At 42.8% G+C, this 72,089-nt stretch overlaps 4 protein-coding genes across 4 annotated transcripts in view; all 4 read left to right on the top strand.

Moving 5' to 3' along the window:
* nfasca (neurofascin homolog (chicken) a) overlaps positions 1-9,746 on the top strand; it is a 56,457-nt gene extending 46,711 nt beyond the window's left edge. The window contains 4 exon segments of the mRNA XM_080846304.1: positions 2,275-2,424; positions 3,362-3,493; positions 3,801-3,870; positions 8,995-9,746. Of these exon segments, the coding sequence (XP_080702430.1) occupies positions 2,275-2,424; positions 3,362-3,493; positions 3,801-3,870; positions 8,995-9,223 (581 nt within the window). The 3' untranslated portion in view covers positions 9,224-9,746.
* Positions 9,747-33,331: 23,585 nt separating this feature from the next.
* Positions 33,332-50,388, top strand: cntn2 (contactin 2; the record flags this gene model as incomplete). The annotated part of the gene is made up of 22 exons (XM_080845477.1): positions 33,332-33,389; positions 34,756-34,897; positions 35,505-35,680; positions 35,872-35,967; positions 36,496-36,708; positions 37,024-37,126; positions 37,363-37,544; positions 37,815-37,951; positions 38,848-38,977; positions 39,440-39,590; positions 41,387-41,514; positions 41,657-41,832; positions 42,206-42,326; positions 42,497-42,655; positions 42,800-42,949; positions 43,950-44,020; positions 44,154-44,388; positions 44,796-44,911; positions 45,751-45,937; positions 46,645-46,757; positions 49,674-49,842; positions 50,276-50,388. 22 exons carry the CDS (start codon positions 33,332-33,334, stop codon positions 50,386-50,388), a joined length of 3,126 nt encoding a protein of 1,041 aa, XP_080701603.1.
* Positions 50,389-56,394: 6,006 nt separating this feature from the next.
* Positions 56,395-59,191, top strand: LOC308371226 (acidic mammalian chitinase-like; the record flags this gene model as incomplete). The annotated part of the gene is made up of 11 exons (XM_080846072.1): positions 56,395-56,419; positions 56,529-56,558; positions 56,655-56,859; positions 57,080-57,136; positions 57,251-57,416; positions 57,590-57,714; positions 57,817-57,940; positions 58,254-58,436; positions 58,524-58,640; positions 58,741-58,867; positions 58,983-59,191. The coding sequence occupies 11 exons, from the start codon at positions 56,395-56,397 to the stop codon at positions 59,189-59,191; spliced, it is 1,368 nt and encodes a 455-aa protein (XP_080702198.1).
* Positions 59,192-68,528: 9,337 nt separating this feature from the next.
* LOC308371227 (acidic mammalian chitinase-like) lies at positions 68,529-71,398 on the top strand (the record flags this gene model as incomplete). Its single annotated transcript, XM_080846073.1, has 11 exons — positions 68,529-68,553; positions 68,667-68,696; positions 68,793-68,997; positions 69,204-69,260; positions 69,436-69,601; positions 69,780-69,904; positions 70,013-70,136; positions 70,461-70,643; positions 70,731-70,847; positions 70,948-71,074; positions 71,190-71,398. 11 exons carry the CDS (start codon positions 68,529-68,531, stop codon positions 71,396-71,398), a joined length of 1,368 nt encoding a protein of 455 aa, XP_080702199.1.
* Positions 71,399-72,089: the final 691 nt, after the last annotated feature.

Raw genomic sequence — 72,089 nt, forward strand, 5'->3', positions numbered from 1 at the left:
GAGTCCATAGTGTGCAACCAGCTTATTGATCTGTAGCATGTTATTAGCTTCATGCTACAGATTTGTCTCTGTAGGCTGGATGATAGCATGTAATATTTGAATCTGCTGAAATGATTCAAAACTACTTCATCATGCTAATTTTCATGCGATCACATGTATCTTAGACGCCTGGGGCGGACAGGAAGAGAGATGAGTGGGCAGGGCGAGGGGGTGTCTTGAGTCTTCAGCTGTGTGACTGTGGCTCCCATTAGAAAGCCCAAAATCAATCCGGTGGCTCAGAGGGAATGGGATGAGAGATCGGAGCAATTGATTCAAGGGAGAGTGCATGAGACAGAGCGTGAGTGAGAGAGAGAAAGGTAGAGAGGGAGGGGCAGAGGGTACATAAGAATGATTCAGGCTCTAGCTGTATCACTGTTTGAAATGACTTAATGAAATGGTTCACATCGCTTTCATGTGTCCATATGTGCTGCATCATATTTTTACTCTAGGTTTTTAGTAAGTTAGTAGTTAGTTTAGTAAGTAATTCTCCTATCTTTAAACAGTATATCCTAAGTGTAATATATCATACAAGCAGGATGCAGAGAATACTGCTTGTAGTTGAATAGAGATATGTGAGGGTTTTAAGGAGTTCTTTTTTTACTGAATCACTATATCATCTTGTGAACGATGCCGCTCACTCCTCATGTTGCCTCTCAATCTCACACACTCATCTCGCAGTCTCTCTGTCTCTCTGCCTCTCTCTCTCTTTCTCTCTGTCCCTCTGTGCCTCTCACTCCCTATCTCTTTACTCTTTATCTCATGTCTGTCTGGTTGCCTGGCTGCCAGTTGCCTTGTATGCTCAGCTTTTTTTGTGCATCACACTGCTTGGTATGCTGCTCATGGCAACTACGCTTATCCTGCTCGCTCTCAGGAAAGGGAAGTATTCATCGCTGCGGTTAGCATGGCATTTTAGATCTGTCTGAGTTGAACACTGCTAAAGGAAAAGTACCTTCTGGCTGGCACACTCTTTGGATGACAAATAATTCACAGCTCCCCATTAGAAAGGATGTCTATATAGGCTGCTTTTCACACATATTTTGTATTGCTCAGATGAAGTCGCAAGGCTTTATGGTAATGAGTAGTCTGAAAAAATAGTTAAATGTTGGCTGCATCATTTTGATGGTAGTATGGCATTGCATTTGATTTCTAAAATGCTTGCAATGCCAGGTGACACATTGTAGTGCATGCAAGAAGCAAGAAAAGTTCAGACCAAATGTCTGAAGAATGCTTCACACATGGGCACTGTTTACCGTCCATAATCTTCCACTTTGCAGCTTGTAGCCTTTACACTTGCAGCTGCACCTTCTGCTTGATGCTGTCAAGCCACAATCACCATCATGGCTCTTTGTGGACTTGCTGGGCCCCACCAAAGCTTGTTTCTTTCTCGTCAGTACATTCCTGCTTAAAGGTCTTTTATTTATCATTTATTTGTCTTTAATTTCGGCTGCTTTTATTCAAGCTATTTTTTGTGGTTGATGGCAAGTTCACTGCATGATGATGCATGATAATGCCAATGCCAGTTAAAGTTTGGGCATTGCCAAAGTCATGCCTGTCCTCATTGTGGGGCGTCTCTCTCTCTGTGGAAAGGCGATCGGTTTTGTTGGCTGGTTGCCATTAGCTTCCAGCGAGATGGGGTTCATGGGTAATTAAGACGTATCATTCCTCCTGTTGTATTCAGTCCTGTTCAGCTGCCTCTGAATGGTCTTTTTTGCCAGTCCTTAGCTTTAAGTGAATAGGTATGGATCTGACCCTGGGAAATGGTTTCTTTATTGACTGTAATCCTACTTGTTATGTACTGCACTCTTTGGCTTTCAGCACCATCTCTCTCTTTCGTATAAAAAAGAGACTTTTCTCCCGTCGTCGTTCTCTTGAAAATTAAACCCTCAGAGAAAAAATAAATCCCTCATTTGCTCTCTCTCAATTTCGCTCTCTCTCTCTCTACTAATATGATGAATATGAAGACCTAAGAGCACGGAAACAAGGCTTTAAAATGCTGAATATGAACCGCTGAGCTACCTCCAACCGGAGACTCAGAGACACAGGAGGTTTGCTGTTCTGTCTTAGTAGATTTAAGCATGACCCATACATCTCATGGAAGCAGCCATCTGTCACCAGGCGAACTGTTGTGCATTGGAGTTGTTGACCTGTGGAGCTTGGGTGAGACCAGCATCCCTCACCCCACGTCTGCATTTGATGGGCGTCTGTCCTCTTGTGTGTCCTCTCCCCTCCCTGAAGGTAACCAGACGAAGAAGTCCGTGTTAGTTAAACATGAGCCCCACATTAAGTTGGCTGGTCTGGTGGAGGGGGCGAAATATCAGCTGAGGGTGCACTCTTACGAGCAACACCACATCTCCAGCACATACGTCACCTTCGAGACCAGTCACGGTGAGCCACGCAGGCAAATAACGGAGAAATCTACTAGCGTTGTGTGTGTGGATAAAAACATTTGATCCTGAGTTCTGCATAGTTTTCCTACCAAAAGGTGACAAGAGGTGGCAATGAGGTAGTAAATAAGTCAGGCTTGCACTCTGGTCTGTTTGGCAGATTGTTTGTTGTACACTTCTACATCTCAAACCCTTTACATGGCATTTTTCTGCCTTTTACTTCTCATGAGAAATCATATTATTTTCCTTTTCTAATATTTGTCTCACCTTCGAAGCAGTGTTTTTTTTTTCATTATTTGTTGGTTGTGATCAAAAGTGGTTACGATCAAAGACTGAGCAAATATTAACCCATATTTTCCAAAAGAAAATGCTAATGACTCCATGGCATTGTTAGCATAGTCAGTACTCCAGTAATCCTTTAACAACAGTTTGTGTGGCTCCAACATCGACAGTGTATGACAAAAATAGCCACTCTTTGTTTCTCGTTGTTTCTTGAGGGTAGAGTACACATCTGGGTAAAGGTAATCCTTTGGTAAGAATGAAGGATGAGAAGTAGTTTTCATGCTGTTACTGGCAGGTGAAATCAGTGATAACTGATACTAGGATTACCCTTATTACCTTCTAATGTGTTTAGAGGAAAATGTTTGATTAAAAAGAGGCTTCAAACAGGATGGCCCTCATATGTGAGATGTGTTTTAGAATGTATTTCTGATCATGTCTTTACGAATCTCTTTTCTGTCACCTCTTGTCTTCTCGGGGTTCTACATTTGCTTTGGTGCCCCCACAAAGCTGTAGCACTGCTATAACATATATAGTTTTGTTGCTTTATTGTCGTGATAATTGGCCAGAGGACTACCTGGCTCAAAACAAAATGTCTGCCAAAGACTGACTTACTTACTCTGTTGTTCTCCCTCCTGTATCTGTATCTGTGGCTCCAGCTATCAGCACGGACAGCGTGGACATCGCCACGCAGGGCTGGTTCATCGGCCTGATGTGCGCCGTCGCCCTCATCGTGCTCATCCTTCTCATCGTTTGCTTCATCAAGAGGAGTCGAGGAGGGAAGTATCCAGGTTGGAAGTCTTGCACTTGCTATGTTTTTGCTGAATCTCTTCATTGATAACTGGAGCCTGTGACTTTTTTGACAGTGTTGCGAAACTGTCAAAAGGTAAACCGTTTCCGAAACGTGTTCCTCATGCACTCCCGCAAATGGGAGTGGTGAGATCCAGCAATCACACAGTGTTTCTGCAGAGCTGTAGAGCAGCTCTCCAGGTTCACACATCTTTGGGTTTATGTAGTCATGTCACTGTGCCCTGCAAAGATTTGAAATACAAAAAAATATGTTCCTTGCATTAAACATCTATGTCCTCTTTCGTCTAGTGAGGGATAAAAAAGACCTCCCTCTAGATCCCGTCGACCATAAGGACCAGGACGGATCATTTGACTACCAGTAAGTTCCAACGATTTGGTCAAATCAAATGTGCATTTGTTGTCAAAAAACAGAACCATGTGTGAGTGGTCATTAGTTTAGATTGGGCTAATGTGGATTGATCGAGCTGGGGTGTGGTTGCCGTTGTTTAGTCATCTTCTTCTGCTCGTTGCAGGTTCTACAGAGCTCTGGCCACACGCCTGTCTGTCTTTTCCTCTCTGCTCACTAACCTTAATCCGTTTAAACCAAAAAATTAAAAGCTGCACATCCCTAGTCATAACAACATAACATTTGTATGATGTATTGAAATATATATATATATGTATATAACTTTATTTTATATGGGCTCAGCCAGGTTCAGATAGATACATTTAGATAGTTGATGAAGGATTGTAACAGCTTGTCCACATTAAGTAGCAAATCAGTTTCCATCAGTGTATCAGCTATATCATGGAGTTCAATCTCACCATGAACTAATTTCTCTAAATGAAGCCAGAACCGATACCTCTGGCATCCTGAGCTGTGCTTCACGGCAAGGTCAGAGGAGCTCTCTGGGACAGAATCACTGAGAAGGCCTTACCCCACTCAGCTCCTTTTTGAAGCGTTGCCACCCTTGTGGCATTTACACCATAACATGCGTGGCACTAAGATCTACTCTCCTCTCTGCCAGTTTAGCGCATAGGGTGACCCAGTTTCCCAGACGCTCATTTAAAAGGTTCCTGTTATGTCAGCATTCCCTCAGGGACAGAGGAAAGCCCACGGTTGGCCCAAGGCCCCCTTAGTTATGGTCAGTTCAGTTTAGTGTTATCTCTTCTTCCCAGATTTGTGTTAGCCAGAAAACCCTGTGCATGGGGAATATCGTTTTGTGGTTTCCATTCAGTTAACCTTTCCCATAATTTACTTACAGTCTCAATGACGTTTTCTTCTTATTGCCAACTTGCATAATTGTCAAGTTTGGGGTTTCTGTGGAGAATTTTGCTAAAAAGTCTCACCGAGTCAATGTGTCCTGTTAGTGATGCTAAGCACAGATAACACGGTTTAACCAGCTCATTGAACCTGTTTGATGATCACTAATGATATTTGGTGCACTTCTACCTAAAGCTTACTCCTCCTAATACTTCAAGCCTCGAAGAAATCCTCATGCTAACAACGCAGCTCCAATGTGTGTCTCTCTCCCCTCCTTACCTTCCCTTCACAACATTCCTTCCACCCTCCCTCTCTCTCTCTCTCTCTTCCTTTCACTTCCTCACTGAAAATGGCATCCGGTTTGGTAAAGAAACGAGAACAGGTACTTGGTTTGAGCACGGCATCCCCTGCTGAGTTGAAGCATGCCATTGGCTAACTTTTGACAGGATGGTGACAGGATTATACTCTGTATGCTTTCAGTTCACTTGTTATTCAGGGGTGTCAAACAAAAGTCAAATTTGCTACCCAGCTCTTGCGCTTAATATGCCAAATCTTTGTTTGCTGAACAGCTTACGAAAAGAAAACATAAAAGGTGCAATCACCCTTTCAGAACTCTTGAGGAGAAAAGAGCAATCGAAGGATTAAAGGCTAAAGGGAATGTGAGACTAACTACATGCTTGCGTCATAGTACTTCATATAGTGTTTTTCTCCCTTTTTTACCTTTGTTTGCATTGTACACACTTTTACAACTGCTAATTTAATTATACAACATGGTTACTGGCAAAGTTAGTCTAAAGTAGACATAGTTTGACACCCTTGAATGAAGGCAAGCACTCTTCTCACGGGTTGAGCAGGTACAGTTGCTCGGTGGTCTGACAGAGCCTCTAACCTGCATGCAGGGATGTTTGTGGTAACTGGATGAACAGTGGTATAATGTGTGTTTGTTTAAAGACTTAGAGAGAGTTAGATTACACGCACAAACTGCTTTGCCTTAGGATCTCTGAGGTTCCTTCTGTCTAATGTGCACAGAGTGGTAGTGATGCGCTGCAGAAGGACAAGTAAGAGCAGGACTGCAGATGATGCCTTTTCCGTATGCTGAACCTCAATACTTTCTCTGTCCTGTTGATGTGTTTTCCTCTCCCTCTGCTCTTCATTCTCTCCTATAAAGGTCTCTTGAAAGAGAAGAAAGGTGAAGGTCTCAGTGCAACAAGGCTTCTGAGCTGTTAACCTCTAAAATGAATTGCATTTTTTTTTTAACTTTGCGTTTGGGTTTTATTCAATAAACTCTTACAAAATATCTTCAACCAACCACTGCATTTGTAGCAATGCAAATTGTCCGGCTCTACTCCTTCACCTTCCAGACAGTCTCTCTACTTCTTGACCTTGCAGACAGTCTGTCTACTGCAACTTTACTTAAAATGACAAAAACATTAGAAGGCAAGGGTGAGTCGGTACCAAGTTTGCAAAATTGCAGTTGGAGATATTTCATGACCTCCTAATCAGCTGAAATAAGTTACTAAATATTGTCCTTCCCCGTTGCCATTTCCCTACTCGAATCTTCCAATTCCCTTACACTGACCTATATTATTCTCACTAAAACCCAGTCTCTCCCAGCTAGTCCCAACTCAAACCTCATGCCATATTTGGTATGTCAGCTGTCTGCTTAGTGCCGCTCTAAGTGGCACCTGATGTCAGCAATCACTTTGATTACTTTAACATTACCTGTCTGCACCTAAAAATAAAATGATACGGCAGCACTTTACTTTCCCTTACTTTCCTGTCCATGTCCTGCCCTGTGCAAGTGCAATCTACAGTAAGTTGCAACACAAGCACATTTTGTTCTGTGGTTTGTACCACTCCCTTCTCAGGGCTAATTTGAGCACTACATGTTATGCCTTTTTCTTGTAGTTGGACTAAACTCACTCAGGTGAGGACATGGGAGTGCGTCGCATTGCTTACTTCCTGGTAGTGAAGGGAATGGATGAGTGTGCTTACCACTGACCATTCTCCCATGTTCCTCACTTGTGTTGGGTGGGGGGGTCCTTTGATTAAAACCCAAACTGTAATTTGTCGGAGAATTTCTTGTTTGTCTAAGAATCTCTAGTCTGTTTCTAGACGACTTATAAAAAGGATGTTTGTTCACGTCGGCACTGGGTGGTTTTAGCCCGATGGAGTCATGAAGACATTGTAGATTGTCTCTTTTCAGCTAGCGTGGCTAAGCCCCAGGACTGTTACGCTGGTGCAAGTGTGTCTCCAATTGACATGATGACTTGGCATGTTGCATGCTTGGGAGTCTTGGTCTCCTGGTTGACTAGCAAAGTGTGTTTTATCGGAAACGTGACTTTGACTCTTGGGTAAGGTTCGTCGGCACTTGGCTCGCTTAAAGCCCAAAGTTCGAAAAAAAAAAGCAAAGCTAAGAGCATCTTAGCGATCAGGATGGCTGAGGGGGGCTGTGATGGAATTCTGCCCCTGCCTCAAGGGCGAGTGTTAAAGAGGGAGCCTTAGCTCTCCCAGGCATACAGGTTCACATCACAGCCCATCAATATCCATCCGAGGGGAACGAAAAATGACCTCTTCAGACTCGAGCAGAAACAAGAGGTTGAAATGACAGAGCCTTGCATCCCTCTTCTTGTGTTCCTTTTTCTTGTGAAAAATTCCCTTGGTAAGAGACTGCAGTTTTTCGCTAGTCTGCTTGTACTAGTGCAGGGAAGTGACCAGCCATGTAGTTCACTGTGCATGCGGGAGAACTGCTTCTCCTGATGGGTTTGACCTCAGCTTAGACTGCATGCGTGGGAATGCAGTTGCGAGGACAGGAGCCGGTTTAGGACGAAGATTTTGCTTCATTGCAGATTTGAATACTTTGCTAAAGTGCTGATGAAGTGATGACTTCATCACTGAACACAAGAAGCATAGCTTGGAGGCAAATAAACTTTTCTCCCAACAGCTTTTGAATCCTGCACAAGAATAATGGTTCTCTCCATCTCTACTGAGAGTAATCTAAGACTAATTGTACTTCAATTATACATCTCTTTCCTGAAGCATTAGCTAATGATGTGGTAGATCTTAATGCACAGAGAGAAGCTGGGTTTCCGTCCCACTTTTGTAATGCGAATGCGAAATTATGAAATTTACATAAAATCAATAAAAGTCCAATACGAAATTGATTCACGAAAAGGGGGTGAATTAACTGCCAATTTGCATAGGGTACAATGTGACTAAGGTGGGTGGAAATGGGTAGATGGAAATGGGTTTATCAGCATAAATTACCTTTGTTGCAGTTTTATTAGGTGTTTCCATTAAAGTTGCCCTGTCAACCTTTTTTCAACTCCTCCCTTGATTAGGAGAATGTCCATTTTTAAATCCCATAACGGGGATGGAAATGCTCACAGACTTACATTTTCTTTAGTTACATATTCATGAATGCACTTAAAATATAGTGAATGAGTTGGATGGAAACCCAGTCAATGGCTAGTTGGACATGAATTTGGACTGATTGTTTGCCTCCGGCAATAAACAACATCAACATACATTCATGTTTAACCAGTGATCGAAAGTACAAGAACATGGAGGGAAATGGAGTTCCTCTTGGGTTTATGTAGACTGTGATTATGTGTAGGCAGCTCATGTTGAGCATAGTGAGCTCTTGCGATTATGTACAATTATATTAAAGTACATTTTCTTTGGAATTGAGCCTTTGAGATGACATGTATTTGAAGGTGGTTGAGTGGGCTTGAGGTAAGTAACGTGCATAGGCCAGACACTAGTCAGAGCTCACTAAGCTTCCTCTGACTCCTCTGTGCTCTCCTCCCCTCTCCTTTCAGTCAGCAAAGCAAAGAAGAAGGCTCAGATGAAAATGGGTGTGTGCAAGAGAATACTAGTGTGTGTTGGGTTGTTTGACAGAGAGAGAAATAGAGAGAGGATAATGTGTGCGTGTGTGTGTGTGTGTGTGTGAGTTTGTGCAAGCACCAGCAGAATGCTTTGTATGCATAGCTTATATTTATTTTGAGCATTAATATACTGACTAAAGATTTCCCCTTAACATCTTAGCATGAGGCCTTTTATGAGCTTCTGCTTCTGCACCTAATGTCCTTAACACTGACTTACCTGTGTCCCCTATTCTTTCTCTCTCTCTCTCTCTCTCTCTCTCCTCTTTTTTTCCCTCTTTTATCCCTTTCCTTCTCTTTAACTCCCGCTCCTCTCTCTCTCTTTCACTCCTTGCCTCTGCTTTACCCATCACAGTAGTGATGAGGACAACAAGCCGCTGCAGGGTAGTCAGACGTCGCTGGATGGACAAGTGAAGGAGAGCGACGACAGCTTGGTGGACTACGGCGAGGGCGGCGATGGCCAGTTCAACGAGGACGGCTCCTTCATCGGCCAGTACACCGTCAAGAAGGACAAGGAGGAGACAGAGGGCAACGAGAGCTCAGAAGCCACCTCCCCTGTCAACGCTATCTACTCACTGGCATAGCCCCCATACCCCTGCCTACTTAGGGTGCTCCCTTGTGGACACAGGGTGCTATCACACACACAACACGGTAAAATAGAGAGAGAGAGAAATATTAATTAATTCACACACGCGTGGGGAAAGAGCACTGAGGAGATGCTTCTTCAGTAGTGGATCACTGGGGGCGGGGGAAACAGTAGCACTGGTGCCCAACCAGACTGTAGGAAAGGACGACGGACGGGCTACCATCTTGGGGTCGAGAAAAAAAAACAAATTGGGGAGGAACAAAAAAAAAATTAAAAGGATGCTGAGGCGATGTCAGAACAGCACCTGCCCCTTTCCCTCTCCTTGGGCCCCCCCCCTCCAAACACACACTGACTCCTAGTGAGCTCCAATGGGGCGGGCCAGGAGCCCAGGGGACGTCCGTCCTGATTTCAAGCTTTTGTGGCTTAAGCATTGATTTGATTTGATTTGATTTAATTTTTTCCCCCAAGAATTCCTGCTTAGAATACCCCTCGTTCACTTGCCCTCTCTTCTTGCAACAGAGACAAATACGCCACACAGAAGCCCTTTGTGACATATCAGCAGTGGGCCGGCGGACGGACAGCATGTGGGCAGATACGTTTATCATATTGATATTTCTGCGCTGAGAGATTTGTTTTTGTTTTTGTTTATCCGGTTGGGCTTCTGGTGATGGATTATGTTCATAAATATTCATGAATGCTGTAGAGAAGAAAAAAAAAAAGTCCTGGCACACCTTTTTTTTTTCAGTGCCCTGCAAAAACTATGCACTATATATTCACGTCATGTTTTTGTGGGTTTATGGGGGTCAAAGAATCATCTGTTCTGTTCTTTTCTTACTGTTGATTCCATTCCCCTGCCTTATATCACTGTTCATTTTTTGTCAGCATCTTATTGAGACATTTTATGTCGTAACTTGTGTGAACTCAATGTTTGTTTCTGGTTGGCAGAGGTTTCATCTGTAACTATAGACCCAAACCTTCTTTTCAGACAGAGCAGAAGTTGTCTGACTTGTAAATGACTAAAAGATGTATTATTTTGAAGCATGTTAGTATACTAGTGCAAAAGACAATGAAAGTTCAGACAACAGGAGCGTGCTTTAAAATGGCGTGTTCACCTACTCAAGCTGAATTCAAATGTGTCTCTGATTCTTTGTTCTTAAAATGGCCCCCGTAACTCTGGGTCTGTCATCTCTGTAATATTCAGAGCTGGATTCACACTGCAAGTTTGTTTGTCAACAGGGAGCTTTAAGATTCCATTAGCATTGCATTGTGTGCTCTGTGTACAGACAACAGCATTGAGAGGGAATAACCCTGGCTCTATGGCTTTATCAAAACATTGAATAGATGGAATCAGTTTTGTTGTCATATTCCTAAAATTCTGTCTGATTATTTTCAGGGGAGAATATTTATCTAATGAAATATCTTTCACTATTTAGGGTAAAGGGTTTGAAAGAAAAAAAAGTGTAACTGTTTATAAGATGAATTGAACCACATAGAATACAGAAGCACTGGGTTGCTGTTGATGTCAAGACACACATATGGACACTCTCCCACAAGCACACTCTCTAGCCAGAGACAAGGATTATGTACAGTGTGGTGGGAGTGCAAGGATGTTGACGTAATTATAGTAACTTGCAACAATCCATCCAATCCTACCCTGTTTCCCCATTACGAGCACTCTCACCCAATTTCTCTTGAGCTGGAACTGAAATGATAGTTTGTACATTTATGTTCGGTTTTATTTATATCTCTAATAGAATTTTATTAATATTTAATTGACTGAATTGCTAATTTGGATATATTGCCACTGTGGAGAGCTAAAAACACACAGACAGCAGAACTTCTATGTTTAATATAGCCTCTCATCAAATGACTATTAAGGGCAGGAGTTGTTTTCTTTTTCTTGCTGTGAAAATGACTAATGCCACTCACTGTCACAATGAAGATGTTTTATCAGTTTCCTCTGCTGCTCCTCTAGTATTACTGTTGTATTACTGTTATTACGTGTTAATATTTAGAATTTATTTAATATAACTTTTACACGACACAGAAAAATGATATATTGTTTATTTATTTAACATAAATTAAGACCCAAAATATGTCCTGTTTAATTCTATGTAAATATTTATGTAGGCTGTTGTAGGCTAGGTGCATAAGCAGATGGAAGCTCCTGACACTAGTGAGTTCCAGAATGGTGGACCTCAGACAGCGACACCCGGGAACAGCCCTTGGCTTTGTTTATACCGTCCAGTCCTTACACAGATTTTTCTCATTGTTCTCATGTCCGAGCTCTTTCCAGCTCTCTTAAAATGAGAGCCTGTGAGGGATGTTTGCTGGCAATGTAAATAGCAAATATTCTAGGAACTGTAACGTAGCATTCTAGCCACACCCACTAAAGAGGACGGAAGTGCCCACTTGGATTGTGCTTTTTCTTTCCTCGACCGTGTCTTTCTGAGACCCTCCGTCCAATGTGAGGGCCTCTGCCTTCCACCTGCCAGCTCGACACCACCCTCAGATGAGTTCCACGTGTACCTCCAGCTGTTCAGCTTATCGGATGTCTCACGTGATACTGTCACACCTGCAGCAACAGACTGTGTTACAAAATCCCTCAAACCTCAGTCATATCCAATACTTTCAACTCTTGACACTCTCTCAACCATGTACCTTGTTTTTTTCCTTCTCTGGTGAGTCTGTGAATGTTGTCCCTCCTGTTATGTCCTGAAGGGGGCATACAGGCACCAAGGCATGGTGTCACATCAGACAGTGGTTATAATCCGTGGTACACAGAGCGGCATCACTAATAATAGCAAATGAAATTCTGTCATCTTCACGTAACCTTCCTAATGTCCTTATGCATCCAAGGTTGGCGGAATTCACAATGGAATTCTGTCAGAAATGCATCCAAGCTTTGGCCTCTTTCTGTGACGTGTTCAGGTTTGATCATCTCCATGTTCCTCACTTGTTCTCCGTTCAACATGATTCAAAATGTGGATAACCTCGATGTCTCTAGCAGGAGCTGTGTCTTTTGCTGTGTTCTTCACTGGCGTATTCTTTCAAACATGCAGTCATGACATCATTGTAAATGTCTACTAAGTTTTTCTTATGATCACGCTCAGTTATTTTTGCAAAACTAGGATGTAAACAAATAAGGCACATACTCAATCACAATATCTCAATACGTTTTTTTATTATCATTAACACTGACGTTGGGCTCTTTTTGACTTAATTTCTAAGGATTTCTGTTTCACATTTTACTGTCAAGTGTGTGGGAGCAGCTTTTTGAAGTACTGCTTCTTGGGCAACCAGTGTTTGTATGTTATGTGAAAGCTAAGTAAATTGCATATTACCATATTCACCATGTATGCGTGTATGATGAGATGCTGCAACTTGCTAGAAACGCCTTTCTTTATAGTAAAGCTATGTCATTTTCTCTAAACCAAGTATCCTGTTTTTAATTGTCTCTGTTGATCCCAAAGCCTTTATCCTATACAGTTATTTAATACATACTGCTCAAATTAAAATAAATATATATATATGTTTAATGTGTTTAACAAGGACAGTGAGTGACCTATTTGCTATGAATTGCTCTCGTGTTTTTATTTGACCCACAATTTTACCTCAGAATTTAAACATTCTTAGACCAACTGAATTGATACAGACAATGTAGCACCTCTGTAAAGTGTAAATAAAATAATACTATAATTAAATGATGGTGTTAAGAGACCAGAGACAAATCTGTCCTGTAATGCTCTAAAACAATACACAATACAGTATCTAGAGATATTTATGACTTTCTATTTACTCTAAAATGTCAGAGCTTTTCAAAAGTCAGCTTAATCAAGTTCCATCATACAACATACCTGAATGTACAATTATTCTGATACTTAAATACATTTTCGCTGGAATGCTGAATGCCTCTGAATTAAAACTAATGATACATTTATAGCTGATAAATCACATCTAATTCAATTATAGCTAGTTAAACCATGGCAACAAAACATGGCTTAATATGGCTATATTTGAATCCAACTTAAAACAAAGAAAGAAAGAACAATATAACCATAAATTATGCATTATGAATTATTCAGAGTTTCTTGACACAAGGAAGACATACAGCAAATATAAGACAAACAATTGCTGTATTGACGTATGGTTAAAAATCTGTCTGTGTTTTTATTATGTCTAAATTAAAGTGATATATTTGGTTTTCATATTGGTCTTTGCACTCTATTTATTAGAAGTACAACCTTACTTTACCCCCTAATACTTTCAATATGTCCACTGACCATGAATGCATGTAATTTATGGATATGTAGGGAGACTAACTAAGCCTCAGAGGACCAGAGACATGAAGGGCTTGTAATCTCCTTCCGGCACACCCTTTTATGATCGTCTGGAGTCTAGGAGATGCAGGTGTTTCATACTCAAAGTCCAGCCACATCCAGTGTTCAAGCTTGGCCGTGGGACCTGTGGCCTTTCAGATTTAATCTCCCAGAGTGCCGCAGACCGGACCTGGCACCCTCCAAGACCTCACGCCATGATTTATAGATGATTCAGTTCACCACCAAAAACACAAAACCTTATTTAATGTGGATATTTTACCCTCCCAATTTACAGAGTGCTCTTGGCCAGCACTAGAATGCATTAGTCACTGGAGACGTCAAGGACAGAATTTTTACTGGATTTTATTTTATGAAAGCCTTAATGCGGACAAATGTCATTGCATATTTAGGTCGCAGTGATGGCCATTTTATTGCTCAGTGGGTCTTTTACAGAAATGGTAAAAGCCACAATCCCAAATGCAGTGTTTTTCTACCATGAGAGTATAGGTGGCTCATCTTAATATCAGTGCCATTTTAAGTTTATGTTGTGGTCATGTGAGACATAATGTCCACTGAAATGTAATGTTATATGTCCAGCCACCGGAAAATATACCACTTACACACACACACGGTGCATACTTTTTTGTGTGTTGGGTCAAAGATGTTCTGTATACAGGTTAAAAAAGTACACTGAAGTATACTATACATTTTCGCTGTATTAATTATAGATATACTTAAATACAACTACAAGTAAACTTGACTTTACTATTTTGAGACTGTAGACATTTCTTGAACAAAAGGCAACACAGCAAATCTTTTAGCAGTTTACGTGAACAAAGTAAGTCTTACTCTAAGGAAGCGCATACTGATGTTCTAAATTATTGAACATGTTAGTTAGTAGTTTGCCTTCTCATCAGGGCATACACAGACAACATCTGTCTTTCCCACCACATTCCCCTGGCATCATCACCCAGATAGTTCATCCAAAATTCCCCCTCCCTCCTACGCTCTGTCTGGGCTCAGGTATAGGAATATGTAAGTATACAAACACATAGTTACCATATCTCACATCTAACAGACATTGGTTCCCACAAGACACCTTTAAGATGTACTTAAATAAAAGTTCTTCTTTTTACTAATTCTGTACTTTAAAAAAATGTTACTTGTGAATGTAAATGTTCAACTTAAAGTATATTTGAATCCACCCTTCAGATAACTGTTACATAGAAAATATATTTTATTTTTCAATCAAACTGTGTAGATAATACACATAAATATATTAACATTATAATGTTGACTTCAATGGTTCTATTTGATAATTGAGTTGCATTGAAATTAGCCAATGCAGTTTCATGATGATGAATGCTATTAAAATAGTTTCTTAATGCAGCAAACCTAAAATAGTATTTAAACTAATTAATTTTCCTCTGCTTCCTGCTTTCATACAGGAGATAAAGCCACAAATAGAAGAGCTACCAGGGGACTGATTAGTTGAGCAAGCGATCATGCCAAACATAAAATAATTAAGCAATTATATATTTCTTTATGTTAATTATGTATATTTAAGAAGACATTTTCCTATGTCTCAGAAGAATGTAAAGTGTACACATTTTGAACATAACATTCCAGTAACCCTGATGAACATTAACTCTATCTGTTTGTGTATTATTAGCATACTTTTTTGCAATAAAAAACTAAAACAAAAGTTGACTTGACTGACATTTTAGGGGGTGGAAAAAGAGATATAAACACATAGAGATAGACACATATACTCACACCACTCTCTTCTCCGTAAAGCCCAAACCATCAATCTTGGCTGTGACAAGGTCAATCACTGTCAGCATGGCAGCACAATGGTCCAGTTCCAGGACCCTCTCGGACACTTTCCAATCTTTCAGAGTGCCTTTTTGTTAATTCCCCCCAACACACACACACAGACACACACACACACTTCCATCCCTTGCTCACCACACACACACACTGACATGTAGATAGATAACATAAGTAAAAACTGCCATCAGTCCACGCATTGCGTGTGATAAAACAGCTTAATGACATAATTCATCATTTGCTAAAGTATTCTTACTGCCACACCTCATTTGGCAATAGACATCACAGAGAGTAGGTGTTGCAGGCACCACGCATTGGCAACAATATCAAAGTCTGCAACAACATCAAAGTCTACCTTAAAGTTGGCAAAGTTTTTGCACTGCAGTATGAGAGTACACTAAAGAAATATGGTGAGCTAACAATCCATGTGATGCCTGGATATAATGTGTAAGTTAGGTTGGACTTGGTCGTATGACACTGATGCAACTTGTGCCAATCCATCTTCCAGACACAATCTTAAGTCAGTCTTAAGTCAATCATTTGTAAGGGGGAGACTTTTAGCGAGCGTTGAGGGAAGCGCCTTTTGTGTAATCACATTACTGTTCATTTGTCATAGAGGGCAGAGCTGAGCTTCACTTGGCACTTAAAAGCCACAGCGTCCATCGCTCACTGTGTGCCTTCAATTATTCATGTTACTTAAGGCATCAGACCAGGGGAACAGGGCAGCCTCTGACCCCCCTCTGTAACACCAGGAGGGGGGGGGAGGAGGAAAGTCCACCACCGCCCCCCCCCCCCCCCCCCCCCCCCCCGGTTCCTCCATCCCTCCTCCCTTTGTATCTCTCCCCCTCTGTCCCTTTGGACCCTGTCTCTACATCCACCTCAGAAAGCCCCCTAATGAACTGCCCAGCCCAGCTGTCCCATGCTGAAGCCACTGTATGGCAATTAGATCCCTTGTCAAAAGAGGGGGAGAGCTCCTCCTTTCCCCTTGTTCTCTCCCACCATCCTTTCCCTCTTCGGATGGGTGCACTCAGGGGGGAGAGGGGGAAATAGAGGAGGGTGGCCTAAAACAAGCCCATCTTTTATTAATTAAGCACACCTCTTAAAACGATCCGCACTCTCCCCAGATTTACATTTCATTAACTCGCCCATTGCCTGCTGCTGCGTGAACCCCTGAGTGAGGTGAATCTCTTCATGTTAAGCTGCTGAGTTACGCTGAGTTAGGATCTGTCCTCTCTTTTTATTAGAATTTTCAACCTATTATTGCAACCTATTCAACAGACATTGTTAATGATGATTGTTAATGATGATTCTGTTCTTATGTCTCTATTTAGTATGTTAGAAAAAGTCAATGTTATAAGACTGTAACATCTTTGTATGGATGATAGTTTCTCAAATATAGTTTGCTCAGATATAATGTATTGGCATTACCATTTCACATTTGACTTAGTTGGCAATATGGGGTGATTGATTACATTATTCTTAAGGCATGATTAAAACAAATCTCTGTGTTTCAGGTCTTTCATTGTATTTATTTGTGTATGGCAAATGTGAATAAATCCATTATAATTTTTTTTTTTTAAGTGAATCAAGATGCATTGAACATACACAGATATTGGGAAATACTTCAATTTTCCAGTTTTTACCTAAATGTATTATTATGGTGGCATGTGAGGGTATGTTGTTTGATTCAGTCTCCCCATGTTCGTATGACTTTCAAACATTATGCCCTCATTGTTTTTTTTGTTTTTTTTCTCTAGCCGTCTGTTGCTTCCTGGCAAGTAGAAGCCTTTCATTCCTGCTAAGTAAAAGACGTCATTCTAAACCTAAAAGCATGTAAATTAATGGTGAGACCTGGTACTTCGGTCTTGTGATTGATTTACACACTTGCTGTGAGTCATCCATAAACCACTTTCCCTGGGCGAGCAATGCTCAGTCCTTTCCCAAAAATAAATGGACCAATATGTTTGCCTTCCAGCTGTGAAATCTGTGTGAGAGCAGTGTTGCACACTCACTGATTCTCCTCCTCCAAAAAACCCACAGACAGCTAACTTTACCTTATATCTGCATTAGTCTGTCTCTTGGGTGTTTAAAGCAGAACCAAGAGACGGCACCCTCTGTCTTTGGAGCGGAGTCTTATAGTTTTGTGAGGCATAATAATTACCTCGGAGATGGGTCTCTTTTTTAACTCTGCAGAGCACCTTTGAGCCCACGGCTTCTTTTTTTTTTGAGTAGAAGGAGGGTGGATTAATGTGCAGTGTCGGCACATTGCTTTCATCCCAGGAGCACACAGCATGCTGCTGCTCCTGAGAGGAAGTGCTTTATGAAATTAATTCACTTAACTATTCCTTCAGTTATTTATTTTGTTCGTCATTGGTTTTGTCAGAGGCAAGAGCTTGATTTTATTTGAAAAAGAAGAGTGGGGGGTGATGGTGGAGAGAGAGAGATTGTGTGTTAGTGTGTGTGTGTGTGTGTTAGTGTGTGTGTGTGTGTGTGTGTGTGTGTGTGTGTGTGTGTGTGTGTGTGTGTGTTGGGGGGGGGGGTGATTGGGAGAGTGCCAGTCAGGGTTGCAGGCAATGAGGTTTTGGCACAAACCTTGTTACCAGATGGACGCACAAAGTCCGCCTTTGTCTCACGACACGAGTCAATGTCACTTCCAAACTTCGGAGGGCTGATTGGAAATGTCAGTCCTCCTGAGGAAGGGCCAACAGATGAGAGATGAAGCGGCCCACCCGCCTGCTGGATCGATGGTTCTGTCCTCTCCTGTTCCCTCTGTCGGGTAATGGTCTTTAATGGGTCCACTCCCATGGGAGTCATCCACTGAGATAAGACGGGTTGTGTGTTGGGGGGAATGAAAGTAAGTGAGTGGGAGTGGGTGGGGGGGCACACATCATCTGCCTGACGTCTGTTTCTCCGCTCTCTTCTTTTTCCTGTCATTCATCGCCAACCTGATTGGCAGGCTGCAGATTTTCCTATTAATTGGTCTCACAATGTAAAAAAGCAACCATCTGTACATCACTGTACCCATCAGAAGTCACTGTAAACATATGTTGGGCCTGCGTAGCATATACTGTATAATTGTTGCATTGCATATCTTTAATGAAGATTAATGTTTATTCAAACCATTCTGTAGCACCCAGGAACCAACCGAGCATCTTCACACACAGAAATACCAAAGCTGCAGAAAAAAAAAGCTTTGAAAAAGAGAAGTTACTCGATCGAAAGAGTTAAGCGATAAGACTGTGCATCTGCTCGAGGCATTTTTCAGTGAGAATATATTATGAGTCACCAGGACATCTTTAACAAGGCCATTTCAAACCCCTACCAGTCATGCTGCCGAACTGAGGAAATGACCAATCAAGTCATGAAGCTGAACATTCAGGCACCCCGATAAATTATGATCTTTTCCTCCAGAATCAGGTGGTCTTCTACTCAGAACCGCACCTGGACATTTTAAGCCCACTGAACATGATCAGCTTCGTCTGAATCTCTGATACATAGAAACTCTACACAGTTTAAGGCTTTGTCTGAAGCTCTGATACATAGATACTCTATACAGTTCCATGGTCAGTGTTTGCTGCTGGACCCCCTAGAATTGTCCAGGGTTCCCCCTCCTTGCTATGCCCCAGCTTAGTCTATACTGGTGTCATGCCAGGATGGCACAGTGATGATACAGTTGGCTTCGTCTGATCTGTAGACCTGGAGATATTAGAAGTCCCAGACTGCCTGGCTGTTTGTCAAACACATTTTTAGACTTCGAAAATCACTGCCAACTGGAAGGCTAGACACCATTTTGCAGAGACAGAGTTGGAGGAGGAGGTAAATGGCTGAGCTCTCTCAGATATTCAGTAGTTGGTGTTGCCTTAGTCTGAGCTGTAGGTGGCATTAGACATCATGAGTGGTGTAAGCAACGTCTATGCCCTTTATTTTTAACCTTTAGCTAATTTGGCCATAATCGGTGATCAACCAAACCTCATCACATTGGGGAAAAAAAGGAAGGCATTAATCTCCATTTTCCTAATCGGCTCATAAACCTGGATTGTGATGACATTTCAGATACCCAGCTCCATGAAACATATTTTCTCTATCTTCCTGATAGCTATCATGAAAACCAACTACTTTGAGTATCCAAGTAACACATACAGGCGCTTTAGACACTGATCCCAGTTAGCCATGCTTAAGCTAATTTAATTTCCCTCTTTCTGGCTTCTACTGGCTTTGACTTTTTTTTAAGGTTTTCTTATGACTAGCCATAGGCTAATTATTGATGTACCAACCATGAGCATCAGGAGCCCCTTCTGAAGTCCTCCTGCATCTAAGAAAAATGTTTTCAGCAAGTGCTCCTTGTGGGATTACGTAGAGCTTCCCTCAGGGCTTAGAAACAGCTGACTCTAAAGGTTTCTTTCAAACTTTTATAAACTATCCAGCATAAATGTTCCTTCTACTCAAACTCTTATCAAAGTTATCTTGTATAATTTATGTTTTTGCCGTGCCTAATTTTAAACGTTGATAAAGTTATGTTCATTTGATTTCCTTTAATATGTTAATGCCAACTGCTTATGCTTCATTAATGGTTGTTGCAATGTAACTGTTGTAAACAATGTTGTAAACATTTGATCATGGTTTTGAAATGCTGTTTTTTAAGGATTTCTCCAGATTCATGTGGCAGGTGGCCAGATCCATGTCAAAGCCACAACATATACACTCACTATGCAGGGATGTCTGCTGAGTCTGTTTAGCGTTTTTAATGAATGAGAATTAAAGTGGCCACCTGTCCTTTGATAATGACCACAGCGTATGTGGTTTGTGTTTGAACCTTAAGGCAATGTTACAGTATTAATTCCTCTCTGACTTTAAACGCCCCAGCACACCACATCCTGACTCTACTTTGATCAACAAAACGACTGTCACGGTAAATATATTCAGTTCATCCCTGAAACCTTGCACAGACTTTAAAACAATCGCACCGTGTGTTGCACTGCATTGCATTGAACTGTGCCCTTGTTATCCACTGTGTTTTGATGTCGGGCTAAAGCATGGGGGTTTAGTGTTGCTAAGCCCCAGCTCTTAAAGCGCAGTCATGCCCATCCCGGGCAGCAGTCGCTGGTAGCCCCTGGAGGTCGGTGCCCAGGCCCCGGAGCATCTCTCCAGCAGACTGTCTACCCCGGGGCGATGCCTCTCCGGGGACAGAAGACGGCCTCCCATCTAAATGTTAATGGTCTCCGAGTTGAGCTTGAAGGAGAGAAGAGGGAAGAAAGTGAAAGAAAAGCAATCAGAACCAGTAGAAGAGTCTCTCAACTGAACATTCGTGACAGGTTTTCGTGGAAGAAAGAATGATTGGCACTAGCTGCACTTTCAGGGAGCTGTAATGTTTCCTTAAATGTCAACCATTTGGCTAAAAAGTGGGAGATGGGAGGCGCACTTGTGTCTGTGTCTGTGTGTGTGTGTACATGCATGTGTGCATAACGAGAGGGAGAGGAAGAGATAAGGCAATCGCATGAAAGCCTTTCATTTCAACCCAGAATGATTGCTCTCCATCACTATTACTAAGAGACAGACTTCCAGGGGATTGGTGGTGGTGGGATATCATCCTGTCTCTTATCCGTCTAGATGGATGGCAGTGTATGGCAGCGGTGGTGGGGCAAAGCACTTGGGTTTCGGGGGGCTTTTAGGCATCACTCAGAAATCACAGCTATTGATCCTCTACGGCAACAGAAGGTTTTTCCCCCCACTGGGAGTTTTAGGGAAACCCAGCCCAAGGCTCAATCATCAGCCTGTCATTAATAGCCCAGAGCAGAGGATTACATCATGAGTATGTATTGAGGAGGATAATGTTACCATGTGTGTACCCATTGCTTCTAAAGACATTAACGTGGTGCAAAATTAGTGTAAAATTAAAAGGGTTCCTGAACCATCATATTTGTCCTTGAAGGTTCCTAAATGAGTGTGTTTGTGTATTACACTACTGTAATAATAATGTATCCATAAGATCTGTGTGACAATTATGATGAAAGGCTTTAATATTTATTAAACAAAACAAAAAAATGGAATAAGATTTTTGTGGTCATCAGCATAGTTTTCCTTCACAATATAGAACAAGAACAAAATAGCACCAAAACAAAGAAGACTGGTTGATAAACCACTGTGGTTCATGGTGAGAGATACCAAAATCTGGCTAAACAAGACACAAACAACCCCCAGACGTGTAACAACGGTCCCTGATGTTCCTGGGTGAGACATGTTTTGTGTTGCGTGGTGTGGGCCACTAATATGAAAATGAATACGACCTGTGAGAGAAGTCTGGAGCCGGGGGTGGGGGGGGGTGGGGGGGGGATCCCAGGGGAGAGTCAGAGCTGAGGCGGCAGCATCCACCCGGCTGTATCGCATGAGCATGCAGAAGGGAAGAAAAGGCTTGGGGTACATTCCCGGAATGGGTCGAAACACTCTGGACACTCCATGTGTCATTAGACTGGGTTGTCTGGAATAAGCGAGTCTGACTGTCACTGTGTGACTCAGTCTGTCTAGATGTGCAGCATTTGTTTTGTGGGTGTGGTTTAAAAAACAACATTAGCTAGTACGTGCCAAAGTCCTGGAATCTGACCAGGATTAATTAGCAAGGTGGATTGGAATAATCAATCTCTTTATTTCCTACAACTTAATATACTACTGTGGGTTCATTTCAATTCAGGGTGAGATTCAGTTATACATTTTACGTATACAGTATGAGGCCCATGTTTTAAATATCACCAGCTCCCAAAGACAGACTCTGTGTAAATATGAGGGAAAATGTCCTTGTAGAGCAATTACTAAGCTGAGCTGAATGCTCATGAAGCTCTTAACTTGCCATGTAAAATATGCTGCAGAAACAGCCGCAGCAGTAAAAGAGAGAATAGGAGACTACTAGTGGATGGGATCCAGTCATTAAGATAAGTGGGATTTTGAGGAGCAGCAGCAAGGAAATTGACTCCATGAAAGAAGTTAATTAACACTAACCTCTGCAGAATGCAAATACACGGCTGATGCAAATGTGAGGGCTTACAAATGACAGAAATTTCATTTAAGGATTTATTATGCTATACATTATATGATCATTATGCTCTGATCTTATTTTGATAAATTATGTTATACATGATATGATCTTATTTTGTGAAAGACAGCCACATCAATCCAGTCGTCTGTACGGTAAAGCTATGAGACACATTACAATTTGTGATTCCATTTCTGTAATTTGAGCTTTTCTTTAGGCTCCATGCGCACTCCTGCAGAAGGACAGCCTGTCTGGCTGTATCGCTTTATTGAATTCATTTCCTTGGCGATTTCCTCTGATAACATCCATTATCTCACCCTGGCTTTCTGCCATTTGGTGCTGATCTCAGACCAGTTGTCCAAATGGAGGGTCAGAAAGGTCACTCAGATCTGATCTGAACATCTGTCCTGTGGCACCACTACAAGCCAACCAGCTTTGAATTAGTTGGTTCTCTCACTTGGGGGTGACCAGAACGCTAATTTCATTATTTGAAGCAGGATGCAGTGTTTGCAGCCCATCTGCATGTGGCTGACTATCCATTGCATTTGTTACATGGTCTAACACTTAGATTTACTCTTACAATCTAACCTGGTTATGCAAAGATTTGGATTTGAGTTTGAGATTCATAATGTCAACATAACGATTCTGCATAAACATGGATTAAATAGTCTTGTATATCATGAAATAGTTTTGTATAAACTGGATATAATAACATTTTACTCATAGGTTTATTGGTCTCCCTAAAACAAATTATATTGTCCAGTCAACTTAGACATGCCATCAAGAACAACAATGGATTGAATATGTTTTTGTTTATGTGTTTTTGTCTTTCTTGTAAAGAGACAGTGTTCTGCTTGCAATCATTCTGGTTGATAAGATGTTGTGGTTTCTCTTTTAGAACAATAACACAGGACCAGCAGGTGTTACATGATGACCATGTGGGCGCTGGGGGTGCTAATAAGTCACATCGAGAAAACGTGTGTGCAATCGTTTCTCAGGCACCAGGTGTGGCCCTTAAAATTGTGTGAGACATGAAAATCACGCAGTGTGTGTGTGTGTGTGTGTGTGTGTAGGTGCGTGTGTGTGTGTGTGTGTGTGTGCGTGTCTGGTTGTGTGTGTGTGTGTGTGTGTGTGTGTGTGTGTGTCAGTGTGTGTGTGTGTGTGTGTGTGTGTGTGTGTGTGTGTGTGTGTGTGTGTGTGTGTGTGTGTGTGTGTGTGTGTGTGTGTGTGTGTGTGTGTGTTTGTAGGTGCGCGTGTGTGTTTGCGTGCGTGCGTGTGTGTGTGTGTGCGTGTAGTGGGGGGGATTCCCAATCGCGTGTGCTGGGAGCATATTGTTGCAGAAATTATTCATTGGAGAGGTGCAAGGGGGGAAGGGCGCACCCCCCTTCAAAATGCAGGGTAGACTAGGACCGGCAACAAAGGGGCGACCGACATCGTTATTCTTTTTGTTTTCATTTCAATCGGAGAAAAGCAGCGAAGGTGAGTCAGGGAGGGGCTGGTGCTGCCATGTCCGCCAATGAATGAAAGCAGTGGATTGGAGCATGTTGGATGAGTGAGTGGTGGAGAGAGAGAGAAAGAGAGAGAGAGAGAGAGAGAGAGACGGGGTGTTCCTCAAAATGAAAAGATAGCGAGAGAGGGGGCAAGTTAACAAGCACAATTGTGTTGACCACGTCCTGACGCCAGGGGAGAAAACGCCGGACGGTCACGGTTCTGTTGACGAATAGCCCACATCGGGATAGAGGCGCGCCTGTTATCTGACAATCCTGTCGGCTCCTCTCCTCTCCTCCGCGGAGCATCAGATGCGCGCTGCATCACTCTCCGCCTTGCGCATGATCGGTAGTGTACGCACCTCATCTGCTGGGAGTCAGACCAGCCACTGAGGCAACATTCTGCATCTAGCTCTTTCCTGTTATTATCGTTGTCGTCAAATTACGGTAAGACAATTTCATGTGTGCTTACTTCAGTGCGCGAAAAGGGGTTTCCCTGAGTTGATTTCGCCTAATTTAGAACAGCAGGGGAGAAAAAAAACATGCATGTCGATCTATAATTGGGGTGATGGGTTTGAATGAATGTACGACACGGACCCGCACTGGAGCAGCAAGGGACACATTTGGTTACGTATCAGTAGCGGGCCTCGTTCAACGCGATCAGGATGTGGACAGCACCGAACAGGCCACATTGCGTATGATGGGCATGTCCTAATGCAGCGGGCTGAGTGTGATCTACTAATCTGTTCGTGCGTGACGGGAAACCCACGGCTTCTCTTGAGCGACTAGCCCAGGTGGGCATAGCCTAAACGAGCCAGCTCTGCAACCCGTAAACAGTTGCACACAGTGTACACATATGTGTGAGGTTGAATTTGCATTTCATGCCTCTGAGTTGTTAAGTAAGTCAAGGAGCCGGCGTTACCAGCCGACCTTGCTGAAAGTTGTTTCTTGTGAGAACTCAAATATGCCGTGTCTGACAGCATCATAAGAAGTCGATGTATCTAGCATCTCAGACAAGAATTCTGTGAGTCACCCCAGCGGAATGAGCTGTCTCCGTCTTCCCTTTGTGCATTTCAGATTACAGATACACTTTGGGGGAAAAATACCGCTTTTTTACAACAAAGTCAAGAATTTCTAGGCATGTGTTGTGTGACAAGAATGCAACTGCCTTGCAACTGGTTCCCTGAACAAAGTCTCTCTTTGATAGACACTTTTGTCTGCGGTTTCTCCACCCCCTCTCACCGAGCTTCCCACTCGACTGGGGTCACTCTGTGAAGTGAGGCTGTGGGTTGAGGTCTCCACTACCAGATGGGGGTGCCTTTTGCTTCACCTGATGTATAACTTTATGTGCCAACCACAGCTGGGAGACAAAACTCCCTGGTCACTGTGTAAACCAGGATTAATCACCAGAGATAAACCAGAAAATCCTTCTTAACACCTGGCTAAGTCATTTGTTGGCAATGCAAATGGCCATATGTATGGAAACAAAACAGATTAGGTAAGGAAACTTAGTAGCTGACACTAAACAGAACTGACACATAAACATGTGCTGGATGGAGTCTGGGAGAGGACGCAGGACTTGGGGGTGAGACGGGGTTTAAAGAGAAAAGGAGTGGTTTAGAGTGGAAGGGAGGGTATTAGAAATTTAGGGAGGAGTTTAGATAGAGGGGGAATGGATAAGCCTTGGTAGCCGTCAAGGGCTGATTATAGTTCAGCTAAATGTAAGATTAGGGTGAAAAGTAGGTGTGTGACACCTACTTAGAGAGGCATATCCAATTATGAGTTGCTGATAGTCCACAGACATTCTGTTGGCATTTCTGCGGTCTCCCTCTCTTGTCAATTGATATTATCTGGCTGTCAGAAGGAGCAACGGTGTGTCCTTACCCCCAGTAGGTGTGGTAAACACAGGCATCTAGATCCCACAGTTAGTAAGAGGCAAATATGGTGGGCTGGATGGGAAGATACAGGTTCCGTTTGACCACAAAACCCAACGACCTGCTTCTTGATCTCAACACTTAATTTAGCCATCAGCCGTTAAAAAAACAAATGTGGCCAATTACACATCGTTTCATTCACCAGCTTCTCTCTGGGTGGAACTTGGCCAGCTTAGAACCCAATTATTTATGGACTAATCAATGGTAAATATAGCCGGAGACTCCATCTAAATCAGGCTGGCTGGTTTATTCTCATAAAAGATTCAGGAGATTTGAGTTCTTTAGCAAGGCTGACTCTAATATGGTTTGTTTGCGGGCTGTAAATCCCCAGAAGAGAAGCGGGTGAAGAGGGAGGAACATGAAGAGTGTCTCTCTGTGGAATATTTCTTTCCGTTTGCTTTGGAATGTTTTGGCTTTGTCTCCCACTGTATTTGGTTTAGAAAGTTTTTTTTTCTTTCGATTCTTGTTTTTTGATGTATATTTTTTCTAACTCAGTGACTCATTGGATTGTATATCCCCCTCTGGCGCTTGGTAGGAATTTCTTCTTTTTCTTGCCATCGCCAGTGATACATCATGGTGACTGTCAGCAATCTTAGCCGGCATCTACACAAAAGTTCATACACATAAACACACACACACAGACACACACACACACACACACACACACACACAGACACACACACACACACACACACACACACACACACACACACACACACACACATGCACAGAATGCCATAAACATATACATGGACTCCTTCTGTTCTGTTGCTGTTCCGTGCCTAAGATCTCTCATCTGCTCCATGCCTCTGTAATGCTAGCATGAAAAGCTCTTACTTCCACATCTCCATTAGTCTCTTTAGCTTAGTCATCTCTCTCCCTCATGGAGGACAAGCCAGTAGGACAGGTCAGAGTGAGGGGAAAGGCCAGTGGGAGTGTGTTTGGGTGTGTGTGGATGTTTGTCTTGGATGAATAATCGCTACATATAGACAAGGAGCATCACTGTACAGTGCAGTAAAGTTAGCAGTTATCAAAGTCTAATATTTCCACTCAATCATATGTTGCTCTTATGTATGTATGTCTGTTAGTGAGTACAGAAGCCATACGCTGAGGGTACATAATCATTCATCAGATCCTGTTAGGTCTGGTGATGCTAACCCTCTCAGCACATGATCTACTGACTCTCGGCTGTCTTTGCCAAGCATGGGCCGTGTGACATCCAGTGAGACGGGTCAGACACAGAGCACGGAGGGCTTGGAGGTCAGAGGTTCAAAGGTCAAGGAGCAGCTTCATAAGACATTCACCCCTTCTGAGATTGAAAGCGCGGGCAAGAATGGGCGGCTTGTGTGTGATGAAGTGGGCCATGAAGGCGTCGTGAAAGGAGAGTGTGTGCCGCAGAGGGTCTGTCCGGCGTTAATGTGAAGAGTGTGTATGTGCATAAAGGCAGCTGTGTGTGACGGGGGGGGAGAGAGGAGTGGAATGGGGAGGGGGGGGGGGGGGGGGGGGGGGATAGACACCCCTTTTGTTCTGTGCTTCCTGATACAGATGTTGCTCTCTCGCCCACCAAATGAAGTCACCCTGGCATGCCACTGTTATCCCTGCCAAGCTTGCTCAGGAGGGTACGGCCATCCTCGGAGCCCCCCTGCATGCCATATGCATAGACACATGCACATGCAAACAGACACACGCGCGCATATACACAAATATATACACAGAAAGACAACACATATACAGATACATGCACACTACATTATATAGATTGTCACAGAAGCACAGACACACAGAAATGAGTGACATCCACAATTACCCAATTACAAGCACCACAGAGGGGGTTGTGTTTCTGTTTGTGTCTCTTTGTTTATGTGTGTGTCTGTGTCTGTGTGTGTGTGTGTGTGCATATCTGTATGAGTGTGGGGGGATGTATCTCTGTGGATGTGTGTGCATATGTCACATGTTATGTGTCATGTGTGTTTGTGACAGAGAGAAGGTGGGTGTGTGTACATTGTGGAGGGGACAGGTGAAGGTTTTCATTCTGAGGTGTTACCGCACATGAGATGCTGCCATCTGTTCACAGATGTGTCACGGCGACTCAGCCTCCGACAGCTCTGGGCTGGTGTCAAGGAGGGCACAGGTTGTTAGTGTCTTTCTCTTGCTCACTGGAGTGTGACGGCACATGGACAGTGACATCCTCATTTCAGCACAGGCTCATATTGATTGGAGCCACAGCTGTTCCCTGCCTGCCTGTCAGAATATAACTCAACAGTCAAAGCGACAATTTTAGTCCAAATCTTCCCTGTAAAAAACAAAGAATTCAAACATTTCCATGCATACACACTTACGGTACATGGGTATTTGATCAGTTTTCCCTCCCTGTGTTGCCTCATATATCTATTAGATGGATAGCAACCATCTCTCAGTATCCACCTTCTCTGATGACACGTGCAGGAGGATGATTATATTACACGTCCTGTGTGCTGACTACAAAGGACAAAAAGGAAGAGGAGAACCTGCATTTACACAACGCCATTTCCACAGTAAAATAGAGGCTGACTAATGGTTTTCAGCAGTCAACCACCAATTTTAAGATTTGGTAGAGTGATTGATTATTCAACCAGAATACATTGCTCAATTAATCCCAATGATGAGTTTAATAAGGTAATCCCCAAAAGAATAGTAATAGGAAGTTTAATTACCTGGAAGGTAGGTCAGGCATAAAATCATATGCATGAATATCTCATTAATGTAGGCAAGCATACATTTGCTGCAACAATAGATCAACAATAGGTAAGAGCTCTCTCTCTCTCTCTGTCTGTCTCTCTCTCTTTCTCTCTATCTCTCTGTCTCTCTCCCTCATGTGTGTTTAAATGTGTGTATGCCAGATAAATAGTGAGGTAGACACACACACACGCACACACAGATGAACACTCTCCAGGTTTCCTCGGTGCACAGTTGTCTCAGGGAATTATCTCCCTGTTGGAACAGGTGGTGCGCAATATCCCTGGTTTGCTTTCAAGGCGCGCTAACAGGGCCAAACCACAGAACACTACTACCCCCCACCCCCACCCCCCACTCAGATCAATCAGAAATGAATCCCCTAATCTGACTTCAGACAATCGGATACCACCAGTCTCTAGTCTCTCCAGGTGTGTGAGGCAACTGAGAGAACAGAGCCCAGACTGTAGAGGGCTTCTCAAGGCTGTGTTAGAGTGTTTGTGCTCCCACAACACATGACCCCACACAATCTTGCCCTGTGCTCTCGATAGGGGACTACAAAACTGTTCCCTCGCATGTTGAACAATACAAATAATTTTATTATTGAAGGCACTAGAATGAAAACTATTGTTTCTATGCCTGTTTCAGACACAGAGATGGTTTTGCGTTTCCCTGACTTAACAGGGAGCTAACTCTGGGTTCCCCTCAAATTATGCATTGTGGTGCTGTGCCGGTGGTGGGGACTTTTCTGGGTTCAAATGCAGCTAATGTGCAATTACAGGACCCTCACCCATGTCTGGGCTGTAGCCAGGAGTCCCCATTTAATGCTCCATCTCTCTTTGTCCTGAGAGCATCATGGCAGTATCTGTGGTGGGTGCCCAGAGCTCCAACCCTAAGGCAAACAAAGAAACAGATAGATGGACTGAGAGGAAAAGTGTGCGTGTGTGTGTGAGAGAGAGAGAGAGAGATAGAGAGAAAGAGATTAGGATGGGAGCCAGTCACTTGCACTGTCCAGTATATGAGTCATGTCTATGGCTGTGCCACTTGGTCTGAGGGCGGTGTCGTGTTGCTAGGATGAGTGGTCTCATGTTGCGAAGGAGGAAAGTGATGTTAATCTCTCATCTGGGTACCACACCATGCCACACCTCACTGCTGGTGATGCCCATTGTTCTGTTCAACCTGTGTGATATTCAAAAATGACTGAAGAACTGATTCCCCCCCCCTAATTTAAGTACATACAATTTGAAATTAATTAAATTGAACTGTCTAGCCAAGCCCTGACTTTCACACACAGATATCAACTATGCAGTCATACAGCACTCTTTACTACTGACCTTTGAAGAAGACATAGTAAGGTGAAGTGTCCAGTGGTAAATACTAAACACGAGCTATGGCCTGTTCAGATGTCTCTAGAGCATACCTGGGCATTGTACGGCCCGCTGGCCAAATACGGCCCTCCGGGTGATTCTGACCGGCCCGCGAAAGATTACATGATAATTCGAATTTTTTTTTTTATTTTTTTTTTTTACAAAAAAATCATTTTCATTTTCAAACTGTTTTCTTAAGGACTTCGGAATACCATAGTCAGAAAATATCTCTGAACACAGCTGAAGTGTTGAAATTGAACTTGAAATTGAATAAGGTGCCAGATATCTAGAGACTTCCAGGCGAAAAACACCTGTTGGTTTGCCCAAACGGTAGATGCTGCGTGCGCTTTCTATTACTGTGTATGCATGGCAAGTTTGAGAGCGCCGAACTTGCGTAGTGGCCGCAAGCGGTATTGCAGACAGACAGAGATTTCAAATTGGATATGAAGATGAAATCTGACACATAGTTTCAGCGTTAAACTAATAAAATAATTGCTGTCTGTGGTTCTATATGGGCTGTGGAAATAATTTAGAAAAATTATAGTTTGAGATGGATTGATAATTGATATAATTGAGAACCCCTGGTTAAATGTGTTCTTGGACACACCAATTTGAAAGCTGGACCAAAGTGTTTGATTTAATTCAATTACAACAAGGCCTAATACAAAGATAAGCTGTAAGTACAGTTTGGAGTCTGGACAGTCTTTTTTACTCAACGCCTCAATAGGTAGATCTTGCCTTCACCAAGGCAAAGGTTGGTGGTCTTAGGCCTAAAAAGTTTAGGGACCACTGATGTAGGCATATAAAGTCAAAAAGGCAACAAAACTGGGACAATTTTCTTTACACAGTTACACAGATCAGTGACTTGTTGTCTTGTTTATTTTGGCTACAAAGATGATGTGATGTCTTTAGAAAGCTAAGAAAATCCTTGTTTCAATAGTATATGAAACTCAAAATGCCCTTTGTTATTAATGTGAATGAAAATGAGTCAAATGTTACACATTTTGTTTATCATTGTGGAAATTCAATTTGAATAAATTATATTTTTGAAAGCTAACATCACATTTGAATTGCCAAATAATAACATACACTCTTACTCTTATTATGCATAATTGAGTTCGGCATTTTGGCCCGGCCCTCCAAAATATTTTCAGTTGCTCATTTGGCCCCCTGGGAAAAATAATTGCCCACCCCTGCTCTAGAGGCTCTGCAGAGATGTGTGTATCAGAGATATATAAGAGATGAGATGATGTGCCATCTTGTCTTTGTGTTGTTGTCTGTTGCGATTAGAAATCTTTTAAATCAATGCAGCGTGTGTGGTCTGACTGGAGAGCCCCTGCTGTGTAAGAGTGTGGAGGTTTGGGGTTGGGGGTATGCTGGGGGGGGGGTGCTACACTCAGGCTGTACTGCCCAAGGCCTGTAGTTGCCTCCTAATCTGGCCTGACGATTTTTGTAACTGTTGCCACTATTAGTTTAATATTTTGTAAAGGTTTTCCAATGGAGTTACATTTTTATTTCTATGTAGAATTACGCATAACACAGAGAAGCAAGCTGATGTAGTTGCACACACGTCTGAGAGTACGTTAGTCCAGAGAAAAATGAATGCCTTTAAAAGTTGAAAAGGGCTAATGTTAAGTGGTAGAAAATAAGATCAGAAGATTTCCTTTTAGAGCATAAAGCCGACAAGGTATTTTGTATGTTTGTTATTTACTTTCACTTTGTGAATTATTTTTGATGCTCTGTTTGCTAACCAGCTAACGTTATGTCTTATGTGTTCGAATCAGTGTATTACTTAGTTTTCACGGTTTGATGTGGAGATGAAACCCGTAGAGGAAACCATTGGTGTCTGACTGTGCCTGGGAGGGAGTCACAATTTTGTTGTGGTAAAATACATCTTGTTGAGATTTCTGTAGTTGAATCACACCACAGCAAATAGATTATACAAATTTAGTTTATCAACAGCTCTGCAGACGTTCGATCACCTAATGCCATAAGTCAGGTTATGAACACTGAGAATGAAATGACGGAAATGACAGAGGGAGTCCCCTTTCCCCCCTTCCCTTCTGATGCTTGGCCTCACTGATGCAGGACTCAGTATCAGTTAGTCACCGTCCTAAAGAGACCTTATCTGGAGTGTCATCAAAGACCATCTGTGAACCACTCTAGTGCCGAGCATCTTTGGCGTGCGCTGTAGTGCATCATGAGGCTTAACAATGATCTGTTTCTCTCCTGCTGCTGCCTGGGTGCTCTCACTGGACTTCCCTGCTGAGGTCTTGTAGAAAAGTGTGAATTGGGGAGACAAGAGAGGCAGAGAGAGAGAGAGAGAGAGAGAGAGAGAGAGAGAGAGAGATACCCTTAAACTGAGTTGAGAGGGAATGGGTAGCTGTATTCTCACTCTCCCTCCCTTCAGATACTAGGGCTAAGCTGGACAATAAGCTCTTTTCAGATATAATTTCTACTTCTACCCTTATACACACACAAACAGACATAAGAAACATACGTCCTCACACACTACATTTGAAAATGGACAGGTCGGCTTTGTTTAGGGCTTCATTAGAGTAAAGACCGCTCTCAGTAGTTAGAGACATACCAGTATAGCCTTCACATTGGCCTTATTTCAGTAGATTCGTTTTGGCTGCCAAGTAAGACAATCCCTTATTAATCCAAATACTGATTGTCTTTTTCTTTTATTCCAATCTACACATCCTCTCTGGGAGTAGACACGTGCATGTCAAAGTCCTCCGGAAGATATTAAATCTTGCCGGCGTCCTAGCTGCGTGCTTGGCTGTAATATTGGATGGAGCTCCCGTAAGAGAGATTTGTGAGTGGGGGAGTGATTGAGGAAGCTGTGAAAGTAACCCTCTTGAACCTAGAAGGATATCTGAAAGACTTTCGCGCGGGCATTATTTGGTCCCGGACTGAGAGATTGAGTCATTTTAGCCTTTCAGTGATTATTACATGGCCTTCCAGCAGCATTTGTATGGAAGAAGATTAGTAGAAGTAATTTTGTGCAGCTTGAAGGCAGAGCTTCTGTCCAAAAGGTGATTGGAAAATGACATATTTTCTGTTTCACTTTGATGACTGCTGCTGTAGAAAAAAAAGTAAAACAATAAAAAATAACAGTGTCACAAAAGCGTAAAAGAAATGTCACAAAAGCCACACACTCATTCACAATGTCTCCACCTAACTGGAACCTCAAGCACCAAATGAGTCATGTTTGTCATCCTCTCCCACCTCAGGCTCTTTGTAAGCCCTTTGCACTGAACTCTGTAGGTGACTTGTGCAACAACCTCAGGCTCTTTGTAAGCCCTCTGCACTTAACTCTAGTGTAGTTCCTACGGTTTTGGTGCTCCAGTATGCGCAGTAATTTGAGTTCCCAGCCTGAAGCCTGTTTTTCTATCTCCTCCCTCGTAGGCTCGGCCGTGAGCGCAGAATGAGGTGTCTGTCTGTCCTGCTGGCTCTCAGCTCCATCGCACTGACCTACGCCATTGGTGAGTATCCTCTTCTTTAATGGCTGACTCCACACTTCACACCACCTCCAGAACATTCCTTGGGAAACAGGCCCACAGTGAGTCTGGTTTCTTGTGCTGTGACCTAAAGAAACATACAGTACAGTCTCCTTCTAAATCTACTTTCATCCATACTTCTTTAGAATGGAGCATTTGGGGTGCTGTTTAAGGCGCACTATATCAGTTTTAATCTCATTCTAGGCTATTACAGAGAGAGAGAGGTTGGGGAGAATTGTTTGGATCTAGCGGATGGACTCTCTTTAGTGCTTTGGGAGGTCGTTGTCTTTGTGCGCTGGTATCCCAGCAGTACTCAACTGTCAGACCGAAGCGTAAAGATCGTGTCAAAGTGTGTAGGGATCAGCCGGAGGGGGTTGTCCCCCGTCCCCGTCCTCGTCCCCCCCACCCCACCCCCCGGAGAGAGTGGCAGAGGAGAGGTGGTGGATTAAAAGGTGGATTCATTATTGATGGTGTTATTTTAAATCAGCAAGCGATGAGATGGAGACCACATCCCCGTCCCACCACCACCCCCACCCATTTTATTTTGCAGGGTTAAGAGGACTCTTTCACAGGGATGCGGGCTCTCATGAATGATTGATGTAAATGTCGGGGCGTTGTGCCATTAAGCCCCCCACCCCCCTCACCCCATGTCTTTGAGCCGGCAACCCCCACCCGGGGTCCACTATGTCTGGGTCTGGTGTCAGCACACTGAGCCCACCACCACTCCCGTGTTCCATTATGCTAAGACCTCATCACCCAGTCCGTGCGCACATAGAGGTGACACTGATGTGATGGCTCTCCGCATGGCACATTTAATTATGAATTATTTTGCACAACATTTCATTACGCATTCCTAAAACATCTGGAGCGCCACAATAAATGCTGTGAAAGGATGATGTAATTTAAGCTCTCTTTTATAGAAAATGGCAAGCATGGAATGACCCAAATTTAGTTCCTCTGAAATGACCAAGGATGCGACAAGCTTCCTCTGTACTTAACACAAACTGTTCTAAGTGGATTGTGATTTGTACGATCTCTTCAGGGAGTCTGCTATGTGTAAAATGCTCATTCAAGAATCTTTATTTTGTTAGTTCCAGCTACAGTCAATTCAGGTCAGATAAATACACTCCAGTTTGCATCATCAGCCTTTCCCAAGCTGACAGAAGTGCCATCCTAAGGGAAAATTATACTGTTAAGCAGTGTTTGTTTGTGTGTGTGTGTGTGTGTGTGTGTGTGTGTGTGTGTGTGTGTGTGTGTGTGTGTGTGTGTGTGTGTGTGTGTGCGCGTACGTATGTGTGTGCACGTGCGTATTTGTGTTCACATGCGTATGTGTGTGTGTGCTCACGTGCAGGTGGAGAAACGTGTGTGTCAGGCCACGACAGTGGGCCCGTGTTTGAGGAGCAGCCCGTTGGCATGATCTACCCCGAGGGTATGACAGAGGGGAAGGTGACCCTGAGCTGCCAGGCCAGGGCCAGTCCTGCCGCCTCATACAAGTAAGACTCCTACTGCCTCATCACCCACGGCACAAATCAGCTGAATAATTACGCAAATTAGATTCATTATCTATCATAATTACAGCATTGTATTCAAAATCAGTATTCTTACAATGCAATCCTGCAGTAAACTTGCTAGTAGCAGATGACTGACACATAACATCATACATACATGCTGTCTACAGTAGACGATATCCTTAAAACTTTATGCTATAGTCCTGCATCAATGAGGAGTCAATAAGACTCTTTATGTCCAACTTTTTTTAGGTAGGTATCATATCTGCAGACTCATATAGGTAACAGACCTGCATAGCTGTCAATGGCAGGTAATGTAATAGCTGTACAGGCTCTCTCTGGCAGCTAACCCTACATCCTGTTTTAGCTAACCTACACCCTCCCTATGGGCTAACCTACGACCTCATTGAGTTAACATGCTATGAGCCCTGCAGTCCTTTATTGGTGCCATGTACAGGTCAGGGCGTATGAATAGGCAGGACAAGTGTGTGTGTACTGCCTGATAAGACATGACTCTGTGATCCTGGCTCCCATGGTCTGTCAACTAGCTCCCACTGTATCTATGTGTTTTCTGTATCGTATCACTTTCCAGGTGGCGGGTGAATGGCACTGAGGTGGCGCTCGGCACTGACCCGCGCTACACACTGGTGGCTGGTAACCTGGTGATCAGTAGCCCGCAGCATGACCACGACGCTGGCTCCTACCAGTGCCTGGCATTCAACCGATGTGGCGCCATCGTCAGCCGGGCTGCCAACCTCAAGTTTGGCTGTGAGGAGCGCCGCCATCATTGCCTTCCTACTTGTCAATCTCTCTGCCTTTCTCTTACTCTGTCTCTCTCACTTTCTTATACAGCAATAGGGCTTAGATATAATATGAATGAATATGTACATACTTAATGCATCACTGTAATACAAATTGGTTAATCAAATGTTTGTTTTTACTTTTTCATCTTTTTACAGACCTGCATGATTTTCCGCCACAGAACAGGTCTCTGCAGACAGCCCAAGAGGGATCCGGAACCTTCTTGGCCTGCCAGCCTTCCGCCCACTACCCCGGTACAGCACTAATCTCCACCACTGAGACTGCAAGATAAGAGGACATGCCCCAGCACTTATAGGCATAAAGGACAGTTTCATTAGGAATAAATTGGCTGTTCTGTCCCTGAAACCCCTATTGGCTGCTTCTCTGATCAGACATTATGCTGTGGTTCCATCCTTGTCAAGGAGGCAGTTCACTAGAGGGGTGCTCACAGCCTGTACTTTGAAGAGATGACCAGAAATTCTTAAGGCAGACTCCTCACAGTGTGTGACATGGCAAAAAGCCCCAGAAGTCCATTTAGACTGGCGCTGAGGGTGTCCTTCACATCCTGCATTCTGTTTCTCAAATTGCTGTTGACTAAATAAGATGGCTCTTTCTGATCATGTTTTGGGATTGAGAATCTAATGATATAATGATAATAATGCTATAAAGGTCTTAACTCTTTGGCCTCAGATAGAAATATCTGAAAATATAAATAACAATATCTTTGGAAGTTCAATGCTGTGAGTGTTGACATTTTTCCCCACCCATGTCCATTTCCTTAGCCCTCTTCTACCGCTGGTTCCTAAACGACTTCCCGAACTTTTTGACCGCGGACAACGGTCGCCTCTTCGTCTCCCAGGTGACGGGCGATCTGCACGTGGCCAAGGCCCAGGTGAACGACAGCGGAAACTACTTCTGCTTCACCACCATCAACTTGGAAATCAGCACCAAGAGCATCTTCAGCAAGCGGGTGCCACTGACCGTGCAGTCCGACGGTGAGCCTCTGCCTCTGGGTCTCTCCCCGTGGGTGAAGCCCTGGACCTCCAGGCTGGATTGATTGACTTGTGCTGCCAACACTGTGATAGAGTGCTTTTGATGTCAAACTTCAAGTTGTCAGTAAAATCCCCAGGCTATTCGTCTTTGCAAGCACAGATTTTTAAGGGATAGCAACTTCACGTTAAGAGTTATATTTCAGTATTTTGCAGTATATTTCAGCCTAGTAACTCAAAAAGTCATTTGAAAGGCACACACACAGTGCACTATTTTGTTTAAAGAGTATTCTCTCATCTCTGTGTTCTCTGCACCTGCAGCAAACCCCAGGAAGTCCGCCCCCAGAATCCACGTGCGTTTCCCTGCTGAGACCTACGCGCTGGCTGGACACACCACCCAGCTGGAGTGCTTCGCCTACGGCAAGTAAGTCACCTCTGGAACCCTCACCGCCTGTGAAAAACATCACTAGCATCTGCACTTCAATCTCTCTCTCTCTATCACTTTTTCCATCTCTTCAATGCTTACTGTGTTATTAACTTCCTATCGATTCTTTGGCTCTCTCTGGCACGTCTTTCCACTCTTGCCTCCTTGCTCTCCCTCCATCTCTCTCTCTCTCTCTCCCTCTCCCCCCCCCTCTCCCCCCCTCTCCCCCCCTCCAGCCCTGTGCCTAAGCTGCGCTGGAGGAAGGTGGATGGTGTGTTGCCAGTGAAGGCTCTGGCCGGCTCTGAGGGCCCCATCCTGACGCTGGCTGAACTGGGCTTCGAAGATGAGGGCATGTACGAGTGTGAGGCCTACAACTCAGAGGGCAGTGACACATACCAGGGCAGAATCACTGTGCAAGGCAGGTGCCATGGCTTTCAGATCACCGTACCATGATTTTACTATACCATGCCATCTCTAGAGCTGCGATATCAATTATACTGTTTGTACAGTAATCATGTAAATTGTGTTGTGCTGTATATCTTGTATATTTCTTATGGTTAATATTTGCTCATGGTTTGGCACATATAGCTCATTATTCTTAGCTTTCAGCTAGATTTGGGTATTTACTTTCAACTATTAAAAAAGAAAGTTAACTGAAAATAAACATTGTTTCTAATTGTGTGTGCAGCCCAGCCAGACTGGTTGCAGGTGATGAGTGACTCTGAGGTAGAGATCAGCTCAGAGCTCCAGTGGACCTGTTTGGCAGCAGGCAAGCCCCGACCATCTATCCGCTGGCTACGCAATGGGCAGCCCCTCAGCACACAGGTACACACACACTGTCACACACACACACACACACACACACACACACACACACACACACACACACGCCCACACGCACACACACACACACACACATACATTCACACTAGTACACACTCACACACACTAGCTTTCTCCTTTTTGCATTCACACACACACATACACACATGCACACACACACACCTTCACTGGTTTATGAGACACCCGTTTAAAAATTCTGTGTGGAATTGTGTGCTGAACGACACAGCAGAAAATTGGCTTCTCAAAGGTGTGATACCGCTAATGTAACACCATAGAGGATCTGTCACTGACCACTGACACACACACACACAAAACACACACACAAACTTACAGTACACACACACCAAAGGTGTCATTGTGGCAGAAAAACAGTTACGCCTCTTGCACACCAAGGGTATTGAATGGTGGCTGCTGCGGCTCAGTTGCGTGTGTTTATTCACACCGCGGACGTTACTGCTGCAGCACTGCTACTGCCAGCCCTATCTTTCAGCATTGAGTTTGCCTTTGATAATGGCCGTCAACACATAATTAGTTTGGTATCATCCATCGACCTGAAAGTTTACCAGTTGTAACCAGAAATCACATGTAAAAGTCACGTGACTTATATTACCCTTAAACCGCTTATCTCATGGGTACCTCCCATGTGAAAAATAAGCTTCATGCCAATACCTCTAGTTGACTCACGCAGGCAGTGTGCATGCTCTAACCTGTTAACATGGGTGCCAATGGGAAACTCAACAGGCAACCGCCATACACACGCAACACAGGCAGTGTGACAATTGTTGTAGTGAAGAACATGTTTGTCTACATGTTGTGTAAACTGCTTGTAATGTCTTTGGTATCTTGGTCTATCACTGTCGTCTCTTTCTATAAAACAGGCCAGAGTTCAGGTGAACAACGGCAACCTGAAGATCAGCAACCTGGCCCTGGAGGATTCTGGGATGTATCAGTGTGTGGCAGAGAACAAGCATGGCACCATCTATTCCAACGCAGAGCTCAGGGTTCAAGGTGAGAGGTCATAGTTCAGCGCAACAGGTCCTCCTTTAGACCGTGAGTTTCACTTGTGTTCTTTTTTTTGTCAATACAATGTCCATTCTTTTTTCAGTTACCTGATTTTGAAAGCGTTTAAATATAATTTCATTTTGACATTTGAATTAATTTGATTTCATTTTCTCATTTAAGTGTATCGCTTTCTCTCTCCCTATCTGTCCAGACAAGCCTTGTACCCTACATTTTACCCAGAATTCTTTGCTGTGGGTGTGTGTCTACCCTCCTCGTAGCTCCTTCAGTCTCATCCCCTCACTTCCCCTTTTCCCAGACCTCCTGTAGACCCTGAATAAGCTCCAAAGTGCCAGGTCAACTCAGGGCAGCATACACCTGTGGGTCTCTCCTTCTCTCACACGTTCCCACCCTCCTTTCCTCCCACTCTCTCCTCTCCCCCTCTCTCCGTCCTGGCGCTCCTTCTCTCAGTCCAGGGCCCGGACTTCCGGCTGAACCCCGTGCGAAGGCTGGTGCCGGCAGCCCGTGGTGGGCAGGTGCGGATGGAGTGCAAGCCGCGCGCTGCGCCCAAACCAACACTCTTCTGGAGCCGCGGCACAGAGCTGCTCGTCAACAGCAGCAGGTGAGCCCCAGCAGCACACACGCCTTTCCTGCAGGTGAGCCCCAGCACCATATACACATCACCTGCAGGTGAGCCCCAGCACCATACACACATTACCTGCAGGTGAGCCCCAGCAGCACACATGCATTATCTGCATTTGAGCCCCAGCACCATACACACATTACCTGCAGGTGAGCCCAAGCACCATACTCATATCACCTGCAGGTGAGCCCCAGCACCATACTCATATCACCTGCAGGTGAGCCCCAGCACCATATACACATCACCTGCAGGTGAGCCCAAGCACCATACTCATATCACCTGCAGGTGAGCCCCAGCAGCACACACGCAGTACCTGTAGGTGAGCCCCAGCACCATAGACACATTACCTGCAGGTGAGCCCCAGCACCATACACACATTACCTGCAGGTGAGCCCCAGCAGCACACATGCATTATCTGCAGGTGAGCCCCAGCACCATACACACATTACCTGCAGGTGAGCCCAAGCACCATACTCATATCACCTGCAGGTGAGCCCCAGCAGCACACACGCAGTACCTGTAGGTGAGCCCCAGCACCATAGACACATTACCTGCAGGTGAGCCCCAGCACCATACACACATTACCTGCAGGTGAGCCCCAGCACCATATAACCATCACCTGCAGGTGAGCCCCAGCACCATATAACCATCACCTGCAGGTGAGCCCCAGCACCATACAGACATCAGGAAACACTTGCCTTCTCTGTGAAGCTGTCTGTACCTTCTACTACACAGCTTTAGAATTCACCACTGACTCTGCAGTGGACCCTTATAATCAGCTTCCTCTGTCAGCTTTATGCCATTTTCTTCACCATTTCCCTGCGGCTTCAGTATAGAAAACAGAAGTGCTGTAGGTGCATTTCCTAAAGCTTCCACCACGGAGCGCTACATGTCCATATCTGTAAGTGACACCAAAAAGTGGCAGTGACAGCAGACATGTTCCCATCGGGAGAGGTTGTCATGCTCTCCCTCTTTTTACTGTTGTTCTTCCTTTCTGAGAGACTCATTTAGCCAAGCAGTCAAGGATATGACTCTGTAAGTGGCAACAAAGTCAATTAATTTCACAGCTAATTACTTCCTGTCACAGATCATCGCAGATGATTGAATTCTAAAACGCTATCTGCTACTCATACAGTGTTTCGCATTTAGGCTTTGATGAATTCATTTGACGACTCAGCTGTTTGTGTGTGGGTGGCACAGATTGATCATATGCATACTCTTTACTGTCTAGAAATATGACACCAACAGAATAGATGGACAGAATATCTCTCCATGCTATGTTTTACTACCCCATTCCTTAGCCATATCATATGCTCTCAGGGTCTGATATCTGCAGTGTATCTTATTTGCTGCAAACACAACAGTACAGTTACTGTAGAGTGAATGCTCTCAAGAGGCTTTAATATGACATCAGCTGCATCAGTCCATGCCATTCCACTGGCGGACGGGTGCGTATTCATCATAGACCGCGGCCCCCCGGGGGTCCTACCTGTTCACAGTCAACCAGGAGACAGGGCAACACACATCAGCACTTGCTCTAGGGACACAACAAGCTATGTCAGAAAAATTACCAACGATTTCATCAGAATTTCTCCGGAAAAGTCTCCCAAGATGAGGAAACTTTTGAAAGAACAGAGAAGAGATTGCACACTGCATAGCTCTCGCAGGATGAGTTATTTAAAAAAAAAAAAAAAGCTTTTGAGCATTTTTCTACCATCCTTGTGTGTCCCTAAAGGGGCATTAGTGTAATGTTCATGGATGTGTTCACTGCTCAGGGTGACAGTTACTCCAGATGGCATGCTGTGGATCTACAACATCAGCCGCGCTGATGAGGGCAAGTACACCTGCTTTGCGGAAAACTCTTTGGGAAAAGCTAACAGCACGGGACATCTTTCCGTACGAGGTAGAGTATGCCATCTGTCTTTCTCTGCATCTTTCTATTTAACTATCTGCCTCTCCCCCCATCTCTGACTGTCTGTCTGTCTGTCTCTATGTCTGTCTGTCCATGTCTCTTAAATCTGTTGATGTATCTATCTGTCTGTCAGATGCCACTAAAATCACCCTGGCACCATCCAATGCGGACATCAACCAGGGTGAGAATGTGACCTTGCAGTGCCACGCCTCCCATGACCCCACTATGGACCTCACCTTCACCTGGTCCCACAACAGCGTGCCCTTGGATCTGGAGGACCGCAGTGGGCACTACCAGCGAGTAGAGGGGGTGAGCTGTGATTTTCAGCTGATATTGTTGCACCCCCCTGGGCCAATCACAGACAGATAGGTCTCTCCTTTAAAATCAGGGTCCACTCAAGTTCTCTTCCTATTTAAAGGGGTTCAAGGTTTATTGTTACTGAAATGGCACTAGACCAATAAAGATTTAATGGAATTTAATTAATAGAATATGATTGTGATGATATGTGATTATAGTAGATGAACTTCAAATGTTTGTGTTTATTTATGTTGTGGTTTAATCAGAACATCGTATTCTTATTAGTGGCACTTTATTTTACAAGAATTTTGTTCTGTCTTCACACTCTAAAGAGTTGTGTGTAAGTTATGTTTCACATATGCCTGAATTGTTGTTGCCCTATCAGAAAGAAACGATCGGTGATCTGGTGATTGTGAACGGGCAGTTGAGCCATGCTGGCACGTATGCCTGCGCAGCTCAGACAGTCGTGGACACGGCCACCGCCTCAGCCAAACTAGTGGTTAGAGGTATGCAGGAAATGTTGCCATTATATGCCATGCAAAATTTCTTAGCTTTTCGGAAGAAGATACGTTTGTGTGATCCATACTGTTGGCAATCTGTTTGCAGATATTTGAGTCGTTACATTTGTTACTAGATTGTTTCGAGAGGTACTTCAATCTCTCTCTCTATCTCTAAGGCCCCCCGGGTCCTCCTGGAGGTCTGGTGGTAAAAGGTGTGAACGAGACATCCGTTGAGCTGCGCTGGAGCCGTGGGTATGACAACCACAGCCCCATTGGCAAGTATGTCATCATGAGCCGCTCCGATCCCAGTGCCTCCTGGAGGAAGATGAGGACAGGTAACAGGATGCACAGCTTTTCAACACCCTACATCACACGCTAGACAGGAAACGTACACAAATCTACACCAGGATATACTCTAAAGGGTGTCAACTTACATAAATGCTGATTAAGCAACACTAACCAACCAATTCGACTCACAGATCCACACAACATTGAGGGGAACGCTGAGTCAGCCCGTGTGATTGGCCTTCGGCCCTGGATGGACTACGAGTTCCAGGTCATTGCCAGCAACATCCTGGGTAGTGGCGAGCCCAGTATGCCCTCTCAGACAGTCCAGACCAAGCAGGCAGGTCAGAACTGCAATACCCATTACCACTACCAGGGCCCACCCCAATGGGCTGTTCTTTCTATCTGAGCTGTATGAGTTTGCTTTAGTACGGTTCTAACAGTTGTGCTGTTGTGTTATAGTTTTTTCTCAGTTGCTTTGGCACATCTTCTGAATCATTCATATTTTCAAACATTATGTACATTTTTCGAGATATGGACGACCTAAAAAAGCCAGTCACTCGCTCTAAATTCTGAGTTTACTGTCATTTAGCAGTTGGAGTTGAATTACTTAACCTAAACAGTTGTGGGGTTGAGTAATTTGCACCGTAGGGAGGGAAAGTAATCGAGTCGCCCCCTAGTGGTTTAGTTCTTAGAAAAATTATGTCTTGGCTTACTTCGAAGAGTTAGTGGAATGGCTTCCAAGACTTAAATGCTTTGAGATCAACTTTATTGATTCTGGTATTTATTCTGGTATTTATTTTCACTCACAATTTAAATTTTTTTTAAAGAATTATCTTTTGTTTATAGTTTTGTAACGAGGTGATAAGGAACTACAATAAAAATGTCACCTTTTGCACTCCGATTTGTATTGCTTTAATACTTTTGTCATAATAACAAAAAAATGCAAACCGCGTGGTGATAACCATTATAGGTCAGGGTCTGTGAAGCAGTACCGCTACTCCTTGTGAGAGCTGCCAGGTGGTGTCAGGCTAACATGGAGGATAAGGCATATGCTACAGTGAACAGGGCATGTTGTAGTTGTAGTCCCTGAAATGAAAGGAGCAAATCCATTTTTTTTTTTAAAGAAGGCAAAATATCGCTTGCAGTTTTCAGTTAGTAGGTTATCACTGAACTAACACTAACTAGTATTTATGGTCGATAACTTCACTGATATGGCTTCGAAGTGATTCGCTATGGCTTTTTTTTTATTATATGAGATTTTTGGATTTTACATGTAATATGCTCCTAGAAGTGAAGCTGAATGTCAGGTTGTTGGTGTTGATGAGTGCAACCCTTCTGCAGGTCCCACCGTGGCTCCGAGTGGACTAGGAGGGGGAGGTGGAGATCGCAATGAGCTCATCATCAATTGGACGGTGTGTGTTTGCCCACATAGATGTATGTGTGTGTGTGTGCGCGCATGAGCACATGTATAGAAATTTGTACGTCCTGTTAAGATTCATCTGACGAGTAACTGCATTTCTCCTGTGTCTGCCGCTGGGCTCATAGCCCATGGCCAGGGAGTACCAGAACGGGGACGGCTTTGGCTACATCCTGGCCTTCCGGCAGCTTTACTCCCAGGCATGGATCATCGTGCGGGTGCCAGGCGTGGAGTCCTCACGCTTCGTCTACACCAACCAGACCCTGGCCCCCTACAGCCCGTTTGAGGTCAAGATTAAGGCCTACAACAGGATGGGTGAAGGGCCCTTCAGCCAGGTGGCCCAGGTGTACTCAGCTGAAGAAGGTACCGGAAATCTAAAGGAGAGTCTGTACAAACAAGTCCAGTAATATGTCATTGGAAAACCGTCACATAAGCATGTTAACTTTCGCATGAAGGGTTTTTTAAGCAGATATTTAATCAGATGGCATATGCCGTATTGTGCTCAACCACAAGAGGTCAGATCCACTCTACTAGTAAAGCTTCAATCGATACCTGTATGTCAAGCATTAAGTTATAATGGAGTGTCCTAGTTTAATGGTCTTAAAAGAACACAGTAACAAACTGGACTGAAAGATAACTTACTGCCTGTCCTCTAGCATGTATTATTTATGACCTAACACAGGTACATGTACTCTGACAAGTTTCAGACAGTAAGATCTCAGTGTTTTTAACTGATGAAATGGGTCATCCTTTCTCTCTCTCTCCTCCAGAGCCCACAGTGTCACCCCGCAGGGTGAGTGCGGAGGCCGTATCTGCCTTTGAGATGAAGGTGTCTTGGGACCCTGTCCAGCAGCTGCCCACCAATGGCATCCTTAGGGGGTATGAGGTGAGGAGTGACCCCAGTCATGACCACTCTCATCATAAGCTATGGTCATATCATCACCTGCAACATTGAGTCATTGAATCAAATGCTACCTTTCCAGATGAGTTTGTTGATTATATACCCTGGAAGTTGAGGAAATTCGTTTTTATCCTTTCCTCCTTTGCTATATGATATATTAACTACTTCGGTGTCACAACGTGTGCCATTCCCACCCACCTTCTCATAATTGTGATAGTTAGAATCAATGTGCAAGTCCTCTACTTTTCAGAGTAATAAAAGCTGCTCTCTTATTAGACTTGATAAGCTATTGAACGGGTCTCACCTTTCCACCACACTGTAGAAAATCCCAGGCCAGGCAGTGGTGCCAAGTACAAATAAGACACCAAAGGCCACTTCTCCTTATCTGTAGTGTTATCAGTATTACTGTGATGAAAGGAACTATGTAAAATCATTCTTTTATACATGTCATATTTGTCACGAAGGTCTAAAGGTACATAAAAGGATTTCTTGTTGTGCAAGAATATAGTTTAAATCTCCTTTGATTTTGATGTATGTATTAGATACATTGTTTTATTAATGCACTCTTTAAGTGAATGCAAATAAAAAAGATAAAATGTACAATATATTGATTCAATAAAAATTGATAAAACAAATTAAACAGACAACAATGAAAAGGGGTAATTGATAACAATGCTCTAGCGGCAATCACTCTAGCAGCATTTTTATTTCCATTTCCATTTTTACCTTAAAAACAACTTACACACGACTTACTCACTTACTCAGATTACCAAATTGCTTTTGTCTGTATCCCTAAACTCATCTGGCACGTTCCCTCTCTCCAGATCCGTTACTGGCGTCAGCACGAGCGTGAGGCGGCTGCTGATCGCGTGCGGACAGCCGGGCTGGAGACTAGTGTCCGCGTGGCCGGCCTGAGGCCCAGCACCCTCTACCACGTCACTGTGCTGGCCTACAACAGCGCCGGCACCGGCCCCGCATCACCCAGGACCACAATCAACACCCGCAAACCGCGTAAGTCCACACAACTCACACTCTAATGACTGACGCTTACCAATGACCAAGCCTTAGCATGCCACTACAGGCTTTGTCATTGTGTTATTTGTGTAGCTCGAAGGGGTGAATGACAGTGTATTGGGCAGGGGAAGGGTGTGAACAGATTACCAGGATAGATCACTTGACCATTTAGAGCGACAAGTTATCGTTTTCAGCCCCAAAGCAGCAAAGTTCTCCAATATCAACTGCTTAAAGCTTGTGAGAGCTTTTTTTAGCCCTGTGTTTGTCAGATTGTTATTTGTTCCTCCGGTGGCTTGAAGGGTTGGGAAGATGGCCTGTCTGTTTTTGGTTCAGCAAGTATTCGGTTTCGAAAGAGCAATGCTATCGATGCAAAACAAATAGCTTACAATTGAAAGGCACATTTTCTACACTGGCTTAAAAAACATATTTAATGATGGCTTAAAAGGTACATACTGTCATACCTTACTAAAAAGGTGACATGAATATATCAGGTAGCCATTTTTTGTAACACTGAATATGGTCAGGTTTTTAAGGAATTGTTAATCAAGGATAGATTAGAAAACATAGAAGTGAGATCACCAGCTCTGACACCCACAAGGGTAAGTTTAGACCCCCAAAAAAGCCGAACAATGGACCTGCTGAATATGGAGAGTGATACGATCTGGCCAAGGTTAAACACTCGTTCCTTCTCCTCTCACATGAAGCCCCAAACCGTCCTCCTGGCAACATCTCATGGAAGACAGATGGATCATGGGTAACCGTGAGATGGGATCCAGTGACGGCCATGGACAATGAATCAGCAGTGTTGGGCTACAAGGTGAGTGACATGTCTAGGCCATATGTGTTTCATGTGACCTGTCCACGCCATATGTGTATCATTTGTCATCTACATGCTGAGTGTGTGTAAGTATGTGCATGTGTGTATTTATCTAAATTAATTTGTGTGTGCAGACTATTGGTTTCATTTTCTATGTTTAATTGTACTCCTAAACCCCTTGATTGTACTTTATCTTATGCGTTTACCTGTCTAAAACCTTTTACCTTGAGCGATAGATAAACAGGAAAAGAGTTTCGTCACTGTAATCAGTTTCACCGACACAGCCCATATCATGCATGGCAAATCACTGTGGAAAAATCTCCAGGGCAATTGGTTTGATTTTAGACTTAGGACTCAGAAAAGTGATAGAGATCAAGATTTAAGAGATTAATATGTTTATCTAACCATGTTCCTTTTAGAGGGGCATGAAAAAAACAAATTCAGTTTTATAAGTCTTCACACATCCCTCTCACACAAAATAAAAAATGAACAGATTACTTTTATATCCCAACAAAGTTTATTTGATCCTATCTGATAAACATTGCCCTTGTGTAAATGTACTCCATCATAGACAAAGCTATATTTTTAGAGGGTTAGAAAATCTTCTGCATAACTTATCTATCTATTTGTAATTAGTTAGACACAGGAAAAGATTTGAAATTCCTGATGCTATTGGTTAGGGTATTTCTCACAGTGGCCAAACCTTTCACTGTCACATGCAAGTACTCTTACCCAACAACCTAACCTAAATATTATAACAACAGGGTGCACTACAACTATCATACCGATACTTAAGAATATTTAACAATAACAGCAACAAAGATGCCTTTGTGAGTATTTCACTGGGGTTGTCAAGTGGGCACCTTCCTTTGTAAGGTGTCCATTGAATAAGGCCTACCACACCTCCAGAAGGCTCAACAGAGGTGTCTGACGTCCCAGACCCATCCCCCTGAACACTCACAAAGGCTTAGGACACATGTGAATACCAGGAACAACGAAAACAACAATTCAACAGAAGCATTTTGACTGATTTAGCTACCAATCCTCTAACATCTATCACCTCTGGTGTTGTGCGTGCTTGTCAACCTTGTTCCCTCATTCCCTCTACCAGTTCCACATACTTTAGCTTCTTCAATCGGTTCCTCAATTGTATCTCCAAAGGGAATTTAATTCAATTAAGTAAACAATATGCTCAAACCCAGAATACAACACCATATCTGGTCTCATAGCAGTCACAACAATACACATTAAACTTGAAGTTGCCTTCCGACATCAGCCAGCAATGTCCAAACTCAGTACCGTTTGTACGTGCCTGGTGTCCACTTTTTTGTCCCACTCGCACAATATATTTCCTCTGTCCCTGTCATTAACCAGCAACCTGCATTAACCTCAACTTGTTATTCTCAACCAAATCAAAAATGTTAATGATTTTAAAAACCTGATTATGTCTCCACATGTTGCAACCCAGGGTCAAGCTAGTTTTACAACCAATTTTACAAGAATATGTTTAAATGAGCCAACACCCATACACAACTTGCAGCTTCAGTCCCCTCCCACACACTGACTAAGGTTCTGCAGAGTTGAGTGGCTCCAACTTTAAATTGAATGCAGTTTAATCCATTTAATGCATCCAAAGCCCACAATTATTTCCAGCTGATCTTCTTCTTGCTAAAGAACAAAGCAGGTTGCCATCTGCCTCCTCTCTGGCAATGTAGCCTTACCCCATGCTTTCCAACTATCACCTAATCCAAATCCTGCTCTTCTACTCAGTACCTGCCCAATGATATACCTGTGCTGTAATGTGCCTTGTGCATGTTGAACTGCTTCTCGTGGATTCCACCTTATGCATGGCAATGGCAATGAATGTATATTTATTAGGGCTGTCAATATGTTAGAACAAATTAACTAATTCATCTCACATTTTGAAATTCATTAATCTAGATTAATCGCAATTAAAAGTTTGTTTTAATTCTAAAGACTAAATCTTATAAATGAACAAGTGTTAATTTCAAGTAGCGTGTATTTTAGACACTGTTGTTAAATGGTATTTTTTGCGTGCTCTCTTGCTGTCATACAAGGAATGTATGCAAGACACAATGGTGCCCCTCAACGGTAAATGGTAAGAATTGTCCCCTGAAGCAATTTGGAACACCTCAGTGAGCCCACCGTCTTCAACTATGTTGATGTGCCAACAGTCACCAGCAACACAAACTGCTACAGCGTTGGTAACCTTTTCACGGGCTAGTCTAATTATTTTCCTAGAGAAGAAGTGGAGTGTTGGTTGGCGACCATCTAACCTGGGACTGCTTTCTGTCAGGTGCTTTGCATTAAGGTGATAACTTAAAGATGAGCTGCTTCTATGGTAGCTAAATTCAGCTTGACAAATGCTATATACAACTTTAGTGTTGTCGATTGTTCTGTAATTTTGCCTTTTAAACAGAAACTTTCCGCCCAACAATCCCTTAGCTCTCTCCATCTTCCACTACCATCTCGGTCTCTCCTATCTAACTGTCGGCAGGCACGCGGCAGGTTTTGTGTCATGGGTCAACGCACACCGGAAGTAAACAAAGTTGCGTTAACTGCGTACAAAAATTGTATCGCATTAATCTCATAGATTAACGCGTTAACTTTGAGAGCCCTAATATTTATATAAAATGAATTCCTGTTATTATATTTCATGCAAGTTTGTGCTCATGGTTGCATGAACATATGTGTGTGTGTGTGTGTGTGTGTGTGTGTGTGTGTGTGTGTGTGTGTGTGTGTGTGTGTGTGTGTGTGTGTGTGTGTGTGTGTGTGTGTGTGTGTGTGTGTGTGTGTGTGTGATTGCGTATCTGTGTATGTGTGTGAGTGTCTTGATACAGTTTGGAAGTCAATACATTTCGAAAGTGAACTGCCATGCTTCTGTTCCATTTGCAGGTTCTGTATAAACACGAGGGCCAGTCAGCACTGAAGGTGTTGGACAAAGGTCAGACATCAATCAAGCTGCCGCTGCCCAAGGACAATGGCTATGTTGTCCTGGAGGTGCGGTCTTGGGGGGACGGTGGGGACGGCACTGCCCATGAGACAATTGTGTCCCGGGACTCAGGTGAGTAGCCTACTGGGTGACATAGCTCTTTTGTGCAAAGGGCAAACTCCCTGTCAGAGATAAGATGGCTGTTATCATGAATAGTTATTTAAGAATCCTGATCATGGTATCTATCACAGACTTGGCACATCCACACCAGACTGGGCCCAGCTGATAACCTCTACTTTATTTGGGAGGACTCCATGAGAACACAGTTGATAGACACAGGCCCCCTTCTCTTAACTCCACTGACTTGTGTTTTCACCCAAACAATATTCAGGCTCTTACTCACAGTTTGCGTTTATTGATTCTCTGCACACATTGAAGTTAAGATAAACAGTTCCAAGAAAGTTTTGTGGAAATGGTTTCTGATAGGGAAAACAATAGGAGAGGTTGGATGTGCATGTATTCGCCATCTTAGTATTTTATGTGTGTTTTTTTTTTCTCTCTCCAGGAACTGGAATGATGGTACAGAATAAAGCAGGCCTGCCTATTTCCCATAATACTTTGCTATTGGTCACAGCTGCATTGTGGGGACTTTCTTTCATTGTCTCTCTAGAACAGTGATTTCCACCAGTCCTTGAGCTGCCTATTTTTTTTCTTTTTCTTTTGTTTTTGTCTCCTTTTCACCTGTCACAAGTCTACCAGCATCTAATCCTGTATCTTGACAGGAAATGTTGGAAACATCCTGTTGTTTTGGACCAGGGGATCCAAAGAAAGGTAACAATTGGCAGGTTTTTAATTCCTTTTTTACATAAAAGAAGAAAAACAAAACAAAAAAAATCTAGATTTAGGAATGAGTATATGTTAGGGTTAAGCAGAAGCTGGCTTTGATTGTACACTGGTAATAATGTCAGTAGAAACTTGCCTTATGGGAAACAACCAGATGTGTTGTTTTTTCCTCCCCGCTGAAAGGTGTCGATCCTTGGTTCTTCCCGCACTTGTTTTTCTTTTTCTCCATTGCCCATGTCTTTCTTTCAACCAGATATGTCACTAGTCATTAATAAGGCATCATTACAACACAGTCTTGCTGCGATTTTGTTGAAACCAGAGACCAATTGACCTTGCCATGGTAAAGACACATGTTAAAAATTACAGCTGACAAAATTGTTTTAAAAAAAATCAGTGCTCTGTAAGCTGTTTGTATTGTTTTCTATTTATGACTTGTTTATACTGTAATTAATTTTGTATGTGATACATGATACATGATTTATTGAGACTTGGTATTTGCCCAGGGGAGTTGGATGAACCAGACTGTTGGATTCATCTAATTCAGTAACATTATTCAAGCTGTTGCATGTAATATAATCTTATACTATGCTGTGTGCTTGTAGACTTCACTTGAAATTCCTCCCATAATCAACAGTACTGTATATGGTCACCTGAAGCAACTAATTGGATGGTTTCCAATCACTTTTTTTAATGTATGTTTTTTTTTTTTTGCTTCAAAGTTAAGACATTGATGTGAAACCTATGTGATAATTAATAGTTATTTGAAGCTGATCAAAGGTCTCCGAAATATTCTTTCCCATCATATTTCCTATCAATGGTCTCTTTTTGTCAAATGTTGTGTAATAGTATTAGCTGTTTAGCTAATCTGCCTTGGTCCTACTCAGATAAGGGTTAAGATTGCATTGTTTCTGATCCAATGCGCCTTGCCCTAGTAAAGCCAAAATATGATGACAGACTTACAGGAAGCACAATTAAGGCTTCCAGATAACTATGCTTGGCTTGGCTTGACACTAAAGCCATGCGGAGGATAAAGGAGATGGCGGCCATCCAGTTTGTGACAGGTGTTATTTTACTGATGTGTGACCATGACATTATATAAATATAAGCCCTGGTGAGACATTCTGTCTAATTCTGTCTGGATTCAATAGATGTGGCTTGAATGGAGCGAAACAAGGGTCTAGATATTTTCTTTTTCCCTGTCACTATTTCAGTGAGACAGTGTTTCAGCTCACATAATCATTAGGGGTCAGCAAAAAAATCGATTCACATTCGTCGCGATTCAAGTGCTTCCGATTCAGAATCGAATTCCAAAAATCGATTCATATTACTATTTATTTGTATTTTTTTTTTAGATTAACGTTCTTTTTTGGCTTCGAAAAATGTGTAGTAGGCTAACGTTACGGTTTGAGTGACGTGAGCGCGATACGGCGAAATGGTTGATAAAAAGCTTCTGAATAGAAAGTTTACCTTTAAAAGTTGTGTTGTGCAAAAGAAGCCAGCTTCACTGTTGTCTGAAAATGTCAACAGGCAGCTCGCTGAAAGCACAGAAGTAGTAGGCTTACCTTTTATTGGTAAACTAACTGTTATGGTTAATTGTTTTTGAAATAAGAGGCCTGACTTCTATGTTCACAGCAAACTTGAAAAAAAGAAAATATTAAGCCATGGTTTAACTGCACTGTGCGGAGTCTGAAATGTGCACTTTATAATTTTATTTTGTACCGCCCTGTTTGGCAATGTTGTTGTTTTTTTTTGCGATTAATTTTGAGTTAACTATGACAAAAATGCGATTAATCGCGATTAAATATTGTAATCGTTTGACAGCACTAACATTTACATGCTGTGAATCATTTTTTTTTAATCGAGAATCGTTTTCGAATCGAAAATCGATTTTGAATCGAATCGTGAGCCTAAAAATCGGTATCGAATCGAATCGTGACATTTTCTGAATCGTGCACCCCTAATAATCATGCCAGATTTTGTGTACATTTGTTGATTACTTTGTTTCATACGGGATGCTGTTGGACCAAGATAAGCCCAAACGTACTCAGCAAATTAAATGTTACACTCTTGTGATCTGAATTTTAAAGACCAAGACATTCTTGATACAACTGTAAACTTAAACAACAGTGTTAACTCTGTGCCTGATGAGGTACAGGGTGGTTTTTCTATCCAAGTGAGTTGTGAAATTTTTTGTAATAATGATAACAATAAAAGTTTTTTTTGTATGTGATTAACATTCAGAAAGAGGCAGCTACTCAACCGTGAATGTTAAGGCCTCCTGAGTTACTTAGTCCTTTCTTAAGGAGAAATAGTTGTTTAAACATGTGATGATTCAAATATGGACATTCTAGCATTGCCTTCTGTCCAACTGTGAATAGACATAGCTTTTCTTTTTCAGTTTGCTTGTGGTCTTTGTCACCAACATGTACTGATTATGAGTGTTGAGAACTAAAGACAGTGCAGTCAGCTCTCCACAGACACACAAATGCCCATGACTGAAGATCATATATTTTATAATTTTGCAACAGTGACTGATGCCTTCCCTAAGGTAGCCTAGTTTTTTGAGTCACGATGCATTCCCTGTTAAGTGTGATCTGCTCACCACATGCGTGTAACTTTTCAGTCCACTTTGGTCATTCATCTAGCTGCTTCCTGGGACCCCATCTTCTGTGCCTCAGTACCTCTCAGGTGACTGTCAGCAGTAAGATCAAATGGGACTATGTGAAAAAGGCGCTTGTAAATAATCTTCAATAAATACATGGGGACTGTGTTCAAGATGGTGGTATGTGTGTATTCATTTCTTAGACATGACCAGATCCTGTACTGTGTAATTGACTAACCAGCTACAGCAGATGAGCACTGCTAAAGGTGCCTAATCATGTATAATTTACTTGTTCTGGTACTACTTAGTGTTCCCCAAAGATTTACAGGTTAAAACTATGGGAATCAATGAACCTAAGGATTTACCAGGGGCAGTAATTAATCTGCAGTAAGTGTTCTTATTATATGGCAACGACAGTACGAGCGTTCTGATTGGCTAATGGGTAGTCATGCCAGCCGCGTATTGACCTCCTAGTCGGTCTGCCGGTCTGATACGGATCCTTGTTGCCCTCTGACGTCATCTTCAAAATGAGCGATATTGATAGACATCAAAAGCCATGAGGAAATTCAGAAGCAGCGAAAATGTGTTATGGAAATTTATGATGAAGACTAGACCACTATAGGTTGAATCACTTGTGTTGTGACTTTACTGTAAATTAAAGCCATTTTTGCTGAGTCATGTTATCCGTTTTCTATTTACCATTGTAACTTGAAATTAGCAAGTAATTGGTTGCTAGGCAACACCTGAAACAAACTGTCGTGACGTGGGAAGACTTGAGAGCTGAACAAAACGACATGTTTTCTATTTACAATTACCATTTATTTTCATTTAAAAAAATGAAAGGAGCTAAAACTGCCATATAATAAACAACTTACTTACCTCGACTGTTCTACTTCTACTAAACTACTTACTTACCGAGAGTGAGGTAATGTTGGGAAATATCAGACTGAGGCTTTGCCCTATCAACCTCCCTATCGCTCGGTCGATACATTTCAGCCTCAGTCTGAAATTTTCCGGCATTACCTCACTCTTGGTTAGTCAGTAGTTCATATAAGTCATCTCTGGCCTGTACGGAAGAGTATTAGGGCCAAGTATAAGGAAACTTTTTTTTTTTTTTTTTAAATCGAGAATAATGTCGACATGTCGAGATTAAAATCGACATGTCGAGAATGAAGTCAACATGTCGAGATTTAAATCCACATGTCGAGAATAAAGTCAACATATCGAGAATAAAGTCAACATGTCGAGATTAAAGTCGAAATGTCGAGAATAAAGTCAACTCCTTTGGTCCATCATCAAATAAAGACAGTGCACCGATCTTGATTGTCGTAACGTAGTCCTATCCAGCTATTAGATATAGATTGTGTAAACTTAATGTGACTGTTTCATGAGAGTTTAAAAGCACCATAATATGGATGTGGTGAAGCAGTCTGCTATTACTTTTGGGTCGTTGTTTGTTCTGTACGCTTCCATCAACACAACATAGCGACTAAAACCATCAATACATCCATTGATGGCAATGCTGTATGGCTTCAGCTTATCGTACGAATCGATATGCCATAGCGCGTTTGCACCTTTGTTGTGGTAATGCCTGCATCTCAGACGCCGCGCATGCCTGTGCTCCACACCTACAGGATCCATTAACTTTCAAGTGTCTTATTGTGTCTTGTGATACAACATATCCTCTCTGTATTGCACGCAGGTGTAGCCATCGATACCCTTGTATCTGTCCATTACCAGCTATTTCAGTTTATTTACTTTATTCTCGACATGTCGATTTAAATCTCGAGATGTTGACTTTATTCTCGACACGTCGTCTTTATTCTCGACACGTCGACTTTATTCTCGACACGTCGACTTTATTCTCGACATTTCGATTTTAATCTCGACATGTCGACATTATTCTCAATTTCCCCCCCAAAAAATGTTTTTCCTTATACTTGGCCCTAATACTCTTCCGTAGGCCTGGCACTCTGACTAAATTTATATATTTATCACTGTGTTTTTTTTTTTTTGCTGGGATTACCTGAAAATCCTCATGAGAATGTATTGACCTATGAGCTGTTGCAAGTTATAGGAAATATTTTAGGTGATGTCAAAAAATAAAAGCATTAGTAGGGATAGGTACGCTCTACTTCCAAAAAATAAATGCGTTTTCGGGTGCGAGTAAAATAATGTTAACTTTGAGTAGACCACACTACACACTGACGATGGCTTAGGCTGAAACGCGTCTGGAAATAAACTGGTCTAAATAGCAATGAGAAAAGCTTGAGAGTGTGGTTTTAGTCTACTCAAAAAATAAGAGCAGCCATTCGAAATCCACTCTTAACCATGGTTATTATGAGATAGTTAGGTGAAGATTCCCACGAATTGTGGATGAAGTCATGGAAAACTAAGTAGAGAGTAGCTCATCTTTAATTCTTAGATTACCTACGTGCTTGTCTTGCCAAAATGAATGTTAATGACATATGGGCAACCAGAAATTGATGTCAACTAAACATGGCAGAGCTTCTTAATCCTGTTCCCATGGGGCTGACCTACTGATGCACTGAACATACCCAATCAAATTAATCCAGTGTGGGATGTGGAGGGGAAACACTTGGCGGCATTATTACTTCAGTGGTCTGAGAAATATCAGTCCACAATTCACTTGTTGGTGGAGAAACTGCTTGCAAGTAAATTGGCACTTTGCATCTTTTGAAATGGTCAAAGACTTTATTTTCAGTGTCACTCGTTCAGTCATCAAGTGTTCGTGACCAAAACACCAGGTTATTAAGAGTCATGTCTATTGAAGCATTCTACCAGAATGATTTCCAGTTAAAGGTGTCATAACTACGGCAATGGTACCTGTTAACAACTTCCCGGCAGACTTATCAACTGTACTTTGATACTCATTATTAGGGTCTGAGTATAAATGAGCGTCTTTGTGTCTTCACTAAACTCTCACTACAGGAGGTGAAACAGGTAAATCAGGGTTCTTCTTCAGCACATTTGACTGTTCATAAAAAATCACTTTGCCTTATTCTGCATGTTTGGCAGTCTTTATAAAGACTGCGTTTTGGTGAATGTGAAGGATAAGAAATGTTTGTAAAATGTAAAAAAAAAAAAAAAAAAAAAAAAAAAAAGCCTGTGCCTGGAGGTGGTATTGTTTTAAGGTAAATTACTCTTTTTGAGAGAAAAACTATATTGTTGGCATTGAATTATAATACAAACTCGATTCCTTTCACAGAAACTGAGCAATGGCACGACTTCTTCTTCTGACAGGTAGGTTCTGACAGGACTGATTTCTTTGTCATGGTCAGAATAAAAAAATAAATGATACATTTCCAACATTTGCAACCCTTTTTTATGCGCTCCCTCCTTGTTTCTTTAGCTTTGGGTGTGCTGTTCACCCTGCAGATGGGTAAGTGTCTGATATTCATATCCTCTACGGAGTAAGCATCAATCCAGACCCAGGAACTTAATACAAACTCAGAGTTATCTGGCTCCCTCCCTCTAGTGAGCTCCACCAAGCTGCTGTGCTACTTGACCAACTGGTCCCAGTACAGACCAGGAGCGGGCAAGTTCACTCCTGCCAACGTGGACCCTTTCCTCTGCACTCATGTGGTATACACCCTCGCCACCATCAGCCCTGACAACCAGCTTGCCACGATTGAGTGGAATGACGAAGACATGTACCAACAGCTGAACAACATGAAGCTGACGTAAGTGTAACACTTTTTTTTTTTTAAATCACTTTCACTACTGGAAATGGGTATAATATCAAGTATAATGAACCATGCATATTGTTCCATCATGCAATGGACCAGCAATGTTTTGGAACAGATCTTAAACAGAACTAATATGTGTGGCAGCTAACACCAAACCACAGTATTGTGAAAAATGTACAGGACATCACAATAATTGGCTGTTTTTCCTTTTTAGGAATCCCAACATGAAAACTCTCCTCTCTATTGGAGGCTTGACCAATGGAGTCAGTCCGTAAGTTGAAAGCAAACACCTCATTGGAAAAACTAAGCAAAGGCACACCATTCCAGGTATTCTTGTTTTAGTCCATGCAGTAGTCCTTATTATCCTGTTAATACCTCATTACAGGTTTGTTGCCATGGTGTTCACAGCAGAGAGCCGTAACACATTCATCAAGTCTGCCTTGAGTTTCCTGCGAACTCATAACTTTGATGGCCTGGACCTGGCCTGGGATTATCCTGGACAAAATGGCAGCCCACTGGACGACAAGCAGAGGTTCACTGCCCTGCTCACGGTGAGTGAACAGACCCATAGTGGTGAGCTGATCTAAGGTGAAGACATTTTATCACTGATACCGGGTGTTTGTTTAAGAACACTTGAGCCAGATTAACATTTCAGCTAATCATCCTGCTGTAATGAAATTTCAATATAACTCATCTAATTTTTTTGCTCCTTGCCCTTTCACAGGAGCTGAGACAGGCCATCATGGATGAGGCCAGGGACAACAAGAAACCCCCCCTCCTAATCTCAATCAAAGTTGGAGCTCTTAAACCCACAATCGATACCAGTTATGAGGTTCCTGAAGTGGCAAGGTATTGGTCAAAATTCAGTCTACATGCTTGGCACTATTAGTTTAATACGCTGCCCAGTGAAGGGACAGGAACATGTTCAGTCTAAACCTCATGTCTCCGTAGCAAAGTGGACTTCATCAGCATCATGAGCTATGACTATCACGGCCACTGGGAGAAGAATACTGGACACAACAGCCCTCTCTTCAGGAGCTCTTTCGACCTGGGAACTCATGCTCACCACAACATTGTAAGAAAATAATCTGACACACCTGAACATGATGATGAAGAATAATAGGACAGGGAAGTAATAAGAGTTGGGTATTGAAAGGAGGTTTTATATTCTGAGCTAGTTATCAAAATAATCTACTGTGTATTGGAAACTTGAGTAGCCTACCTCCTTTATATCATAGAGAGATAAAGGTAAAGTAGGATATTTTTAAAGCTGACATCTTAAAACCCCTTCATTGCTATGGCTCTGTCAGTTGTTCAATTCAAGTACAACAGCAGATCTACATAGGATCTGTGTTATTTCTGATCTTCCATTCATTTGCCTCTGTTAGGAGGCTACTGTGACCCACTGGCTGGAGAAAGGTGCCGCGGCTGATAAGCTGCTCTTGGGTTTCCCCACGTATGGTCGCACCTTCCACCTCACCTCCTCTGCCTCGGGCCTGGGTGCTCCTGCAAACGGCTCAGCTGGCTCCGGCCCCTACACCCGAGAGCCTGGCTTCTGGTCTTACTATGAGGTGCATTTCCCATCTTGAGTTCAGTCTCACACATCACAGTGCAGCAGCTTTTGGCGTTTTCAGTGCACTGAAATAATCTCTTCACAGGTTTGCTCCTTCACATCATCTGGAAAAATCAGCTGGATTACAGAGCAGAAGGTTCCTTATGCAACCCACGGTAACTCCTGGGTGGGCTTTGACAACAAGGAGAGCTATGCTGCGAAGGTACAGAGACAATCACATCTGTTGAGGCAAAATACCTCCTTTGAAAGTGATGGGATTTGAAGTATACAAAATTAATTGTGTCCTGTTTTAACTGTCTCAGGCCCAGTGGCTGAGAGGGAAGGACCTGGGTGGGGCGTCTGTGTGGTCACTTGACCTGGACGACTTTGGAGGCGCCTTCTGTGCAGATGGCGCATACCCTCTAGTCAACCACCTGCGTAACTCACTGGGTAAGGACACACACCATTAACAAAGACCACAAGTGTTGGAGACACTGTCCTACCACCACATGAACTTTCAACATCCAGGCATTTTGTCTCATAAATGTCTGCTATGTCCTTGCAGGTTTCCCACCCAAACCTACCACCACTAAGGCCCCCACTACCACTGCGGACCCCATCACCACATTCTGCGCCGGCCGCCCTGATGGTCTTTACCCAAACTCCGCTGATGAGACAACTTACTTCCAGTGTTTCCGTGGAAACACCTACCTGCACAGCTGCCAGCCAGGCCTGGTGTTCCAAGATGCCTGCAAGTGCTGTGACTACAAATAAGAAAAGAGAAATAAGGGTCTAGATATGTCCTTTTCCTGTCACTATTTTAGTGGGACAGTGTTTCAGTTCATATAATCATGCCAGATTTTGTGTACATTTGTAATTACTTTGGATGATATGGGATGCTGTTGGACTAAGACAAGCCCAGAAGTACTCAGCAAACGAAGTGTTACACTCTTGTGCTCTGAATTTTAAAGACCAAGACATCTTTGATACAAATGTAAACTTGTACAACAGTGTTAACTCTGTGCCTAATAAAGTACAGGCTGGTTTTCTATCCAAGTGAGTTGTGACATTTTTTGTAATAATAATGATAACAATCAAAGTTTTTTTGTATGTGATTAACATTTAGAAAGAAAGAGGCAGTTACTCAACCGTGAATGTTAAGGCCTTTTGAGTTATTTAACCCTTTCTACAGGAGAAATAGTTGTTTAAACATGTCATGTTTCAAATATGGACATTCTAGCATTGCTGTCCACCTGTGAATAGACATAGGTTTTATTTTTCAGTTTGCTTGCGGTCTTTGTCACATACATGTACTGATTATGAGCGTTGAGACCTAGAGACTAGAGCAGCCATTCAAAATCAACTCTTAACCATGGTTATTATGAAACAGTTAGGTTAAGATTCCACACACAGATCTGTTTTACCATAAATTGTGGATGAAGTTATGGAAACATAAGTGGAGAGTAATGTTGGTACACCTGGAATGCGTCCATTGTGTTGATTTTAATCAGGGAATTGTGTATGGTTTAACCCAGAATCTATGTCAACAGATAGCCTCTACTGTAACTGTAACCTAATGCCTCTCTAACCACGCCCCCTTAACTGGATTCAAGACCACCAGTTGCATCCATTTTACGCTCTGTTGTTCGCCCACTCCAAGGGTGCAGAACTCTCTCCACTGGAGTCCACTGGTAAATATCTCTCCTGTTCTCTTGCACAAAAGAAAACAGACAATTTGTTCTTGCTCAGAAAAGCATGCCCTCGCTCTCACTTTGAAAGCAACAAGCTCTTTTGTCTTAAGGCAACGAATGCCTAAGATTTCTATTTAGCCAGTAACGCACTTGTTCAGAAGGTTGCTGTTACCATCTGTGTCAAGCTGTGGACCCCCGTTGTGCAGGCCATGCACGAAACTTGTGACACAGAGAGCCAATCAGTCCCAATGTTCTGGGAGATGTGCATGGGTTTCACGTGCAAAGAAGGTGACAAGTCGATTTTCAGTTCACCCAACAGGTAAGAACTAGTATGCGAATTGCAGAGATTCGAATGGGTGAGACTATTCACCAGGGGAGGAGATTTGAACGAGACAAAATTCATCACTTAGAGGCAGGGGCGCGAATGGACATGGTAGACCTATAGGCTACTAGAGCCTACTAGTCACGATAGAGCCTACTAGTCACGAACGTTGTTGATAACGTAAAGTTAATGTTAATAGTAGTCTAAGACTCTTACTCATAAGTACTCTAAGATCTTACTCATTTTCGTGGTTGACAGTCGGTAACAAAACAGAGACAAATAGCTACACGGTCAGGCAATGTCATTTATTTCCTAAAAGTTGTTGATAGAAATAGAAATAGAAAAAACACACTCAGAGAAATACACTCACAGAAAAGGTATATAGTACTGTATATAGAAACACTCACAGAAATAGAATAAAAAAAAAACACATTTGTACCTAGTTGCCCGAAGGCGTGTAAATCACCCTTGCCCTCTTTACTCTTCTGCTGGGCTTCCTTGGTGATACTACCCGAGACACACTTTCTATCGGCGAGGCAGCGACTTTCTGGAGGGGACCTGGTCCGGGTCGGTGTCTTGGATGGTGGAGTGCGCAGCGTGCTGTGCATGCGGACAGTCTGTGTGGCGGGCAGGTGATCATCGGCAGTCGGGTTGCGGTCGGCAGTGGTGGCATGTCTTGTTGGTCGTCTAGTAAAGATAAATCTAAACTAGAGTCATCTGACGGTGCGGCGGGCGGGTGTACCGGTCAATTGGTCATGGGTGCGGGTACTGGTCGGCGTATGGGGACAGCTGCTGTGATGGACTCCTGGGTATGGAATGTTGCCGGGTCTTCACCAACATGGTGAAGTATGGCGACAAGGATTGCCCTCATAGCCCCCAGCCAGTCTGTAAGATAAATTAGAATATATAAATATATGACTATCAGCACGGTCATACGTCTCATGTTATTTAGCTGTCAACAGTATTTTTTCATATACAAAAAATAAAGCATATGGCAGTACCTCCGTATCCCTTGGGCGGCTTGGACAGAGAGACCCACGGGATTCCCACTGGCCAGTAGACTGGCCCTGTCGCCTCGTCCAGGTACTTGGGCATTGCTGTGCCAGGAGTGAGCGCCCGGTCCCAGGCCGCGACTGTGGAACGGGCTTCTATCGAACTCATCTCCGCCACGGGGACTGACCCCACAGGGACTGACCTATATTTACAAGGTTCAGAGTAAAAAAGAAAACTTCCAAAATATGTACAATGTGTTTTTGTACAAAGTCTGACCACCTCTAAAACTAGATTTAATTTTAGTGTCTTTAGATTTAAAACTTTTTTTACTACATTCCTTTTAATTTCATTGTATTATTGCTGAGGTGTTTTAGAATATTATCATGAATGCAACTTTTGCCTCATGGTTTTTAGTTAGGTGAAATATACAAAAATATCAGGCATGGCAGACTACCTAACACTGTCAAAAAAAGGCCTTGGTGTTGGAAGTGTTAAGACATATACTTGAAATTATATGTTTGACTCTATTCCTAGGTACGAGGCCCATCCTGAGACATTCCCTCGGTACCTGGTGCCCGACATGCCCACTGGAGGTTGTGATCATGGGCACAGCTGGGACGACAGGTATGGGGCGCCGTTTGTAAAATGTTGCACGTTCTAAAATCCTGCTCAGTTTTGGCACATTTAGCATTATAATACGGGGGAAAAAGCACGACAATATTCACATGTCACCTTTTTCAAACATTTAGAGAGAAATTGTTGTTTAAGTTGTTGTAAATAAATGTTAATGTTAATGTTAAATGTTATATGTAAATGTTATATATATATATATGTAAATGATAAATGTAAACGTAAATATTAAAAATAAACTTAAATGTTTAATGTTATATATAAATGTTAAATATAAGTGTTAAATGTAAATGTAAAATATAAATACTTAAATGTAAACGTAAATGTTAAATGTATATCTAAATGTTAAATGTCCGAATTATGTTCAGTCTACATTTAAGATTTGGCGCCAGAACATTACAATATTTACGGTAATTCGCTCGTGAAGCAACGGGTTTTTTGAATGGAGAAAAGCGCGGTCTTTTATTCACGAGATAACGACAAGACAACAAGATGGCAAGTCCAAATGAATTAGATTTAGCTTTAATTATAGAGAAAGCTGTTGCAGCTGGCGTTAGGGCGGCTCTCCAAAACCGACCTACATTGGGAACAAGTGCTGCAACCAACACCACATCCCGCTCCACGAGCGAATTACCGTAAATATTGTAATGTTCTGGCGCCAAATCTTAAATGTAGACTGAACATAATTCGGACATTTAACATTTAGATATACATTTAACATTTACGTTTACATTTAAGTATTTATATTTTACATTTACATTTAACACTTATATTTAACATTTATATATAACATTAAACATTTAAGTTTATATTTAATATTTACGTTTACATTTATCATTTACATATATATATATATATAACATTTACATATAACATTTAACATTAACATTAACATTTATTTACAACAACTTAAACAACAATTTCTCTCTAAATGTTTGAAAAGGTGACATGTGAATATTGTCTTGCTTTTTCCCCCGTATTATAATGCTAAATGTGCCAAAACTGAGCAGGATTTTAGAACGTGCAACATTTTACAAACGGCGCCCCATAGACAGGGACCCCGTTTCTCAGCAGTGGGTGCTATATACAGGCGTCTGTATACACCCACAACGCAACCATAACGGGGTACCAAACAGCCGATGGGCTGAATGTGATTGTCGGCACATGTACGACAGATGTGGCGATCTCCTCCACAACATCGATAACAAGTAAGCATAAGCAAATCAATTGAATCAATTGTAATTTACCGTAAATCATTTGTGTCTTTAGGCTGCATATAATTTGTTAACAAACGTTAAACTTTTGGCAGAAAGATGATTTTCTTTGGCCTGTTAGTGGACTACCTTCACGGTATGGTGGAGGGCCGCCAACCTCTGAGAACAACGCACCGAGTGTGCAACAGGACCCGTTCAGCCTGAGGTGTCTCCAAGGCAATTCCGTACAAGACGCTGTGGCGGGGATGGAACAGCTGTGCTCGGAGACTTAGCATCAACATGGAAGAGGTATTTAATAATAGAATTTGTAACATAAAAATTAGGAATTACACGTATGAACATACAAACAACATTGAGCATTATAAATCACAACAATCTTGTTTTTTTTCGTATTGTTATAGGTATTCTCTTGAAACATCTGCAGCAAGGAGCCAGGAACCTGCATCATCTGTGACAGTATATTAATCAACTTGTATTAAATGAGTGTAGAATAACATTCAATAATTAGTTTCAATACTTTTGTGCATGAAATGTATCTAATATAGGCACTTATTGTCAGGTCTGTGCTTTGTTTTTGTTCCTTGCTTATACTTTGTGTCACCTTCATCCTTTTATGTTACTTCCTGTCTGCCATTGTTTACTTTCTGTGTCTTGTCCTTGTGTTTCCTGACATGTGCTTTCTCCTGTTTGTTTATGTTGCCATGTGCTCCCTTGTTGTCTGTCTCCATCCCTCACCTGTTCCCAATTATCACCCTGTTTGTTTGCTTGATTTGTTTCACCTATGTCTTGTTGTCCAGTTCCCCCTTTGGTATTTAAGTCTGTCTTGTGTTTCTTGTCGGTTTGTCAGTCTTTGTTCGGTGAGAGATTCTGTCTAGTTTAGTGCTTCGATGTATCCTTTCTCTACTGTGCTTTTGCGTTTTGATGTTTTTTGCCTTGCCTGGTTTTGGACTCCTGAGTTTCTGTGTGTTTTGGACTACTTAGTTTTAGCCTGGGATCTTCTGTGCGTTAACCTTTTTTTGAATTAATCCTGAATTCTTCCCTGCATCTCGTCTGCGTTTGAGTCCCTGCCTGCAATTCCTGACAGTTATAATCTCTAGGAACAGCAATGGGCTTTCGCAGAGACCTCCTCCAGGACGAGCCCAGACCAGCAGCTAGAGAGGACACGCCAACCGTGACTGGGTCACAACACAGACAGCGGGTATTCATCAAATGGGCCAAGGCTCGAGGACTTCTCCTAAGGTATTCAGGTAGCAAGTGAAAGGGAACAGCTAAGTTTTCTTCCAACTCAGGGATCAGCGATGCTGAGATGGTAGATTTGCTAGACAGTCTGCACCGGGTGGATCGTGAGGACGTGGCAGCCCTCCTGAGACGACTTTTCGAAGAGGGACACACAACGCTGGCCCCGAGGACACACAGCACGTTCCTGTCCGAGCTTGCAAGAAGTACGCCGGTGTGTGGGATGGTGCAGATCGCCGGGAACAAGAATGCCATCAAGATCATCAAACTGGCGGCAGAGGGTCCGATCGACTTGAAGAACTCCTGCTTCCATCAGTATCTCGGTCATCTGCAGAAGAAAGCGCCAGTCCTGCGGAGTTTCTTTGCAGTGTAACCGAGGCAGGCCGCCTTCCTACTGACATCTCAACTGTAGTCCTTGCTATAATGACTGTTCTGACAGACTTTTCATCAAGTTCCCCTGAAAGCTTTCCTGCTCCTTCCCCTCCATCATCTCTCGCCTTTTTCCCCTCCCTACTCAACACTGTGGTCTGCCAAAGTACGAGATGGAAGAAGCACAGAAGACCAGGAATACAGACAGCTGCCGGAAGGAGTCGTATACGGGCACCTGGGATATTTACCATTTCCTGGTCTGCTACGGGGTTCAAGGCCATGCACAGCTGTCTCCACACCACCCATTTGAGATCCTCCGGACCCACTTCAGAACTGCCCCAAGAATCATGGTGTACCACAACAGCTGCCAACTGCACAGGTATGCCATGAACAGGGATCCACATTTCTTCAAGAAGACCGTCTTCCTTGTAGATAGGTTCCGCTTCCCAGGACACGTTGGGTGCTCGCTTGGATACTGCATGGACAGCTACAGTGCTGCCCTTGACATTGGGTCCATCAACTCACAGGTCAACGAGTAAGCAAGCTCCGGTCTCATCAGGATACAGCCGCAGCTGGTGTACACTCCGTCCAACTTCATGTTCCATGCATCTTTGTTCTTGGCGGTGAAGAACATGGATCTGCAGGAGAGCTGGATCGTGGAGGATAACTCCGATGAAGAGGATCCGTGACTTTCGAATTCATGATTCCCAACATTTATATTCTTTCTTGGTTTTTTTTCATCGGAAGCTGATTCAGTCACTGAATCCTTGACTAGTTTGTCCACTCCATTGGTATTTTATTCTTTGACTTTTGACTTTTTTAATTGATTTTGTTTCTTTCCTATTGACCATTGTTAAATGTTTTTTTTTATTTGGGACATCAAGAAAATGTTGTTTTTATAAAACATATATAAACATAATTTCAAAAAAGTACACTGACTTCATCACAAATATTTGCTAAACATTGGTGTCCACATAAAATGAAGCATATACATTTTACAGCCTTATATTAAAATCCACCTAAAGCATATGTCATTTTTCTCACCTCTTGATTTTTGGGGTCAACTTCCTGTGGAATGCTGACCACAACCCCTGTGTGATTACACCTACCTTATGTCATGTGATTTTAGTTATATGCTTCCTTAGCAATGTATTAGCACCCCTAACTTTACCATAGCTTTTTCCAGGCAGAAGTAAAATCGTTTTTCCTTATGCTGTCCCAAATTACCTGATGTCCCAATATACCTGAATTCACCCTAATAAGAAATGCCATTGCGCGCCAGTGTTGTACATTTTGTATGAAGATTATCTGTAACTTGTGGAAGTTGTATTGACTTCGACTACTATTAACGTTAACTAAACGTTGTTGATAGCATAATCGTGACTAGTAGGCTCTAGTCTACCATTTCCATTTGTTCCCCTGCCTCTAAGTCAGAGGTTTTCAACCGGGGGTCCGCGGCCCCCTGGTGGTCCGTGACGGAATTTGCAGCGGGTCCAAGACAAGAGCCTATGTTGATCAGTTAACCATTGACTTTTTTTTTTACTTTATTTCCATATTACTCTTGAATATTGTGAAAAATCTAATATCTAAAATAAGAAAAATGTGTCAATCTAAATAGACTGAATAGCCGGACAACCTGTGGCGATTGGCACCAAATAGAACATCCCTTGACTTCACTCAAGTCATAGTCTGAGTACACTTTGGGATTCAATCATATCCCCCTCCTTTTCAGCACTGCTAATAGAGACTAAGCAAGTTTAGCGCGCGCAGCTAACAGAAGACCTTGTCACAACCGGATGGTAGTTCTCTACTGGATGGTGGTTGCGCATTCGCACTACACAATCAATCGCTACCCGATGGTAGTCCCGCACATCGCGCATGCGTCACTGCGACACTGTCTACTGCATGATTAAATATAACATTAAATATACCCACATTATGCAATGCACGAAATTGTAGAGACCTGCAATGGAACAAACTGAGCGACCGAGTCCAATCTGCACTGCAGTTAGCAACGCAACATCACAGCTACTAATTTCTTCATCTACGGGCATTCATTGGCCTTTACATAGTCACGCACGCGAAGGGACGTCACGCTGCACATAGGCTTGTCAATTGTTCTTATCACATGTATGCTGGTGAACGTGCACACACATGCACATGGAACTACAGTAATCGAACAAAGGAACACAAACACATATTCTTTCTGGCATGAATCCGACAGTGTTCACCTGAGCACACAAGCTCACACACACACTCCCTCTCTTTCACACACACCCTCCCCTTCAATTCATAAGTTGGTTGATTTTAGTTACATTGTATATTGTGTTTTATTTGTTATCATTGTGTTAATAAATGCTTTGATAAATATACACTGGTCTATTTAATGTTACACAAGAATGAATGCTGCCAACATTTTCTACTCAGAACTCCAAAGACCATCAACCTAGATATTAATGAGGTAACTTTAGTTTTAGTTATTAATTGAATTATGAATTTGTTCCAAAGAGTTCCAAATTGATAGTATAATATATTTTATGAGACTGATGTATTACATTTAGACTGATTGGTGGGTGATCTTTATTTTGACCACTGTGGAAGACACTACACTTTGTGTGGCGCCCCCTAGGTGGCCAACTTAATTGATCTGCCTTTGTGTTGAATGGGCAATACCTTACCAATTGGGTGAGATTATCGACATATTGGTGCTGTTGTCAGGATAGTACCAATTTGTCTTGGTGGCCCTGGTGAAAACGGTATTACTATTCATGCACAAGGTAAGGTACCTACATATTTTGGTGCTCCCCTCGTGAGGCTGGTACCAACAGTATCCCTCTTTAATTCTTAGATTACCTAGGTGCTTGTCTTGCCAATATGAGGAAACAAGGGCTTATGAGCTGTCTGTTAAGGGATTATGGACTGTTAATGACATTTACAATAACCAGAAAAGGATGTCAACTAAACATGGCAGAGCTTCTTAATCCTGTTCCCATGGGACTGAACTCCTGATGCACTGAGCATACCCATTCAAATTAATCCAGTGTGGGATGTGGAGGGAAAACAATGGGCGGCATTATTACTTCAGTGGTCTGAGAAATCAGTCCACAATCCACATGTTGGTTGAGAGACTGTTTGCAAGTTAATTGACACTTTTACAATGTCTCTTTTGGGATGGTCTAAGACTTTATTTCAGTGTCAATATAGGTATAGATATGGAGTTATAAATGTTGACCCTTCAATCATTAACAGTTTGTGAACAAAATACCAGGTTATCAAGGGTCATGTCTATTTAGCATTCTATCAACATGTTTTCAAGCTAAAGGTGACATACAGTAACTATGGCAATGGTATCTGTTAACAACCGTCCCGGCTGACTTATCAACTGTACTTTGGTACTCAATATTAGGGTCTGAGTATAAATGAGTGTCTTTGTGTCTTCACTAAACTGTCACCGCAGGAGGTGAAACAGGTAAACCTGAGTTCTTTTTCAGCCCATTTTGAGAATGAAATTCCTTCATTCTGCATGTTTGGCAGTCTTTATTAAGACTGTGTTTTGGTGAATATGAAGGATAATAATGTTTGTAAAAAACAAGCCAAACTATATTGTTGGCATTGAATTATAATACAAACTCGATTCCTCTCACAGATACTGAGCAATGGCACGACTTCTTCTTCTGACAGGTAGGTTCTGACAGGACTGATCTTTTTGTCATGGTCAGAATAATAGTTGACAAATTATACATTTCCAACATTTGCAACCCTTTTTAATGCACTGCCTCTCCTTGTTTCTTTAGCTTTGGGTGTGCTGTTCACCCTGCAGATGGGTAAGTGTCTGATATTCATATCCTATACGGAGTAAGCATCAATCCAGACCCAGGAACTTAACACAAACTCAGAGTTATCTGGCTCCCTCCCTCCAGTGAGCTCCACCAAGCTGGTGTGCTACTTGACCAACTGGTCCCAGTACAGACCAGGAGCGGGCAAGTTCACTCCTGCCAACGTGGACCCTTTCCTCTGCACTCATGTGGTATACACCCTCGCCACCATCAGCCCTGACAACCAGCTTGCCACGATTGAGTGGAATGACGAAGACATGTTCAAACAGCTGAACAACCTGAAGCTGACGTAAGTGTGAAGTTTAAAAAAAAAAAAAATCACTTTCACTACTGAAAATGGGTAAAATGAACCATTCAGGTTCCATCATGCGATGGACAAGCAATGTTTTGGAACAAATCCTAAACAAAACTAATATGTGCGGCAGCAAACACCAAACCACAGTATTGTGTCAAATGTACAGGACATCACAATCATTTCCTGTTTTCCCTTTTTAGGAATCCCAACATGAAAACTCTTCTCTCTATTGGAGGCTTGACCAATGGCGTCAGTCCGTAAGTTGAAAGCAAGAACAAGAATTTCATCTCATGGGAAAAACTAAGCAAAAGTCAATACACAATCAAATTGCATCTTAAGAATGCATTAAAACGATGTGAGGCACACGATTCCAGGTATTCTTGTCTTAGTCCATTCAGTAGTCCTTATTATCCTGTTAATACCTCATTACAGGTTTGTTGCCATGGTGTTCACAGCAGAGAGCCGTAACACATTCATCAAGTCTGCCTTGAGTTTCCTGCGAACTCATAACTTTGATGGCCTGGACCTGGCCTGGGAGTTTCCAGGACAAAATGGCAGCCCACTGGACGACAAGCAGAGGTTCACTGCCCTGCTCACGGTGAGTGAACAGACCCATATTGGTGAGCTGATCTAAGGTGAAGACAGGTTATCACTGCTACCGGATCAGAAACACTTGAACCAGAAAAAGATTTCAGCTAATCATCCTGCAGTCATGGAATTTCAATATAACTCATCTCAACCCCGCCACTGTTGTTTTGCTCCTTGCCCATTCACAGGAGCTGAGACAGGCCATCATGGATGAGGCCAGGGACAACAAGAAACCCCCCCTCCTAATCTCAATCAAAGTTGGAGCTCTTAGATCCACAATCGATATCGGTTATGAGGTTCCTGAAGTGGCAAGGTATCTGTCAAAATTCAGTCTACATGCTTGGCACTGTTAGTTTAATACGCTGCCCAGTGAACGGACAGGAACACGTTCAGTCTAAACCTCATGTTTATGTCTCCGTAGCAAAGTGGACTTCATCAGCATCATGAGCTATGACTATCACGGCCACTGGGAGAAGAGGACCGGACACAACAGCCCTCTCTTCAGCAGCCCTCTCGACCAGGGATCTCATGTTCACCACAACATTGTAAGATAATAATCACAGCTGAACACGATAAGAATAATAGGACAGGGAAGTAATACAAGTTGTGTATCCAAAGAAGGTTTTTTTTTATTCTGAGCTAAATATTCTGCTGTGTATTGGAAACTTGAGTAGACCCCCCTCCTTTTTTATCATGTAGAGATGTATGAGGATGAAGGATATTTTTAAAGGTGACATTTTAAAGCCCCTTCATTGGTATGGCTCTGCCTATAATAATGTTATTGATGTCAGTCATTAATTTTAAGTACAACAGCAGATCTACATAGGATCTGTGTAATTTCTGATCTTCCATTCATTTGCCTATGTTAGGAGGCTACTGTGACCTACTGGCTGGAGAAAGGTGCCGCAGCTGATAAGCTGCTCTTGGGTTTTCCCACGTATGGTCGCACCTTCCACCTAACCTCCTCTGCCTCAGGCCTGGGTGCTCCTGCAAACGGCCCAGCCGAAGCCGGCCCCTACACCCGAGAGGCTGGCTTCTGGTCTTACTACGAGGTGCATTTCTCATCTTGAGTTCAGTCACACACATCACAGTGCAGCAGCTTCTAGTATTCTCAGTGCACTGAAATAATCTCTTCACAGGTTTGCTCCTTCACATCGACTGGCACAGACGGCTGGATTGCAGAGCAGAAGGTTCCTTATGCAACCCACGGGAACTCCTGGGTGGGCTTTGACAACAAGGAGAGCTATGCTGCAAAGGTACAGAGACAATCACATCTGTTGAGGAAAAATACCTACTTTGAAAGTGTTGAGATTTGAAGTATACAATATGAATTGTGTCCTGCTTTAACTGTCTCAGGCCGAGTGGCTGAGAGGGAAGGACCTGGGTGGGGCATCTGTGTGGACACTTGACCTGGACGACTTTGGAGGCGCCTTCTGTGCAGATGGCGCCTACCCTCTAGTCAGCCACCTGCGTAACTCACTGGGTAAGGACACACACCATTAACAAAGACCACAAGTGTTGGAGACACTGTCCTACCACCACATGAACTTTCAACATCCAGGCATTTTCTCTCATAAATGTCTGCTATGTCCTTGCAGGTTTCCCACCCAAACCTACCACCACTAAGGCCCCCACTACCACTGCGGACCCCATCACCACATTCTGCGCCGGCCGCCCAGATGGCCTTTACCCAAATCCCGCTGATGGGAACACTTACTTCCAGTGTTTCCGTGGAAACACCTACCTGCACAGCTGCCAGCCTGGCCTGGTGTTCCAAGATGCCTGCAAGTGCTGTAACTGGCCATAAGGGAAGAGAGGGACAACACTGGGGACAAAATGTTATATGCTGTTTTTTAATGTCAATAATACAAATTAGAATGTTTGGGCATTCTCCCTCATTCATTTTGTAAAGTTATGTGTTTACTGAATGTTACTGTGAGGAAAAAAAAGTGAATGCAAACTGTGACTGTTTTTTTTCTTCTTCCATCCTGAAATAAAATAAGTGACACATCGTATCACGTATTTTACTTCTTGTCTGGCATGTCTTCTCAATATCTTCTAAGTTGTACAATGACCACTATCCTCTAGTCCAGGGGTTTCAAACTCAAATACACAGAGGGCCGAAATAAAAAAATGGGTGTAAGTCGAGGGCAAGCGCTCCCTAAATTGACGTATACTACCAACGCAGGGACAGTGCATTATGGGACTTGCAGTATTTGTGGTGCGTTCGACATTCCAGCGGCCGCGGCAGACAAGCTCTGATAGATAAATAGATGGATACTTTATTAATCCCAAGGGAAAATTAAATAAAATTTCACGTTGCTCATTCAAATAAAATAAAATTGCACGTTGCTCATTCAAATCAATGTATAATATAACAAATACATGGGCCCAATCTTCATCCAATCATCCTACTGCCAATGGGTGATGGTAATGCTGCTTTTAGACTGGCCTCTAACCTGAAAACTGCCTGGCTTGGTAGTAGCCTACCTGCCAGG

This window comes from Sprattus sprattus, assembly GCF_963457725.1.
Source record: "Sprattus sprattus genome assembly, chromosome: 10".
Lineage (NCBI taxonomy): Eukaryota > Metazoa > Chordata > Actinopteri > Clupeiformes > Clupeidae > Sprattus > Sprattus sprattus.